The sequence below is a fragment of the Hypomesus transpacificus genome, unplaced genomic scaffold, assembly GCF_021917145.1.
Source record: "Hypomesus transpacificus isolate Combined female unplaced genomic scaffold, fHypTra1 scaffold_48, whole genome shotgun sequence".
Lineage (NCBI taxonomy): Eukaryota > Metazoa > Chordata > Actinopteri > Osmeriformes > Osmeridae > Hypomesus > Hypomesus transpacificus.
Window position 1 is genome coordinate 94,920 of NW_025813996.1, and position 72,089 is coordinate 167,008.

Genomic DNA, 72,089 nt, shown 5'->3' on the forward strand with positions numbered 1-72,089 from the left:
CGGCTTGGATAACATAAGATTGCCATCACTGTGACCCACATTTTGGTGGATCTCTTAGAGGATAAGCTCTGCCATACAGATATCCTTGGACAGGATGGCATTGTGCTTTGATTATTCAGACATTGTTGCTTGACTGAGTCAACAGGCTTAAAACATAGAGGCCATCCAAAGTCTTCCAACAGATGGAGTTCTCTGATCCAGTTGGACAACTGGTAAATGAGAGGATTAGGAAATGGAGCTGCAAGCAGCAATGAGGTGTCCAAGCCGGTTAAGTAGGTAAAATGAACGAAAAACAGAACAGGGTTCTGAGTAAATGCAGCTTTGAATCGATCAAAGATTTGCTGAGATACGACTCAACTTCCTGTTTGCCGGCTTTGCCGCAGATTTTGATTGACTGTACCGATCAAACCGTTTCGAAAATTCAAAATAATTGTTGATAGTTTGTGTGAGGATTAGGGATGAGATAAGATTTTAACAATTCCGATTCCTTATCAATTTTTGCTTATCAATTTGATTCCTTATTGATTCTCTTATCGATTCTTAATAGGCAAGGGGGGGGGGGGAAGAGCACAAACGGGTTTATTGTAGGAATACTGCTTCAGCATTCAAAGTATTGTCCTTTGAATCTTTATTCAACTTCTTCTATTTCTTCCATGACAACGTGACACCCTTCAGTACCTTCAAATCTTCAGCTATTACAACCGTTCAACTATCAAAAAATTCAGCAGTTTCAGGCTATGACTGCTATGACTTTTCAGTTTTCTACCTCTTATGTTTGAATTAATATAAATCAATATTCATAATATTTTTTACATGGTTTTCCAATGGAGTTATTTTTCAAATCCTCTCAATTCTCTTAAACTTCTTCAACTTTCAAATCCTTCTTCTTTCTTAAATATTTTAGCTACAGCCACCATTTAAACTTTAAAATGTTGAAAAAACTCAACAAAAAAAAATGTTCCATGAGTTTTTCAAATAGTTTCTGAGATTTACATGGGTGTGTATGTGGAGAGCCTACAGTGCTGACTGAAACGCTTAGAGCTTCGAAATCAGTTTCAAAAAGTATTTCTAATTTGCCAGCATTGCAACAATTTTCACTCTTCATGCTTCATTTTTGGATCAATAGATAGCTAATTTTGTGTTGGTCGTAGACAGTTGTCTGTGGTGTCCAACAGACTTACACATTTTTTTCAGAGCCCCACAAAAGCGAAACAAAGTCCAACTCTTGCCCCAGAGAGACCAATGCAAATCTGGTGACAAATTCGTCAGAGAAAGCAGAAGGAACATTATTATGCTTAAGTAGCCTAGTTTTAATGAATAAATAGTGGCCTATCAAGATCAAATGAAGCAGACAGTGTACATGCTTCCGAGTGGCCTACCTTAATCTATAGGCTAGGCCACTGCATTTACAATAAGTTGTTACGTCAATTATTAATTGGCAGCATTTATGCCATTTAGAACATACTGTAAGGTGTCTTTTAGTATGCTAATTGTATTTCTTTAGGGGAAATAGGACGAAAATATGTGCAATATTACATTAGCTATTAGACTATTACATTAAGCTGCTCCGATATATATAAATATAGGGTTAGCACTTTGTTTTGGCCGGGGGGGGGGGGGGGGGTAGACCTGACCTGCCCCCACTGCTAAAAAAAATCCTAGGGGAAACACTGCAAATCATATAATATGACAGTGTCAAACATCGGCCATTCTGTTAAACAATTAAAATGCTAAGTTTAATGATGGAATAAAAATCGATGTGCTCAGTTTAATAATGGGTTAACACGACAATGCGAATGTTTGCTGATAACACACGCCCTCCGATAATTAACGTGAAGTGATCAATAATGGGAGACGAATGCCAGAGCTAAAATGTATGCTTCAAACGATGGGACAGAAGATAACTTGATCGATAAATCAATGATCACAATAAAGGCAAATTGCTTCACACAGTGACAAGTGGTTGTGATCACTTTTGAGGAGTTTAGCTCTATCTTTGATAGTTAGAGATGAAGCGCAAATGTTAGATGCGCTGCTGCATGCATCGAACACATGACATTACAGTAACTTCAACCATGCTGTGTGTTCAAATACTTTACATTTACATTTATTCATTTAGCAGACGCTTTTATCCAAAGCGACTTCCAAGAGAGAGCTTTACAAAGTGCATAGGTCACTGATAATAACAACAAGATAGCCCCACAGCATTGCGGGTAGTCAAAAACAAGAAGTACATATTGTGAACAACCAAAAAACAGTGCTAAAGGGAAGAAACCATAAGAGTATGTAGTTAATGCTGTAATAAATACTTCTTCATATTTGTTGTATTTCCTCCCTTCAACGAAATATACTTTTTACACGAGTTACAAGTGGCGTTGTTGTCATTTTGTTGTGTGAAATACAACCAAACTTTAGAACCCTTCTGCCTAGTTGCCATGTTTGCAGCTGTCTGAATAAACTTTAAAAGTTTGCGCATGCGCAATGCCACAGAGAACCGTATGCAGAATCGTTAAATAATATAGCTGACAATTCCAAGGAATTGGTTCACTGGGAGAGTGATACCCTCGATACCCATCCTAAGTGAGGATTGCCATGACTACATACTAGACTACAGGTAGCTAGCGACTGCGTTGTACCTGGCTTCCTTTGCAATGGCTTACAGTCTCGCTAAACGGAAAACCAGTGACATGGCAGGCTCGTTGGCTTTGAACCTCTTACTGCCCTTGCCAGGACACCAATTTATCCTAGTGAGCTATTCTCAGTGCTGGAAATTACTGTATTCAGTTACTGTGTACAAATATAAGCAGTTTTTCCACTGTCAAGCGGTTGTCAGATTTAGCCCAAATTTAAACAGCTGTCATTCAGTCCTATTTTGACATGTCAAGGTGATTGTGGTCTGAAGATAATCTGTGCCAAATTTTGTGAATATTAGATACATTTTGAATTGGAATAGGGAAAAAACTTTTTATAAAACGTAAAATGGCAGTGGCATCAATTCATCTGGTATCACAAGGTTAACATGTGTCAGACACAGGATCGCCCCCTAGCGGTTAGATGACACAACCTCTTGTGGTCCTCTTTGGAACAGGGTCCTGAACACCATACCAAGTTTGATGTCAATTCAGCAAATACTTCCTGAGATATGATCTCACATCCTGTTTTGGCTGCTTCATTGCTGGCTTTGATCAGCTTTACCGGAAAAACTGTTTTGAAAATCAAAACCATGTGAAAACAAATGTTTGCTTATTGCAGCGCCACCTAGAGGTGAAATGGCATGACCTATAGGACCTCTTTAGAACAGGGTCCCTAGTCCTTATACAAAGTTTGGTGTCAATGCAGTAAAGAGGTGCTGATATATGACCTCACTTCTTTTTTGGTGGCTTGGTTGACAATTTTGGTTTAGAAAGCATGTGATGTTTGTTTGTGAGGCTTGGTCTGAATTAGCCTGGCTCTGCCCTCCTACGTACGTCCGCTCAATTTGGATTTTGCTTCTGTACTAGGTCTGGGAGCTTGACTTTGAAGTCGGTTTCCAGAAACACATTTTTTGTAGGTCCAATCAGCGAACAGAGGGAGTGGCTGAGAACGATGACGTTAATGTCGTACACTAGTTTGAGCAGTTCAGTAATGGCGGCGGAGAAAGATGCGAGCAAAGCTATTCTGCGGTTGTGGCAACGCTGCCGAATATCCATAGGTTAAAGCCGAACACAGTGTATAACTAAATATATGTATTTAATAATGTGCATATATCATCATGTAAAAAACTGGAAATACAGTTATAAGCCCCGGCGCAATCGCAACACTTTACGTCCTCATTATCATTTCAAACTTTAATACTGTTCATAACAAAACGCTTTTGTTTCCAAATTGTATCTCGACTCGGGGTATCGCTGGCACAGTTGATGGCAGCAGCAATATGCTGCAACTCGCACAGTTTTTATTGGTGATCCAACGGCCACCAAATAATGTGGTTTTCGAGCCTCCACCTCGCCTACAAGTAACAGTGTCTGAGAAGATACCAGAAACTTTCTCGTGCGCACCAGAAACTTTCTCGTGCGCACCAGAAACTTTCTCGTGCGCACCAGAAAGGATCTTGTGCGCACGAGAACCTTTCAGATTTCTATTTTTTTTTTTTTTCATTTTTTTTTTTTCATGTCCCTTTAGGGGCTCCGTAGCTACTTGAAAATATGCCCCCAAAAACGTAAATAAGCTTGACATTTATTTAGGGGAAAATCACTCATTCATAAAAATGTCAGTGGGTGCGATCATTGTCAGTAACAAGGCATAATGCGATTTAGCCCTGCTGTGTGGAGAAGCTGCCCCGGTAAATTGTAGGCTTCTACTACTACTAGACTGTCTTGGTAGCGATTGCGTTGGTTGAATTCGATTTAACGTTACTTCCGTTGTACGGTCTAGGCTGAAATGAATTATTTTCATGAACCGATTGAAGTTTAGGCTGTGGCAATGGAGTTCAGGTTAGTAGTCACTAGTCAGATAGTTTCACCTATTGAAAGACTTGATTTAAGTAAGGGTAGTGCCGAACATGTGCCGCCGTTTGACTTCCTACGCAGTGGCGGAGCCAGGGAATTTCCATTGGGGTGGCCAGGATGGGGCCAGTGATAATTTTTGGGTGGCAAGCATGTGTCTCACCAGGCGATGCAGAGCTATTTAAGACACATATAGGAAACATCTCAACATTATTCGGAATTCAGGTGAAAAAAAAGAATACACTTATTCTGTATTCATACTTGGTTTTAAACTGTGTTGATTTACCGATTGCTATTTGTGTTTTTTTTTGTATTGTACGACTGAGTCGAACAATGGTTGTAGAGATATGCAATGACAGTAAGGTACTCTATTTTATAGTAGAGATGTCCTCAGTTTATGGCGACAAGCCAAGTCAATTCTCTCAGTGTATCATCAGGAATACAAAACAAGGATGCAAAATTAGAAGTGCAATGTTTTTTTAATCAAGTCTGATCACAATATGGATTTATCTTTAAATAACAAAAAGTATAAAATACTGAGCTAATGTATAGAAATATGAAAATAAATAAAATAACATCCTGAATACAATTTGCTGAATTACAACAAATGTAAATATGACAAGCATTAACAGCCTGTTTAAATGAGCAGTGTCAATTTTTCTTCAATTCGATCCATAAACATCTATCAAACACATAATAACAAACATCATATTCACAATGGGTATTAGGCGGAGTCTGCAAGAATGATTCAAGTTTGAGCCACATTTACACATATCAGACAGAGAATCCAAACAGTGACATCTCATGAAAACTGAACACTTCAATGACTGTCCTTAAAGATCTAAAGATTAGCCTCCTGTATATAACAGAGGCATTGAACACTTTGATACTTTCCTTTGTGTTATAAAAAATAGTGCCTCTTAAAAAAACAATTGCCTCGAAGCCCTTGGGGATTATTTACATGGAATCTTCCAATGCAGAACTTCTAACTGCATTATTGAAACTATTTACATCATCACTTCATCATATCATTGTTTACACACTCATTTCAGACGTATTCTGCGGTTATTGTGATTAGCAGCAAATCGATTAACAAATTCATCCAAGTCCAGGGACTTTGCTCGTCTGGACTCCACACTTAAAATACCCAGACTGCTCAGTCGATCATCATCCATAGTGGATCTCAAGTGTGTCTTTATTAACTTGAGTGTGGAAAAGCTGCGTTCACAGGAGGCAGTACTGACTGGTATGGCAATAGCAATTTTGCATAACCTGAAGAGCTCATGGAATACTTCTTTAAAGGGTTCAACGAATTTAGTGAGTTCTACTAGGCTAGAGGGCTTCTGTATGCCAGATTTGACTTTTCTCTCTAGGATTCTTTTCATTTGGTGTAACTCGTGTTTGAGGTCATCTGTGTTACATTCATAAATAGAAGCAAATGCAAATAGAGCTTGCTCTTGGCAAAATGTATTACTTGACGGATTTAAGGCTTGGATTCCCAACATTATTTCACAATTTGGTTTAGCAAATCGTCTGTTTAGCTCACTGAGCATGTTATCCAGCACAGGGTAAAATATGCTGGTACGGAAAGTGTCCATACTCTGCTCTGAACGCTCACCCGTTGAGGACATGACAGCATGTCCATCTAGCCACCGGCTCTGTTTTGTCTTTCTTTTTGAAGTAGGTTCCACCTCTACGTCACATTTTTCAGCAGTATTTAAGATTTCTCTCCAGAGTCCTTCAAAGTAGGATTCATCCCTGTAAGCTTGAACATTTTGCACAAGGGCTTGAACTAGATCCACAGCTGAACACAAATCAAGAGAGGGAGACTGTAGCATGTCAGAGAGACACCTTGCATCACCAAAAACCTTATTGCATATCACCAAAAGTCCAATGAACTGCAGGTCAAATTGAGCGAGCAGGCCTCGTGCATCAATGCTTCTATCGCCACTGTTTTCTGAAGCCACTTCTACAAGGAGACGCATGATGGCAGGTAGTCTATCAAGAACAGTGTGGCAAGCTATATGCCGGCAAGCCCACCTTGTTTCACTCAATCGCTGAAGTTCTCTGGGTGCTCCAGGATACATTTCTTTCTGTATGTTCAGCCACTTGTTGTGAATGTACGAGCCAGACACAAATACATAGAGTCTCTGCAACAATGCGAAAAAACATTCAGCTTGTGGTACTGCCTTAACTGTGTCCACAAGAACAAGATTAAGACAATGGGCATTACAATGTACATAAAAGGCCTGTTTTGCCACCTCTTTAATACGAGCCTGAACGCCTGAGTGCTTGCCACTCATGACAGAAGCCCCATCATATGATTGCCCGATCAGGTTACTTTTGTATTCCAAGCCACATCTCTCAAGTACCTGTATTATTTTATGCGTCAGGCCTGCAGCATCTAGGCGGTCTGCAGATTCAAAGTGCAAAAAGCTCTCTTTTACGGCTCCTGCATAATAATATCTTAACACTAAAGAGATCTGCTCCTTTTTTTTAAGGTCTTTAGTTTCATCTGCCATAAGGGAAAAGACTTCACTCTCCTTGACTTCGTTTATGATGGAAGCGCGTACCATTTCAGCTAATGTATCCAAAATTTCATTTTGAATTTGGTGGCTCGTGTATTTTGCATTGCGAGGCCCTGTCATTTTCTTTTTAACAACTGGGTCATGTTTAGCAATCATGTCCAATATAGCCAAGAAGTTTCCCCTGTTGTCTGCATCTACTGTCTCCTTGTGTCCCCTCTGTGAAATATTCTGGGTTGCAGTTAACAGTAGGACTTCTGCTAAACTTTTTATGTAGGCACGATTTTCCTCTATCTGCTTATGATGTTCTTTACTTAAAGTACTCATTAACAAGGCATCAGCTTTATCTGCTCTCTCATATTCTTTCCAAGCAATCATTGCATTTGTGTGACCCTCTCCCTTTGCATGTCCACAAAACCCTCCATCTCTGAATGTTGCCTTTTTCCAGTTTTTAAAACCCAAGGCTGACGTAAACACTGACTCTGTGTGTGGGAGGCCAAAATGCCTGCATGCATAACAGTATGCTGAGTCTTGTGACAGTGAATATTCAAGCCATGTGTGGATAGAGTACCACGATGCCTGAAAGTGTCTGCGCCTGTCGCCCTGGAGTGTCCTCGGATAGTTTCAGACGTGGCTGGATTGGACTATCAGTTCTTGATTTGGAAATGTCTGTTTAAAAATGGAAAAAAAGGCATATTCAATTATTAAATTACAGCAGAGATTAATAATCAAGATAAACTCATACATTGGAGTGTACTATCCCATGTTACATCTAATGGATTATCTGAACACTATAATCTTCTTAAAAACGTTATAGATTTGAGGCCATTCATCCAACTCTACTCAAGTTGAGGTGAGTGGTATGACTCATACCTGTTTATGAATTATCAGGCCACTGTATCAGATTGGGCAAAACTGAAGTGGAATTAAAGTGTCCAGTATGTGTGAAAGAGTGAGTATACCTGGAGGTCCACTTGGGCCGCCACTCGTTGTTGGAGGCTCCTCTCTCTCGCTGTCTGAATCTTCTCTGTAGGAATCTAAATATATATATTAAAAACATTAATAGGTGTTTAAAGTATTTTCCACAAGGTGTAATGATCCACTATCCAATTTCACAGATACAAAAGATTAAAATTCATTTTCTACAGCATTAAACATATTCAATATAAACTTGTGGACAATATCGATGGAAAAGTTAGCAGAAGAGTACAACATACAATGTAAGATTGACAATTTACCTGGAGATCCACTGGGGCCACTCCTCAGGGAGGACTCTTCTGTCCTGCTCTCAATCAATCTTTCAGAAACATCTAAAATAATTACAATAAGGTGTACAGGTAATTTTCCTAAAGGTTTTATAATGCATGCTATATAGTGTTTAACAAACACACTATAAGCTAAAGTATAATATTAGTGAAAGTGTCTCTGGGTAGCAAATACAAATATGCCATACTTTAATGTAATGAAAAAACTAACTGATATGTTTTACAATGCACTTTCAACCTGACCTGTATATGAATAGACACACTTTAAGCCAATTGTAAATAAGATAACCTCATACCAAGCTGTACTATATGTGAGTCTCTATACTGTATACCTGGAGGTCCATTTAAGTTGCTGCTCTCTGGGGGCTCCTCATCCTCGCTCTCTGCCTGTTTTTTCTCCATCTCATCCTCATTCTTTGCCTTAGCTGTCTTCTTTCCACTTGCCCTGAAGAAGGACGCTATGTCTGCCTTCTTCCTCTTCATTATTTTTCCCTCTTTAATGACACCTATCCAAAATGCATGCTGTATATACCTGACACAATCATAACACGATCTAGCTTGCTTCTAAACTTCGCAAAATAGATAGTCATGGGTGGGATAGTCACAGTTATTAGAAGACAAAAACAACATCCATTATGATATCATACCTTTCTGTTTTGGGTTTCTTCACTTAGCCGCAGGTGCCGGTCGAAGCGTCAGGTGGTAACAGGCATTCTCAGGCCATGCTTGAGCCGTTTAATTCAAATACAGGATGTGTGCGCGCTGCGCGTGGCTAAAGGGTCCGACAGTGTACTAGCGGTGCGAGAAAGGTTCCGCATTTTTCCACAGCCGTCAAAACTTTTAACTGCTCTGATGTGGTGCTTGGGGTGGCCAATGGGGTGGCCGAGATTCTACGGGGGGTGGCCGTGGCCACCCCCGGCCACCCCCTGGCTCCGCCATTGTTCCTACGTAGGCTACTGTAAACAGCTGTGGAGATGGGTTTTTTTAGCTACTAGACTAGGCTACAGCATTGCAGTGAGCTACGCTGGTTTGAAACCACAGGTAATGATAATTTCACCAACAAATCGTTTACTTGTAATCTAATGTCATAATAAATCCTACAACGAAAATGTATTTGTGAGGAATGTTTATTTTAACGATTGAAAACAGATGCATCATAGACCGCTGTAGTATGTGTTGCCCGGGCAACAGAGGCTAATGTCATGATGCTAATGCTTCAGTAAAATAGTAGACTACTGTTTCTGAAAGTAGATGTAACTACTTATATCAGCTTATATTATACATTACACTTCACAATTGTGTTTCATATCACAAAGTAAAATGAGTATATAGTTATCACCCTGGCCTATTTGCTTGTGGCGTTTCTGCAGCTCCCTTGCAGTAAAGCAGTTAGCCCAGCTATCTCCCAGAAGTTAATGGGCTGTTAAACTAATGTTCTGCTAGAGGTAGTCACGCGATATTTCGTGACGTTAGTGACGTCAGTAGCGTCAGTGACTGCCGAAGGCAATGCACACCCAATTAAAATGAGCAAGTCAACTTTCCAAAGTTTACATTTAGTCATTACTTACTTACAGCAAGTACAGAGACATTCCCCCCGAGGCAAGTAGGGTGAAGTGCCTTGCCCAAGGACACAATGTCATTTTGGCTTGGCGGGGAATCAATCCGGCAACTTTCAGATTACTAGTCCGACTCCCTCATCGCTCAGCCATCTGACTCCCCTCTAAAGTTTTCACACTCAATGTTTAAGCGTGAAAAATTGAGCAAATAAATTGTGTGAATATTTTACGATTTGTACTATCGTAAGGGACGGTGGGTTTAATGTAAAGACTGACAAAATTAAGAAAAAAACTTAGCTGGACAGCGAAGAAAAGAATGGATCGACTCACTCCTTGTGCTAGCGGGTACGTTACGCGAAAGCAAAAAATGGAGAAGCGAGAGGAGCAGCTCTTTTACAAAGTGTGACTTCTATCGAAAGTTAAGGAGTTTAAGGAGGTTGCTAGTTGCTCGTCTGGAGCCACCTGTTGCTAGTGCTACCTCGTCTGGTAATGTTAGCAATGAAGCTGATCGTAAGACCACCAGTCCCGCTTGCAAGCCCGCCCCGAGCCGCCGGTGTTATAGCCCAAGTGGTTTTTGATTAACTGGTTTCCGTAAGCATGCCAGTTGTGCGTTCACCTAAAAGAAGCAGCTGCCCTCTGCTATAGTCACAAATTCACAAACATATTACTGGACATTTTTAAGTTGTATCTCACATTTGCTGCAGCGAATATGAAAGTATAAGTGAGCAGTACCTTACAGCCATTCAAGACAAAATAAATGGAGGCTAAAGGTGCGTGTCCAACAGCGGAGCGGATAGCGCGGGGCGTAATTTTCAATTAAACCGGGCATTGACACTCGTGTAGGACATTGTGTGTGGAAAGGCAAGCAGAGCGTTGCAAATTGTAATTTCTCAACTTTATGTAAATGAGGAGTGTTAAACGGTAGCGTTGGCCAATCGGATTGGTTTCTTGTTTCCTGTAACGTAGCAACCGTTGGTTGAGGTTTTACAATTTCAAGATGGAGGAGACATTTATCGTGGGTGGCTGCACACCCATTCCTGTTCAGAACTACATAATGTGATGAGACTGAATTTAAAGATTACATAAAAATTATAATGCATGGTGCAGGGTTGCCGATGTTGTCAGTGTCCCTGCCCTTATACGAAAAAGAAGTATACTAAAAATGGACAGTACACTTTTAGTTCACTTTTCATATACTTTTAAGTATGCTTTGACAATAATTCACTTTTGATATACTTTTAAGTATATATAAACATTTAAGTATTAATTTTATTATTAATGTCTAGGAAAATCTATTATGCATTGCACATTGAATCTTTTTTTGTTACTGAAGCTGTAACCTTAATTACAGCCAAAACATTTTGAATCTCTATACTCTTATACTATACTAATAATCATCAATTGGAGTATTAATGGAAAAAACGAAAAAGCTACTTGATAAACAAGCAGACAGAAGGGTTGTATTATGGATTTTAAGGTTATACTGTCAAACTGACTGAAAAACGAAATAACGATGTGAAAAAATGAAGATAGCGTGACTCTTTGGCTGGTCAATTCCCATGATGCAAGGCGGTAAATAGTGTTAAAATTTGCTGATGAGTTTGCCGAAATACAAATGTAACTTCATGAAATTTGTTTTTTTGATGTGTCTGCTTAGATTGTAGTGTTTTGTCAATTGTCATTGTTGTACTGGTTTACCATTGTAACCATGGGTTAAATGACTGTTACGTTTGATAAAAAGAGCTGGATTATTATGTCAACTGTTTAATTGTAATTGGGACAAAGAGTATAGAGGTACAAGAGGTGAAACTCTTGATGCTTTTTTGGTAACGGTCACTAGGTCAGGCCTGGCCAACCCGCGGCTCCCGAGCCGCATGCGGCTCTTTGCCTGGTCTCGTGCGGCTCTTACATTCATATCGAATGTTGTGTTTGTGTTGTTTTTTATGTATGTGTGTTCAATGTTTATGTTGAGTTCAATATTTTCATCCCAAGCAAATGCACGTCTGACAACCTTGTTGTTGAGTAAGCAATTGGTGTCAAGTTCACTCTGAAGAAAAAATGCTCAGCAAAACGCAAATATGAATATGATATTTTTTGTTGAACGTAATGGCAAGCCATTCTGCCTTATGCTAGGCGTCATTAGCGCATTTCAAGGATTCAAATCTTCAGCGCCATTTCAGTTCACTCCATGCTAACATCGACCAGGAATTTCCAAAAGAGACTGAATGTCGCAAGAACAAGGTAATCACAAGTCAGGCAGAAAAGCAGATACAGTTGTTTGTTGTCACGTTAGTCTTATCTTCTCTTAAAGTAGGCTACACACGTTCCGCATTTTGACACCTCAGCCTCTGCATGGGTTGTACCATGTGAGGGAGTTCTCCCCTCCCAAATAGAGTTGGTTGGGTCCATAGCCCGTCTTTTGCAAAGCGTTTTCTCAGATAGGCTACCGATAGCGGGCCCCTACCATAACGATACACGTCAGCAAGGATGGATGGGAGCAGGGCCGGAGTGATGGCATCACTAGACAAGGTTTTACCAATTGAAAAACGTCTATGTTTATTTTACATTTAGCTCACAAAACTGTTTTGTGCTCAAATATTGGCCAAAAATGTTCGCTTGGGCCCTGTGCACGCTCGCATTAAGTGTGGAAGTCCCTATCTTGCATCACATCAAACCCATACGTCCTATGGGGCTAAGCCCAGAATGTTTACAACGTCTGGCTCTGCCTGATTAACACTGATCGTTAAGCAGTCTCAAAAATGATATCAATATAAAAAATAATACAATCCCTTTCTGTAATCATGATACCCCCCAGAAAAGTTCACTGCACCCCCAGTCAAAGCAGACTGCATCCGGCTCTGTTTGGTATACAAAAAAAGTGGGCCGGTCTTGGGCCTGAATCTCCTGGGCTGAAAAGTGGCCCCACTCCGGCCCTGGTGACATTGGGTCCAGTAAATCTGTCTGAGCAGAGGTCTGTGTCTCTCTGTCTGTCTGTCTGTCTGTCTGTCTGTCTGTCTGTCTGTCTGTCTGTGTCTGTGTTTGTGTGAAAGAGAGAGTGAGAAAGGGATGGGGCGATGTTCACGTGTGCCCGTGTGTAGGATGTGGCTCTTTGCAGTAACAAGGTAAAAAAAAATGGCTCTTAGTCTCTGACTGGTCGGCCACCCCTGCACTAGGTGGTGCTTCGGTAGTGTGCTCCCATTGTGGGGTGTCCAACTGAAAGTACTGGACAACAGCATAGCACTATAATTACATACTAGCTAGTTACTAGGGTGGTGCTAGAGAATTGTTTATGCAGGTGCTGAGGGGATGCTAGATATTGACAAGGGGGCTGCGTAATTAAATAAATAGGCTTACAGGGCCAGAATGGGACCCATTTTCACCCCGGGAGTGTAATGGCCAAAACCAACCCATCCCCACCAGGGGCCGAGCCATACGTTGAACTTTCGGGGCTTAACCCGAACCTAGGACCTAGTCAAGGTTTTTATGTGAGCTGAAATTGGAACTTCACATTGATGCGAGCGCATTTTTTTGCATTAATTTCAGTGCAAAATAGTTTTTGAGCTTTATCTAATATTAGCATTACGTTGGACTCATATTGTTAGATTTTCTGGAAATTACAACCCAAATTTGTACCTGAAAGATTCAGGGCTTTTGAGAAAACATATTTTTCCCACCCTTGCAGGAATCTAGATTTATTAAGTGACAGACCTTTCTTGTGCTTGAGAAAGAGGGCATGCTCGACAACTGAAAACGGCACGGTCTGATCATGCGCTTATTTAGATTAAAACCTAGCGTAACCTATTAGCTTACTTATCAGTCACACAGTAACTTAACAAACTTTACACATATATTATTAGGTGTGTGAAAAAACAAAGAGAAAGCAGGCAATCTGCTGGCCCAATTTATGAGCGGGCAGAGTGGCCCACCGGGAATTCTCCCGATTCTCTTGATGGCCACTCCGGGCCTGAATATTATTATTAATTAGCAACTTATTTTAACTGCGATAACGTTAACTGATTGTAGTGTTCAAATAATCACCTAATTATTTCAACCTAAAAATAAAAAACATTCATACTATACTGTCTTTTAAAGGTGTGCCAGGTGGGTACAGCATCTAAGGAATGCATCTTGGGGATTAGCTGTCGGCGGGTTAATGTACTTTGAAGTAGATGCTGTCAGAGTGTTCTGCCTGTGGGATCCACCACATCTGATCAAGAATATATACTGAACAATAATATAATAGACCTGTATACTTGCAACAACAAACAGGACATTCGATTGTGTTGCCGTCTTACTAAGAAGCATGTGCATCTCCCACCGTTTGCTTTCATGAAAGTAAGGTTTGCCACTCCTGAGGTCCTGAGCCATTCCGTTGCTGTGGGGATAAAGACCTTGGCACATGTAAAGCAACTCACAGGTCAGGCGCAGAGGAACTACACGGTTGCTGCCAAATTCTGTGAAAACTTTGATGGCATATTCAACTGTTTCAACTCCAAGCAGCTCAAGGATTCCCACAAGCTGAAGCCTGCTCTCTCAGATGCATCTGCCCATTTCCCATTCTTGGAAAAGTGTATGGAGCAGCTCCCCCACCTGAAGCTTGTACGTGCTCTCCCTGGAACCAAACAGATCCCATGTGTAGTGCTTGAAAATGATCTGGTGATCGCCACGAACGTCACCAGGTTTCCTATCTTTTGACGAATCGCTTGAATCAAGACTGCCTTGAGAATGCCTACTCAACCATTAGTGGTATGTAAAAATCAACAGTCAGTACCTTGCATTGCATGGTTTATTGTAAATCTTTAATGTAAGATGTAACTGTAATTAATATGGTGTTTGTGTCTTCAGCTCGTGGTGGTAACCGTGACAGCCCTGACTCTGTCCAGTTTGAGTGTGAATACCGGGCTGTGGCAACAGGATTGATGTTTAATAACTCAGAGAAGACCAACTGTGAGCAAGACCCTGACACCTTTTTGCTGCAGTTCAGCACATACGCTTCCCAGGAGAGTCCCCAGGTCGTCATTGACACGGAGCAGATTTCAGCTGAACATTGCTATATCTCCCAGGAAGGTCCCAGGATCATTATCACTACTGACAAGATTATGGATGAACACAGCTATACTAGAGTGACTACTGATTGTAAAGTAGATGACCCATTTACATTTAGTCATTTAGCAGACGCTCTTATCCAGAGCGACTTACAGTAAATACGGGGACATTTCCCCGAGGCAAGTAGGGTGAAGTGGACACAACAAGGACACAACGCCATTTGGCACGGCCGGGAATCGAACTGGCAACCTTCGGATTACTAGCCCGATTCCCTAACCACTCAGCCACCTGACTCCACCAGTCACTGCTAATGCGGGAGCCAAAGCTGACCAGGTGGAGCAGCCAATGGACTATTTACTAGACAATCAATTTGATTCCCACCAAATATCTTTTTAGTTCTGAAGATCATGGTAAGTGATCTTAGGTTATTCTGAATTTTTAGAAAATTTTATATATTTAAACTACAATAACTTGTTTTATTATACATCAAGGAGAGCCAATGGACTGCTCTGTGGTCATCCACTCGATTAGTGAGTCAGAGAAGTCAGGGAGAGTACCAGGGCCAGCTATATTCAATAACATGAGGTCTATATACAGACATGCCAAAAGCAACAACAAACTGTTAAATTAGGGAAGTGAACCAGTTGAAGAAGACTAAAAAAGCCAAAGGTGTCAGTGATAACTGTAAAATGATTTCATTGAAGTAATGAATACTTGTTTGTAAACAAATAGTAATTATGAAATATTGAAAATTGTAGGATTGGTGCATGTTGATTCAGATTCACATTAATATTTGTGTGTATTTTGTATTTCCAGAAGAGTGTTGCTGTGCTAGAGTCGGATGTCAAGATCCCTGAGGGTGTCCAAAACGTGCCCTGGACCTGCTGAGTGAGATGAGGCCACAAGTTTCAGCAGCATCTGCTTGACCATGATGACCATGATGGAAATGTAGTGGTTTACATAGCTGGGTATATGGCCAGTAGGGTTGTGAGGAAATTTGCAGACAATGAAGATTGTCCCTGTAAGGAGTATAATACCTTGACCACAGATATCCCTGCCGATTCACAGTATGCATTCCTCAAGGGAAAACACTATGATGACCTCCAGTTAGGAGAGATGGGCCTTAAAGTAGATTTAGTAATAGCTTCGGAGTCTAACTTCCGAAAAAACATCAGCTCAGTTATCCACACAGTTGGGATAGGTATTAAGCTATTTACCAGTAGTATGGTGATTGTGTGTGAGTGCAGGTGAGTAGTGTGTGACACAAAGAAGTGCAAAAAGTCACCTACATGGTTAGACTCTTGATAAGGATTAGAATACATCATATCTTGTGTACCCGAAATCAGAGAATCTCACAGCCAAATCAGAAGCGCAAAAGAACATTTCTTAAATGAAGCCATCAGTAAATGTTGTTCACTTAATACACCTACAGTAAATGCTGTATTGTCTTGTATATGTTTTTTTGTTATCAGTTTAATCATTAAATACACATTTGAGTCTTGCTTTAACGGTCATTAATATAAGACAGTACTGCAAAAAAAACTGTATACTGTAAAGCTGTTGTATTGCTGTTCTATATTAAAGCACAACAGATGATGTACTTCCTATGGCAGCTGAAGAAATTCAACCTGCCAAAGAAAATGATGGTGCACTTCTACACAGCCATCATTGAGTCCATCCTCACCTCTCATCACCCTCTGGTACGCTGCTGCCACTGCCAAGGACAAGAGCAGACTGCAGCGTATCATCCGCACTGCTGAGAAGGTGACCGGCAGAAGGCTGCGGCCCATCAGGACCAAAACCTCACGCCAGAAGAACAGTTTCTTCCCATCCGCTGTTAGCCACTTTAACAAGGCCAAGGACTCACACTGACTTTAAATCACAATCTGCACAATGACGCCCTGCACATTGCAATTTGCACTATTGTATCCTTGTATCCTTCTCTTTGCACTATCTGTATTTTTAGGTTAGATTGTCAATTATGGCTACTTATATTTTATATTTTATTCTTTATTCTAAATCCCCTTAGTTTTAGCTAGACTTTGCTCCTTTTGTATAGTTAGTCCACATATTTAAGTTTCAAGATTCCTATATGTTTAATGTATGCACCTTAGTACTTACTTAGTACTTACTTGCCAAAGTAAATTCCTTGTCTGTGCAAACATTCATGGCGAATAAAATCCCTTCTGATTCTGATTTATTGTCCAACATTCCTGATTATCTGATGCATGTGTGAAATAAACTGTTAAAATTGATTTGATGATCACTAGTCTAGTGATTACGTTATTCTGTGTTGTCGTCATTCCTTTTTTTTTTTTTACAAAGTAGTTGATATTGCCGAAGCGACAGCAACAAGCTAGTGGACTGCCAAGTCGCTTTCACCCCAAAATGGCGGACGCGTAGCTCTGCTACTGGGCGCTGGTGTTGCAATGGAGTGTTCTATTGGCTTTCACTTCTTGTCAATATAAGTTCTTGAGTTAAATGACTGTTACGTTTGATCAAGAAGAGCCGGGTTATTACAACGTGAGTGCATATGCAGTAAATAGCTTCTCTCAGCTAATAATCTGCAGTGTCACTTGTTGAGGGCCCCCGTTCTCATCAAGTGACGCAAGATCGGCCGCGTTTGAACATAACATTTAAATATTTTAATAACTCATAGTAAATGGACATTTATTAAGTTTACTTCTTGAAGTATTTACATGAATTGAAAGTGCACTTGAAAGTATACTTTAGGAATTATACTTCTTAAACTGAAAGTGCTCTACACAGGTTACTTTAGAGTATTCAAAGGTATATTTTGAGGTACTTTACGAAGTAGACTTCATAAACTAAAAGTGCACTACACAGGCTACTTTACTAAATTCGAAAGTAAACTTCAAATACACTATAAGTGTACTTTAAAGTGTATTAAATTACCTAAAAAGTAGGCCAATTCAGTTTACTTAGTAAAAAAAGTCTGATTTTATTAACATGATAGTTGATGGGTGATGGGTTTCAGTTCAGGTTTCAGGGCTTTCATTAGATGTACATTTAGATGTATTCTAAATATTCAATAAAAAGGTGTTTCTGTTTGTGTCTGTGTGATAAAGCAGGCATTGAGTCAGCGTCTTTTGAATGAAAGCGCACAAGGTCTTTACTCGAAATAAACAGGGTTACAAAAAACAAGAGTCAGACGCCACACGGCCATTAACATGAAACAAGAATAAGACTCCACAACAAAGTCGGAAACATCTCGGCTTATATAGCCGTCCTAATTAGTCCCAACTCGAAACAGGTGCGTCTTAGAATTCCGGTGACGCAGACCGGCGCACCGTCGCCGTGCGCTCCGTGATAGTCTGGTTGACATCTTGATACATGGAAATACAGGCAGCAAAATTGTTGGGTTGATATATGTATTAGTAAATTACTTTAAAGACAGGATTAGTGGCACATAGATATATTCCTGAACTAGGGGTTCATTCCTTCATTTCGCAAAAAAATACAGTATCATCAATATCATTTTAACAGTACCATAACATTTTACTGACAAGGTTGGTGGGGAGTGAAAGCATAAATGTGTCACCAGGGTCAAGAAAAGCATTACCCAACTTTAAACTACCTACAGTATGCCCTAACCTCCACCGTACTAGTTTTCTTAGGTTGACGTGCATAAACAGGTCATAACACAAGTAACATTTTGAATGGCTCATGGAAGATGTGTACTTGTATGTATGTTGTAACGGCAACTGCTACAAAGTAACAATAAAAGTATATAGTAACATGAGTACGGGATTTCCAGACATGAACACTAGATGTCCTCCTAAGTAAACAACGTTTTCCGTAACTTACTGTGTAGTACATCTAGTATGGATAACAACCCTCAAAACTGAAAGGATAGGAGAGAGAATGCAGGTCCTATAAACATTTGTGGAATCCTCTCCTGCAGGACATCCTGCTTAGATACATTGATATAGATGGAGGAGGTCTCAAAAGCTTTAGCCATTCTTGTTTTGACAGACAGGCAGGCAGATAGGCAGGCTGGCAGACAGACAGGCAGTGGCTGAGTGATATGTATAAGAGTAAATCATAGATGAGTATAGTGACTGGGTAAAATATTTTTATTTGCACTCCACCACAGACGGATAGAATATGGTCAGCATCCTGCATTCATTACATTCCTGTGTTGCCCTGGCCTCCAAATGTTCCAGATCTACAATTGAGCATGTGTGGGATTTGCTGTACCAACAAGCTTGATCCACAGAGGCTGCACCTTGCACCTTACAGGATTGTCACATACATCTATTCAACTGTACTGTATTCAGCTTTGCAACAACCCAACTCATATCACCAACATAATATTTTATTACAGTGTACATTTTCAAATTAAAGGTATGACTTGTATAACTTGTTATTCTCCTCTCACCATTAATCAGGGCCACTTAATGAGCTTAATCTAATAAAACAAATATTTTTTATTTTGTCTCTGTATAAAAACCATGTCCTACTTGAGAAAGAAATGGTCCAACCTGTGTATTTCCTTATAAAGAGTTGTTATATTTGCTTTGTCATCCTATATACTGTTTCTACTTTCTGTCTGTTTGTTGCAATAGTTAGGATCTTACAACTCGTTCATAAGGTGACCTAGATTGCGACCACAGAAATGTTCCAGCGTTGCCAACGAACCTTGCATCACATTTACAGACTCGAGAACCTACAAGGTGAGACATCTTCATTGCAGCAAGAAAACTACACCACAATGTTAAGAGACTGGATGGAAACTTGAAAGACATAAAGTAGCATGTAAAAGTTTTGGGCCACTAATAAATCTCATTGGCCACTTCAGAATACTGATATATTCTGATATACTGATATTCTCAACATGATTGAAGCTATGTTTGATCACAGGTGGGGGGTGCCCTGGTGGCACGCTGAGTAGTGTATGTACCATTAAGGCTAAGGCCATAACGCAGGGGCAAGGGTTCAATACCGGCCCAGGTTTCCCAGGAGATCTCTCACTAACTGTCTCTATAGAAATAAAGCCAAAACAAATCTTAAAAATCAATACATACTATATATATATGATCATGACATTACAGTGTTGAACCATATTTTGTGATCCCTTCCAAATAAAAAAAACTGTCTTTTTATTCGTTATTTTCATTCTGTGATTGCTAACTGCAGTATGCTGTGACACTGAAAGCGTATTGTGAAATTGCATGTTTCCATTTCCTGTAAGCAGTTAGTGTGTCATCTTAAAGATACAGCAACAATAATTTCTGAAATGTGACTAAGTACACCTCTGATGACATGGCTACTCATTCTACAGTAATATTCAAAAAATATCTAAAAGCAGTTGTTCAGTTGTACACAATTATTTCTCGTAAATTTATGACAGATCTTTGGTAGTTTCATGGGGATTTTGTGTAGTGTGGTGATGAACACAACAATGGCAGTCACACAGTCAGAGGACTAAGAAACCTCTCTTGGGGAACCTTATTCTGACTCTTCCTCTGAAGTAACTCAAATGGAAATGCACAATGCAAAGATACAGATGATTCCTACAGAAGATTGCTATTACTGCTTCAGGAAGAAGGGAGATTCTGGGGTTTTGTCAATCAATGGAGTAGTAAGACCCTGTAGGCGTTTGTTTTCAAGCCTTAAACAGGAAGAGGAGACGTGTGTGTGTGTGTGTGTGTCTGCATGTGTGGGCTGACACAGACACAGAAAGCGTTTGACTGACATACAGCTCTGTGTCCTTTTGGTTGAGTGTGAATTCAGTATGCTGTATATAATCCCTTTACTTCTTATACTCAGATTCACTACATCATCAGGTGAGACATTCTGTAGATTTGTATTTAGATTGAAATTGTATTTAATTGTATTTAGTAGGTTTTTCTACCATATATGGTTGTAGCTGTAATACAATGAGCATATATAGCTTTACTCATTGGTAAAGTCAAAGTATATTGTTTCTTTACAAATACTGTCCAATGAGGGCATGATCAATTGTATTTTTGGCATATTGGACACCAATTCAATCCATTATCATGTTGGCCTTCTCATAGTAATTATAATTTTAATTTAGTCATTTGGCCGATGCTTTTATCCAAAGCAACGTTCAAATGGATTTTGTTTGTTTCGTTTCCCATCAGATGCCGTTATCAAAGCCATGCAAGGCCATCCTGTCTACATCCCCTGCCCCTCATCCTTTGCATTTAAAGACTACGTGAAATTTCAATGGAGAACAAATGGGACCTTATTCTGCGTTTATGAAGTGCAAGACAACATCACTACAAAAGGATTTTGTCCATCACGGTTTGACATACTAAGACATCCTGGCAAGTTTTATATTACAGACCCTAAGGTTTCAGATTCTGGTCAATACAACTGCTCAATAACAAGAGTCATACCACCACCATTCTCTGATGAATTTCACATTGTGGATCTTCAAGTTGAAGGTATCAATGAAAAACTTTTACTCTTCTCTCACTATCAAACAGGGACAGATACATAAGCTTGGTCTAGTTAAGAACACCTCTTCTGAATGCCAGCACTGCGTTTATGATCTTGCTCTGTAACAATTCTTCCAGATCTGGTCCTGACGATGCACAACCAAAATTCGTCTTGTATACTGCTTCTTTGCACTCTGGAGGGCCTCCACACCCAAGATGTCAACTTCACCTGGTTCAGACAGGGTCAGGGGTCACTGGAACCTTTGTCAGTCAATCACAGTTCCAAACTTCGCAGCTCCGTTCTCCTGTGCCAAGCAGAGTGGAGAGAGGGAGACCGCTTCATCTGCAAAGTCAACATCTCCATTAACAGTGGACTGAATAAGAGTATCACCCTCCCCCACAGTGATATAGGTGGGTGATCATTGATGGTAGCCAACAGTGGAATCATTGATGGTAGCCAACAGTGGAACTATTTTAACAGAAGACAACAAAGGACAATATAAGTATTTTAACCCATAGGGAAGCAAAATATCCAGTGGTGTTATATGCATAACATCCAGGCATACATGGTATGCTGCCAAGACATTCCTGTATATCTGTATAAAATAAACATTGATGCATGAATGGAGGGGGGAGGGGGGTTTAAAGTCAACTATCAATGTAGCTCACATTGAACTGCATAGTTTGTATGTGACATTCTGTTTTGTTTTTCCCCCAAAAGGAACCCAAAAGAACAACACAATCATTATCACTGTGAGCATCTTGGGTGGGCTTGTGGCCATCGCAGCCATCTGCATCTGTGTTTACAAATGTAAGTGTCCCCTTAAGAGGCATTCTGCTGTACCTTATGCTGCTTGATTGCTTATTATATATTAAAAAAAGGTTGAAAGGAAGGAAGCTATGAATGCAGTGAGATTATACGCATGCCAAACTTTGGCCAAAGACAAATTTCCTAATACAGCGAAGCACAGTAATCAGTACATTATGGCCAGTTGGAAAGTTAGGTAGCTAAGTACCAACTCTACCAAGTGTGATATTATCATTCCTTTTAGTGCGTTACTGTAAGGTTTTGGCTCAGGTCTGACAGCGTTCTTTCTAAATGTATCTAAGTATTGAAACTGTCCAAATATACTTCATCTAGACTATTGCCTGTGTCACATATTAGTATTTTTTTATTTTGTCCTAAGTTAGTGTACCATATTCAATCATGTATTGGTATTTAAAAAAACATAAGAGGTCATCTATTTCTAGCTAAATAGATGCTAAATAATTGCAAGAAATTACTTTCAATACCTCCTCTATTTGTAGAATCTTGCTACCTACCTCTAAATTGATCTAGGTTCCTGTAAAAAAAAAAAAACGTTCTAAAATGTAAATAGTGGCTGTGTTGTACCTACCCTTTCCTTTTTGAGTTAATGTAATGTTGTGTCCCATTTGGGGGAGCGTGTCTATGTATATGGGGGGAGGTGAGCAAGTCATCCTATTTGGGGGGAGTTTACTCATATTCGGGGGGGGGTTTTCATTTGGGGGTTGTACTCGCATTAGTAGGTGTGTTTGGCACTCTAGGACCACCGTAAAATATACCGACCAACATTTCTCCCTCTCCATTTTCCCTTTTTCAGAAGGCCTATCTTAAGTAAGTCAACACCATCTTACGGTAAAAACTTGACTAAGATTTGATGCATTTCTAAACTAGAGAGGGTACAATTTCTGGGGAAATTGTAGGGTGTGCTTTCTTGCGTCGGTTGCAGGTGGGTCCTTCTAGAGATATTTTCAAGCATTTAGCCTACTCATATTGCATTATTCATTAAGAACACCCTTTGAAACAACCAAACCCCCTTTGAAACAAGCTACTGTAACAACGTTGTCACTGGCAGTATTTCAGATGGAATTGCGATTCAAACAGTACCGTCTGCTAACTGAAAATAAGACCCCCAAAATGTAAATAAGTTTGATATTAATTTAGGGTAACATGGCTAATTCAAAAGCAGTTTGCTAGAGGCAAGCTAGCTGCTGTTGCTAGCCACACTTCACTGATTGTTTGAAAGCCCCGGAAATGAGAATGTTTCTTTTGACATAGGCTAATACAGAGCTGCCAACTGGTGATGTGTCGTTCGTGAACGATTCGTTCATTTTGAACGAATCCTTACAAGGACTCAGGAGTAACGAGTCCTCTTAAAGAGTGATTCATTCATTTTCTCGTGGCCGCGCATCGGGACTGTTGCATAGGCTCGTCCAAGTAAACAGAAATTATTCCTCTATTTCCCGACTCGGTCTTCGGGTACGAGTCTTTGGATCATTTTCCACGTGACCTGCATAGGCTCAGTACTGGTTGCTAGAGGAAACGATTGATTTGTTCATTTCCCGACTCGGTCTTTCTACGAGTCTTTGGATCCTTTTTTCTGTTTATATTGTATTTTGTAGTGGAGGAAACAGTTTCCTCCTTCCCTTTCGCATGGCCGCCATTTTAGTAAGACGTGAATGATATTGGCTCAGGTCATCATACTGACTGGTTTTGTTATTTTAACTTTACATTTACACTTAAAGTTTAGTGCAGTGTAATTATTTGCCATGATAATTAAATGCTAGTGTGATAATAAATGACCAATTCATACAAACTCTCATGATACATTATTTTAATGCAGGAATTTCTTTTAAAATAGTATCTGCTGGTGCACATGTTATGCACTAACCTACATGAGAATATGATACGTGTTTGACGAATTGCACCCCCCCCCCCTCCGTTGAAATAAACATATGACTCGAAAAAAGATTCGATAATTTTACTGAACGAGATTCAAAGAACCGAATCAGTAAAATGATCAGAACTTCCCATCACTACTGCCAACTCTCACGGTTTTGCCGTGTGACACACGCATTTCAACAATTTCTCACGGTCCGTGTATTTTGCGGCCAACGGATTTTCATTTTGAAATGAGAAAACCAAAATCGGGAAACGAGCTGTTTCCCAACGACCATTTAGAAGTAGGAAAACAAAAAACGGAAAACGACCTGTTATCTGATTTTCTTTGATGTGCTTAAACATGGAAATCGGGAATTAAAATAGAGTGTGGGGTCCAGGTCCGTGTATTTTGCGGCCAATGGATTTTCGTTTTAAAATTTGAAAACCAAAATCGGGAAACGAGCTGTTCCCCGATTACCATTTACAAATAGGAAAACAAAAACGGAAAACGAAAAAACGACCTGTTGTCATTTGATGTGCTTAAACATGGAAATCGGAAAGTAATATAGTGTGTAGAAATCTTATTTCTCAATTCTGCGTAGATTTTTGTGTTTTGACTCGGAAGTTGCTCCCACAAGCTTGACAGTCACATATTCAGGATGTCATCAGAGGGCGCATAGGCGAGCAGATGAACGATAAATTTGGTCGCAGAGCAATAGAGTCTCAATGCAAAATTTGATTACATAGGACTGAAGCATGTTTCCAGAGTCTTATCAGCCACATCACAAAATAAAGAAGGTTCTACCAAAGCCTGTTTAAGGATTTATATATTATATTAGACATATTATATTAGACATTCTGTGGTTCTACACCAAATTTTAAAGTGAGTTTCTTTGACTTTTGGGGAAATGGGCCATTTAATGAATTTGAAATGTTTTTTTTTTATGGACAATGCAACCATATTCGGAACCTGTACACACAATCCTCTGTTATAAAAAAAAGATTTAGATTTCAAAGCATTACTAATATATGTATTATTACATTTACTGTCAAATAAAGTACAATCAGTAATAAAAACATTTGGTAAAGGTCTTATTTCTACATATAACAATGTGCTTTGAACTAACTGTAATAATGGCATCGGTATTGCTTTACAGATTTTGTTGTATTCTCTATAAGTACAGTTTAAATTATATTTTTTGAAGAAACCTTTATATTCAAAAAGGTTACCAGACATCTAAATTATAACATTCACAAACACAATGCAAAAACTTAACACAATTCATACCAATCATAGCCTATTTAAACAATGATTTCCTATTGATTACAATGAACCTATTGTTCCATAAGGCTCACATTTTTTAAGATATACATTTTTAGGCTCAAAGTTGATAGGCTCTGAAATGTTTACGGTCCAATTGTTTAGGGGGCTCAAATTTGAGCAACCTGAATATCCGAGTCTTGAATTTTGGGGTCAGATTTTTTTTTCCATTTAAATGTGTATTCAGATGTGAATTCGGTGTTGTTTGAATTTCAATATTAAGTATTCAATGCCTTTTAAAATTCATGTCACTTCATGTCACTGATTTGCTTTCGTACAAATGGCAGCGTGCCCTCTGCTGACATCCTGAATATGTGGACCACAGTGACTGTCAAGCTCGTGGGACCAACTTCCGGGTCACTACACAAAAATATATGCAAAAATGAGAAAGAATATTTCCACACACTATTTTACGTCCCAATTTTCATGTTTAACCACATCAAAGAAAATCAGATAACGGGTCGTTTTTTCTTTTTCCGTTTTCTATTATCAAAACCAAAAACAGAAAATGGGTCGCTTTCCGTTTTTTGTTGTGCTATTTCTAAATGAACAGCTTGTTTCCCGATTTTGGTTTTCTAATTTTAAAACGAAAAACCAATGGCCACAAGGTACACGGACCGGTCCGTGTATTTTGCGGCCAACGGATTTAAATTTTGAAATGAGAAAACAAAAATCGGGAAACGAGCTGTTCCCCAACGACCATTTCGAAGTAGGAAAACAAAAAACAGAAAACGACCCGTTATCTGATTTTCTTTGATGTGCTTAAACATGGAAATAAGGAATTAAAATAGTGTGTGGGGTCCGGTCCGTGTATTTTGCGGCCAACGGATTTTCATTTTGAAATGAGAAAACCAAAATCGGGAAACGAGCTGTTTCCCGACGACCATTTGAAGTAGGAAAACAAAAAACGGAAAACGACCCTTTATCTGATTTTCTTTGATGTGCTTAAACATGGAAATCGGGAATTAAAATAGAGTGTGGAAATCTTCTTTCTCAATTTTCCATAGGTTTTTGTGTTGTGACCCGGAAGTTGCTCCCACGAGCTTGACAGTCACTGTGGTCCACATATTCAGGATGTCAGTAGAGGGCGCGCTGACATTTGTATGGAAGCAAATCAGTGACATGTTTTGAATTTAAAAGGCATTGAATACTTAATATTGAAATTTAAACAACACCGAATTCACATATGAATATATATTTCAATGTTAAAACAAATCCGACCCAAAAATCAAGGATGAATTCAGGTAACTCAAATTCGAGCCCTCCCCAAAAAAAATTGCCAAAAAAATTTGAGCCTATACAAATTTTGGCCAAAAATGTCTAGCTTAAAAGATTTGAGCCTTATGCAAAATAGGGTAATCAATAGGAAATCGTTGTTTAAATATGATTGGTATGAAAAGGGCATTGTGTTTGTAAATGATGTTATAGATGATAATGCTAACCTTTTGGAATATAAAGCTTTCTTAGACAAATATAATTTCAACTGCACTTACAGAGAATACAACAAGATCTGTAAAGCAATACCTATTCCACTATTACAGTTAGTTCAAAGCACATTGTTACATGCAAGAATAAGACCCTTACCAACTTTACCAAATGTTGTTATTAATGATTGTACTTTATTTAACAGTAAATGTAATAATACATATATTAGTAATGCTTTGAAATCTAAATATGTTTTGGATAACAGAGCATTGTGTACAGGTTCTGAATATGGTTGCATTGTCCATATTTTAAATTTATTAAATGGTCCATTTCCCCAAAAGTCAAGGAGACACACTTTAAAATAATAGACCCGGTCCCTGACTTTCTTAGAAAAATATTCAAATTTGGTGTAGAACCTTCTTTTTTGTGAGGTGACTGATGAGACTCTGGAACCATGCTTCAGTGAGACCGATGTAATCACATTTTGCATCAAGGGGGGCACCAAATCTCACGCCAAAGTTTTTGGAAAAAGTTGGCAGCCCTGCATAATAAAGTTTAGCCATAGCTGTGGCACTGAAGACAGTACTGTAGCCTACTAGCTACCTACTACACACTGCCAGGGCGAGCCGAGTTTCTGTCTATTACCGAACACTTAACGAAGTACACTGCAATACAGTCACTTTCTGAACAAAATCCAATGGTTGGAAACTTTTGGGGGTGGTATTTTTCACTCATAATCCAAGCTCCAACTTGCGTGCTAGAATGTCTCTATCGTATCCATACATCATTACTAACGTGTGCTGACGTAGTGACGTAGGCTAGCAGAGTACCCTTCTTTGACAGAAGACACTTTTTGCCACAAAAATGTTTTAACCACCTAAACTGTGCAACGGAACGTAAATCCCAACACAAGCAACTCAATTGCTAGCAAGACGAAAGTTTTGACACCTACGTTGTCTATGTAGTCCAAATATTGACTGTTCCTTAGGGGTGGGAAAATAAACAATAAATATATTGATAGAGAACTAGAGAGGGTACAATTTCTGGAGAAATTGTAGGGTGTGCTTTCTTGCGTCGGTTGCAGGTGGGTCCGTTTTCCCTTCTAGTGCTATTTTCAAGCATTTAGCCTACTCATATTGCATAATTCATTAAGAACACCCTTTGAAACAAGGAACCCCCTTTGAAACAAGCTACTGTAACAACGTTGTCACTGGCAGTATTTCAGATGGAATTGCGATTCAAATAGTACCGTCTGCTAACTGAAAATAAGACCCCCAAAACGTAAATAAGTTCGATATTAATTTAGGGGGACATGGCTAATTCAAAAGCAGTTTGCTAGAGGCAAGCTAGCTGCCGTTGCTATCCACACTTCACTGATTGTTTGAAAGCGCCGGAAATGAGAATTTTTCTTTTGTAAGGGATAATGTATAGAACGCCGGTCATTATCGGGGAAATAAGCCCCTTCATGGCGACACAAAACCCCTCCGCTTCGCGTCGGGGTGCTGTTCACCCTGTCGGGGCTTAATTTCCCAATAATGACCGGCATTCTATGCATTATCCCGCTTATTACACGGCTACTTGCCAACAAAAATAACTTAACACAGTGTGTCTTTTTACAATGTATTTGTTACCATTCGTATTGTTGATCAGCAGAGAAATAGTTCGCCAAAGACGTTGAACTTCACAGACTTTGAACATTCTTTAGGCTTCAAATCAGCTGAGGTCGCTAAGCAACAGAGTACGCTGGGGTTGAAAAGTTACCGGACTACTTGCGGAGTGCTACGAAAGACGTGAATCCGAGGCAAAAAGGCCACTTCCCTTGATATGCATAGCAACGGTCAAATATGAGAAAATTGTTCACCGCAGAACGTTGGGAAGCCCCATTCAAGTGAATGGAGCATTCTACAGCATTAAAGAACAGCCGTGTAATAAGACATAATATAGTTTAGCCATAGCTGTGGCATTGAAGACAGAACTGTAGCCATGGGCGTCAGCAGCATTTTGAGAGTGGGGGGACACACATTATGCGGGGGGTCTGGGGGTTTCTCCCCAAGAATGTTTTGAGATGTAGATGCAATTTCCCGCATTCTGGTGCATTTACCAACTATTTACCATAGTTGTTATACATATACTGAGGGGCTGGACATTAAAATATTTTGAAAACTAAACTTCCCAATAAGCATCGGGACATCTTCCACTACCTGTCACCTTTCAGCACTCACCTCAGCAATATCCATACATCATTACTAACGTGTGCTGACGTAGTGACGTAGGCTAGCAGAGTACCCTTCTTTGACAGAAGACACTTTTTGCCACAAAAATGTTTTAACCACCTAAACTGTGCAACGGAACGTAAATCCCAATACAAGCAACTCAATTGCTAGCAAGACGAAAGTTCTGGGGGTTTCTCCCCAAGAATGTTTTGAGATGTAGATGCAATTTCCCGCATTCTGGTGCATTTACCAACTATTTACCATAGTTGTTATACATATACTGAGGGGCTGGACATTAAAATATTTTGAAAACTAAACTTCCCAATAAGCATCGGGACATCTTCAACTACCTGTCACCTTTCAGCACTCACCTCAGCAACAGAGCTGTCTCCACTGCCCCTGCATGCTACCCCTGCCTCTGACTCACTCTCAATCTCTACCACCTATATCAGGAGACATGGAGATGCATTGAGCATTCTTTCATATTGATAATAATAAGCGTAATGTAGATTTTTCAGATGAAGATTTCTGAGTTGTACATCATGTTATCAGCATATAAAATTCAGAATTGGTATAGGTTTAGTAGCCTAATGATTATGTATGCTACATTAAAAAAAGCATCTCCCTAAAGCATGACTGGACAGTTCAGAAATTATCAAATTTGTGTTCAAACCTGTAGTCTTTTCCACAGATCACATCCTTACAGTGCGTTCACACTGCAGCGACGCGATGCAAGCGACAACATGTTTTCCATTCATTTTCTATGGAGCCAGGCGAATCGCTTGCGTGGTGCATTTTGGGTAGCGACGCGACGCGACAGAGTTGAGATTTTCTCAACTTTATGCAAATGAGGAGCGATTTTCGCTAGCGATGGCCAATTGGAGTGTTTTCTTGTTTCTCGTAACGTAACACCCATGGCAAACATTTCTAGCTTTCTAGGTTTCAAGGTGGAGGAGAAACTAATCGTTTGTGTGGCTGCTTACCCAGTCCTGTAAGATACATAGCTGTATTTGTACAGAGATATTAATTTAAAAAAAAACAATGCATGGCGCAAGGTTTGCCGAAGTTGTGGGTGCTTGTACTTGTAATTCAGTTTAGTCACATTACGTAACTTCGTTCTGGGGTAACTAGCTAGCTAGCCCGGCTGGAACTCCCTATGGTATCGACAGATTAGCAGAGACTGAGGAATATAGTAAAACGTTTTTTACACATGTCAACGTGTATGTCTATTAAACAGTTTTGTATGTTGTATACAAGTTGTATTTGATCGATGTTGCAACTACGTAAACCCAAGTCTGCACACTTGGCCATGACAACTACAATAGTGACTTTAGAGAACTACAGTCTACATGTATCTGTTTGAAACGCCCCCGAGCGTGGTGAACTGTGGGAAGGCAAGCGATGGCAAGCGATTCGCGTCGCTGCAGTGTGAACGCACTGTTAGGATGTAAGCTTTCAGAAAATACATGGTTTAGGTGGTAGAATCAGTTTCCCTAAATGGCACAGCCCAAAAAAGTATCAGCCATATAGCCTACTCCATTTACCAATACCAAATTTATTATGCATGGACAGCATCCTAATATGGAGAGATGGACGTGTCTCTTGTCTCATTAGATAACATCCTGAGGGTATAAGCTTTCAGAGGATATATGGTTTTAATGGTTGAATCAGTTTTGCCTTCATGTTACAGACTAACATGTAGCAATAAAATTCTGCGAATTGCCAAAATTACAAGTTGAGCAACCTTATTTAAATTGGAAGACAATGTTACACAAACTAGACAAACTAGCATGTTAGCTAAGGTTAACTCCAGATTAGCTCACGGTTGTTATGGCAATAAAAAAACACCAGCAATTTCTTTTGTCTTTTATATGTCTGTGCGTTCAAAAATACGACTCTACCGGCAGTTTAAAAACACGTCTACTTTCAAAATTCTCTGACGAATTTTACCCACCTCTCCATTGAAGTTAGTGAGAGAATTTGAAAGGCTGCTCTCGCTTCAAGGCTCAAAGCTGAAAGTCTGTAAATATGAGCTCTTTAGTAGTTAAATTGGCTGAAAGAGGACAAGTTTTCCTACATTTTAAGGTAAAACTTGTTTCTGTAAGTTAAACTATATGAACGCCAGAGGAATTTGTTTGACAATTTAGTTGAATATCAGAAAAAGAGCAGCCGCACACTGTGTGCCACTCTGCTGGCTGCTCAATCATAAAAATCAAGAAGGAGCTACATTTTCCATGTATTTCAAACTGTCACAATTCAAAATTGGCTGAATATATTTGAAAGAGCTGAATCATTTGGGAATAGCTGAATGTCTTGTGAACATTTTAAAGGTTTAATGGTGTCTCTAGCTGAAAGTATGCTGAAGTAGTTAAAGTTGAAAGAGTAGGAAGCTTTTTAATGATTTGAAAGGATTTACCATTACTTTCAATGGGACAATAATTTGCACAATAACCTTAATTCTTTAAAAAGTATAAAAGTGAGAAATACCACAAGTCATAGCCAACATCTCCTGAAGGAGCTGAACGTTTTGATTCAAAAATTGTAGGAATCGGTGAAAGTATGCAGGACTAGTTAAAGGCTAAAAAAACGGCGGAAGAACTAAGAAGTTGATATAACAATATAACTTGACAGCATTCTCACAAATATATATGTGAGATAACAATGGTTTGTGCTCACCGAAGGCAAGCATACACCAATGACTCTTTCTGGCCTATTGTTGGTTTGACCAACTAGTGACTGGCTGGTGGACCCAAATGCTCAACTCAAGTCACAGCTGAGGCCTGTTCCATAAAGCGAGTTTACCAAACAAGCCAGGCTTAAGTCAGTTAGTCAGACTAATTTTCAGTTGATTCGATTCCATAAAACCAGTTTAATATATTTCTAACTCAGTTACTATTGCAACTTATGCAGTGAAACTAGCCTGTCGGGGGGCAGGCTAACTGTCACGCTCAGCGTGTGTTGTTGCTTAACCAGACAACTGTAACACTAGCCCAACAGGAAAACTAAGATCCACCACAAACTTCCTGGCGTGGTGCCATATTTGACATTTTTGTACCTATCAGTTAAAAATGTACATTAATTGAAAATCTACTTCTCTTTATTTAAATGCATTGGGCTAATGCATTAAACACTGATTAATAATGATTTCAGAATGATAAGCTACTACGTTTTACTTATGGTAGTTTGTGAAACGTTTAGGCTGATGCAATAAAATATGTCTCAATATGTCTAGATTTACATTAAGAATCAGAATACCCCAATATAATAATCATAACTACATAAATCATGTACAATTGTGTAAACAAACCTACATCCAAGCCTCTATCCTCCATTTTCCCAATACAAAAACCATGTTAAAAAGTGATTGGTTAGGCTATTTATTTACAAAAATATCAAAAAAGTCAATGTAGGTGTGTTTAGTGGGCCTATGGTTTTTGTAATCAATGAAGTAAAGGTCTATAAAAAAGGACCTAGGCCTACGTATCGTTCATGTCAATCATGGTTTGTAATTTTATTTTGATGAGGTGGTGGATGAGGGAGCTGTCATAGTACGTGGCTTGAAGAGAACGCTATTTCGGGGAGAAGGCTGTTGCCAAATTGTCAAAAGTAATTTAGACTTGCGCGAGCAAAAAATGCCAACCCACTCCTCCATTCACCCCAAGAGACACTGAGCGTCCCTGGGCGGGACCTAATCGCAGCATTTATCCAATGACCGTATAGTTTCGAACAGAACCATATATCGAAGCACTGAAAAAAACTGTTCAAAGCAGTCCCATTGAAGTCCATGGATATGGAAGCAAATCGTGACCAAAATTCAAATTAAAACGCATTGGCAGAAATGCTTTTTCATTTTAAGAATGTCGCTGCATTATTTGACTCATAAATGAAATGAGTAATCAATCATCCTATTTGGATTTAAATGTTCTTTTTCAAGAGTGCTCAATCTTCCATAAATTAAAATGAAAAAGAGATAGACATTTGAGATTTAATTTTCAAAATATGTCCCAGCAAATAGATACCAAAATTCAATTTGAAATGTTAAATTTGAAAATTAAAATGCATTTGCAGAAATGCTTTTTCATTTTAAGAATGTGGCTGCATTATGGGACTCATAAATAAAATTATTAATCAATCATCCCAATTGCATTTGCATTTTCTTCTTCAAGACTGCTCATTTTATGCCATAATCAAAACGAAAACCTCGCAAACAATGCTTTTTTGTTTTCGTGGTCTGCCCGCAAACTACTGCCCATAATTCGAAAACGAAACCTAAATGTAGGTGGTATTCACCAGAGAATGTCTAATATAGGGAGAACTCAAGCCCCCACCCCTCGCCCCTTGGCTTGAAGCAACCGCCCCGGTGGATGTAGGTGGTATTGCATTTCGTGTTTGACTTCCGACTCTTCCGGTCGTTTTTATTCCATTAACTCCAGTCAACATTTACAAAACTATCTACCTCAATAATTTTAGTTCGATTCTCGAACCTGGCTCATACTACTAGCTTTTTTATAGAATCATTTTTCCAGATTTTTGTGAAGTTTGAAACCAAAATGGGTAAACTAGTACCCCATTTATTTGCTTACGTCAATAAAAATTGCCTGCAAATGTGCTCTCGGATACTAACAGGGCACAAGCACAAAAGTTCACATTGGCCGAAAGCTGATTTAGGCCTACATGGAGCTGAATGAGCCATAGACGAGTTGCCTGCCCTCTTGTAGCAAGTTTAGCAAATGGTTGTCACACATACATGAAATGTTGTTAATATAGTTTATTCATGTTATTTTAAAACAGATTTGATTTTTCGTAAAAACGTTCATGACATGATGTCAAATATATTATGTTAGGCGCGAGCATAGATTGTTGACGTGTCTATATGGCGCAAAGACGAAGATTACTACTTTAACTGATAACCACAATAGGAAAATATATATTTAAATAATAATAGTCTTGCCTTCAGAAGCTTTTGTTAAACACACCCATTATTCTTTTTTTTATCGTGTCATCAAGCCAGACTACTTTTGTGGGACAATGAAGGTCCTCAGTGACTATGTTTCACCCCCACTTATATCTGATTGAAACGTCTTGTAGCCTATATAGTTCTGTTAACATGCCCCTTTCAAAGGCAAATGTTCAATAAAGTATATTTTTGACACACTTCTCAAGCTTTTATTTATTACATCATTACCAAGTCTTGTTAGATAAAGTTATATCCATTAATAGGCGTTTGGTTTAGTAGGATGAACATATAAAACACAGGCCACATTTCTACACTGATGTTCAATTTAAGGCAGTGTGAATTTCATGGCATTTCGTTTGAATATAAAGTTGACAGTAAGCTTGTAAGTCTGCATTATGGAAGATTTCTGTTACCAAAATAACTATTTGGCCAATCCCGACCCGTCAGCCATTTGGCATCACATTTTTCTTTTCTTCGTTTCTCTAGTGCTATCAATATCCTCATCCCCTGCCTCGTTCCTCTTAGCCCCCAGAAGTTTCTCCTAACCACCATAAGTTAACTTTTTACTTTACTACTGTAGTTAGCTCTTATTACCTCCTATGATCCTCTATGCTTCGTTTTACTTCTTCCTTGTGTTTTCTGGTGGACGCTCATCAGTGCCGGTCCTAGCACATTGGCTTCCCGGGCAAGTTTATCACTTGATTGAATTGCTTGTGATTGAAGGTGCGTCAACCCAAACAGTTCCGCTATTTCCTTTATTTTTAAACCATTAAATAAATAGCTTTCAATGGACTCTGAACGGGATGTTGATGGTTGGTCGTCCTCGTCCCATTTGAGGCTCCACAGCATCCAGCCGTTCCAGGACTGAACAGAGGTTTACTATGGCAACCTCATTAATGTGTAAATCTGTGACGGCAGAGTATGCAGCCAAGCTCTCTTTGACTTGTTCTACTCGGTCACGGGCATCAGACTCAGATATATTATTAGATTCTACATGCTCAGGTAATTCTAACAGTGTTTGCACAATTTGAGGGAGCGCCATGATCTGTGATGCTTCCTCTTAAGACCCGGCAATTCAATTAATTTCCCGGCACATTTGCAATGTAATGCAATGCAGATGTGCACACCGCCCCTACCGAACAAGATGGCTAGCTCGGTCAGCAGGGAGCTGGAGAATAGCGGCTACTGACGTCACTCTGCTACGCCGCTCAGATTGCTTTTTCGTTTTCGAATTATGGGCAGTACTTTGCGGGCAGACCACGAAAACGAAAAAGCAATGTCTGCAATGTTTTCTTCTTGATTAAGGCATAACATTTGAAATCTTGAAGAAGGAAATGCTAATATAAATAGGATGATTGATTACTAATTTTATTTAAGTCCAATACTGCAGCCAAATTCTTAAAATGAAAAAGTATTTCTGCAAAAGCATTTTAATTTTCAAATTTTACATTTCAAATTTAATTTTGGTATTTGCTGGGGCATTTTTTGAAAATTACATCTTAAATGTCTATTTGTTTTTCATTTTAATTAAGTGAAAGATTGAGCACTTTTGAAGAAGAAAATTAAAGGTCACATGACATGAAAACTTCACTTTAGGAGGTTATTTAACATGAATATGAGTTCCCATAGCCTGCCTTTGGTCCCCTAGTGGCTAGAATTTTCGATAGGTGTAAACCAAGCCCTGGGTGTTCTTCTCCGCCGTTGAGAAAATGAAGGCTCAAACACCCTGTTTGAAAATCTGCTCCTTGCGACGTCACAAGGAGCCAGGCTACAGCTGTTATTTTTTATTTATTAGTTTATTTGACAGGGACAATGCAGTTAAACATAGCTACAGAGCAAAGTTTGCAGCTGATGTGATGCACATAGAGTTTCTAGCAAGAGCTAATTTTCAACTCCCGTCCCTGGATGGGCCTTTCTACAATAGCACAAAATAAAAACAATATACCATTTTAAAAATACAGAATAGAAAAATACACATTCAGAACACACACATTCTAAGAACTAATTCGAAGGGTACACAATAGTGATGAGAAGTTCGGATCATTTTACTGATTCGGTTCTTTGAATCTCGTTCAGTTCCTGGAGAGACATCATGGCTAGCAAACGAAGAGGGATACTTCAGATACAGTAATAGGGAACCACTAAGGCCTACATAAAAGCATCCAAAAATAGCATATCATGTGACCTTTAAAATGCAAATAGGATGATTGATTACTAATTTCATTTATGAGTCAAATAATGCAGCCACATTCTTAAAATGAAAAAGCATTTCTGCAAATGCGTTATGAAAATGTTGGTCACGATTTGCTTCCATACATGGACACCAGGCTTCAACAGGGAAATGCACTCTGACGCTACGGGAATGTATGAGAAGCAAATCCAGTCAGTCGACCTGCTATATGTAGCTGATTCTGAACGAACCCGTCGTCGAGATGAACGTGTTCTAATGCATTTAACATGTTAACACAATAGCAAATATTTTTACATTACATTTAATTTTTACATTTTAGGGGAAGCTGAGCTTCCCTTGCAGTCTTAAAGAAATCGCCACTGGCTACAACTCTCGGTTTTTGAATTTGTTCACGAGTACTATATCTTGCAAGTGAAAAGGAACTATCTGATAGTGAAAGAATAACACGACTTCTAACACGACACAAATCTGACGCCATAAGTTTGTCTCACACATAAAGAGGTTGGCGAAAATGTGCTATCTACTTTGGGGGGGACAATTATATGACATTTTCTCAAGAGTAATTCCTGAGGGGGACACCAAAATTACTGCTGAAACACATAGCCACATTGTAATATGTTAAATGTATATTGAGGAACCATAATTAATACTCCTGGATAATTGATAGTTAGTAACTGAAGGTGTTATCTCAACTTGTTGAAATGTAGTTATGCTGTAAAGTGTTTCTTATCAGTCAACAATGAATGTGTACAGCAGAAAGGGATTTATTCGCCATGAAAGTTTGCACAGACAAGGAATTTGCTTTGGCAGGAAGGTGCATACAATAAACATATAGGAATCTTAAATTTTGATATATGGTCTAACTAAGGATAGTTTATGTATCTAAGGATACATAAACTAGCAATACTAAGGGGAATAAAATAAAAATAAAATATACAATAAAATACAATATAAGTTGCCATAAAATAAAATATAAGTTGCCAATTTACACTATAAAATACAATATAAAATACAAATATTACACAAATTGTGAGTAGTGCAAATGCAATTGTTTTAAGACATGAAGTCATTAAAGTCAGTGTGAACTCTTGGCCTTGTTGAGGAGGCCAACAGCGGAAGGGAAGAAACTGTTTCTGTGGCGTGAGGTTTTGGTCCTGATGGACCGCAGCCTTCTGCCGGAGGGGAGTGACTGAAACAGGGAGTGTCCAGGGTGGGAGGAGTCGGCCACAATCTTCTTCGCTCGCCTCAGGGTCCTCGAGGTGTGCAGGTCCTCGAGGGAAGGCAGATTGCAGCCAATCACCTTCTCCGCAGAGCGGATGATACGCTGCAGCCTGCTCTTGTCCTTGGCAGTAGCAGCAGCGTACCAGATGGTGATGGAGGAGGTGAGGATGGACTCAATGATGGCTGTGTAGAAGTGCACCATCGTCGACTTTGGCAGGTTGAATTTTTTCAGCTGCCGCAGGAAGTACATCCTCTGTTGTGCTTTCTTGGTGAGGGAGCTGATGTTCAGTTCCCACTTGAGGTCCCGGGAGAGGATAGTGCCCAGGAAGCGGAAGGACTCCACAGTGTTGACTGGGGAGTCACACAGGGTGATGGGGGTGAGTGGGGCTGTGTTCTTCCTGAAGTCCACAGCCATCTTCACTGTCCTAAGAGCATTGAGCTCTAGGTTGTTCTGGCTGCACCAGGTCACCAGGTTGTCCGCTTCCCACCTATAATCAGACTCGTCTCCACCAGAGATGAGCCCAATGAGGGTGGTGTCGTCCGCAAACTTCAGGAGTTTGACGGACGGATGATTGGAGGTGCAGCTGTTGGTGTACAGGGAGAAGAGCAGAGGAGAAAGGACGCAGCCCTGGGGAGATCCAGTGCTGATGGACCGGAAATCAGAGACTTGTGTTCCCAGCTTAACGCACTGCTTCCTGTCAGACAGGAAGTCTGTGATCCACCTGCAGGTGGAGTCAGGCACGTTCAGCTGGGAGAGCTTGTCCTGAAGCAGAGCGGGGATGATGGTATTAAAGGCAGAGCTGAAGTCCACAAACAGGATCCTGGCGTAGGATGCTGGGGAGTCCAGGTGCTGTAGGGTGAAGTGGAGGGCCATATTAACTGCATCGTCCACAGTCCTGTTGGCTCTGTAGGCAAACTGCAGGGGGTCCAGTAGAGGGTCTGTGATGGATTTTAGGTGTGCCAGCACCAGGCGCTCAAAAGACTTCATTACCACAGAGGTCAGGGCGACGGGTCTGTAGCAGGGTTCCCCAATTAGATTTCCAAAAGGGCTAAATTTGGTCAGGCATGCCAAGCCAAGGGCCAACATGTTGTTTTTTTTTGGCGACTGTTCTATGCGCGGATGTTACTTCTATTATGATTTTATAATTATTAGTAGGGGTGTTGGGAGTCACACAAGAGAACAATTTACTCTTGAAAAAAATTATGAAATGCCCCTGGAGCATATTCAGTGCAAACATACAGCTGTCACAGTAGCGTGGGGGGGGGGGGCGCTGAAAACCCCGGGCCCCGCACCCGAGGGGGCCCCCGATGTATATTTTTTTTTATTCATAATTTGTCTTTGGCAACAAAAAGTTGATTGTATCCATGGTAGACAATTAAAAAATATATATATCTAGGCCTACATTTTCCTAAACATTTTCGTCACCCCGATGCTGCTCGGAAAGTTGCTTGCTTGGGCTCGCTTTTCTATTCGGAGGATCTGTCTAATGCTGGGGACACAATACAGGATAATCGGGATGATTTCGCCCCTTCCGACAATCCTAGGTAACGTCCCGATTATTTTGATGGTTCTACAGATTATTTTATCAGATGTTCCCTTGGTGTGAGGTGTGTCAAGGGTGACCGAATCTGCTCGGAAGGACGTCGGAGGCGCCCTGATCGCGAATCCTAAATATTCAACATGTTGAATATTTGCGATCAGAAATCCTGATGTGTGGGGGGAACCTCGAGGACAAACGCAGAGTTTATCACGTGAAACAAAACAATATCCAATCAGAAAGCAAGCTGAGAGAAGACGGAAGCATAACAAACGGAGTCACGGCGCAGCACAAAGTTAAATGGAATTGATTTGTGGCAACAGCAAACCCTTTTCTTTTTTTCCGTGAGTTTTCAGTGAAAATCATTGCAAAGACTATCATCGCAATTTCTTCCTGCATATCGTATTCTTAAGTCTCGAGAGATTTTGCGAGATTTCTTGTGTTAACAGTCGGGACACTGGTTGGAAATCTGTTTGTGTGTGGTGTGCTGTCTTTGTCAAATAATGGCACACCACACACTGTAGGAGCAAAACGGCTAAATCTAGGATTTAGGATTTTTTGTATTCATGTCTGTGGTCTCTCGCAGTTTGAAGATCTTATAAGATCGAAAAAATAGTTAAGTGTGTCCCCAGCATAAGGCCGATGATGTGGTTGACGAGTGTGTTACATTTCATAGGCTACTATGTGGGGGAGTCTGGGGACAGTTGCAACAAGGGACAGTTGCAACAAGGGAGAGTTGCTACAAGTCTTATTCCTCCAATCAGAAACATGCTAGAGTAATGACACTCATACTGCACATGCACAGTTAGACCCCTCCCCCCACCAAGAAGAAAGAAGACACATTCAAGATCTGCTGCTGCATTAATTGACAAAACTTGTTTTTGAGGTATGAAAGTAAAATTTTTCATGAGGTACATTTTTGTCATACTGTCCTGACCTTTTGTATGAATTAATCAAAACGTACTTAGTTTGAATTATTGTTTTGTTGACTTCTAAGTGATATGGTTAGCATGTGTCAAGGTCAGTGTGGCTAGTAGATTATGTTCTGTTATAAGCAGCAATATCAAAACAGACCACACAACAGTATTTTTAAACATAAACAAGTCATTGTGGCAGGGCCGGTCATAGGCATAGGCGACATAGGCAGCCGCCTAGGGCGCCATGAAAAGGGGGGTGGCAAATTCCGAAGTGCATCCATTAGCCACGGGCCCCCAAAACGGGGTGCCGCCCCCCAACCAAAACACGGATATCTGAATTGGCGCCCTCTGCTGGTGGTGCGGGACGGTTAGGGGGGTGGTGATGTTTAAACATCTCGCCTAGGGCGCCGAATGTGCTCGGACCGGCACTGCATTGTGGGGTGCATAAAAGGATAGTAAGTATGTTTTCAGTATGCCAAGAGTGAGGAAGAGGGTGACTAACAGAGGGGTTCCCCTCAATATTTTGGAACAAACATCAAATATAATCAGGGATGAGGGCAGGACAGTCAGGGCAGTGGCCAAGGACTTTGCCATATGTCACACCACCTTATTTCGGTTCCATAAAAAAAGAGAGAAACTTACAGCCGAGGGATCAATTAAGTTACGAAGAGCAGGGTACTGGACCAGCAGAAAAGTGTTCTCAGAGGACCTAGAGAGGAACCTCAGAGTGTTTAAAAAGAGCAGCTAATTTATACTATGGGTCAAATCCCAAAGAGGTAAGATAAATATGCGAGGAAAAACAAATTTTAACAAGAGAATTATGTAGCCTATATAAGAGAGAGAAAGACAGAGAGAGAAAGGGAGGAAGAGAGACAGAAGGACAATATTTAGTATTTACATTTTATTTCAGGTTCGGAAGTTTGCCTTTCAACTAGCCTCTCACTACAAGTGCAACTTTCCCCCAACGTGGAGTGAGACCAGTATGGCTGGTGTTGACTGGTTCACTGGCTTTCTAAAGAGTCACCCCACTCTCTCAATAAGGCGTCCCCAAGCCACAAGCCTTTCGAGGGCAACTAGCTTTAATCGTACAAATGTGAACCAGTTCTTCGACAACTTGAGCAAGGTTTTGGACAAACACCATTTTGAACCACAAAATGTGTGGAACATGGACGAAACGGGGATAACAACGAACAGAGCCACCTTCCACTGTGCCTCCTCCAACAGGGCCACCTTCTCTGACAGGGCCACCTTCCACTGGGCCTCCTCCAACAGGGCCATATCCTCTGACAGGGCCACCTTCCACTATGCCTTCTCCAACAGTGCCTCCTCCTCTGACAGAGCCACCTTCCACTGTGCCTCCTCCAACAGGGCCATCTCCTCTGACAGAGCCACCTTCCACTGTGCCTCCTCCAAAAGGGCCATGTCCTCTGACAGGGCCACCTTCCACTGTGCCTCCTCCAACAGGGCCACCTCCTCTGACAGAGCCACTTTCTTACTGTGCATCTCCCTCAAGACTATCAACCCCGGGGATGGTTACAGAAAACTTCTCACCAGAAGCTATCCGGCCACATCCCAAAGCAGGAGCAGGAAGGTAGGAAACGACGCTCCACTGCCATCCTTACAGACACTCCTGAGAAGGAAGCATTAGAAATAGAAGAAAAAAAACACTGCAGCAGAAGTCAAAGAAAAGAATCAGACAAAAAAAGAAAACCACAAAGAAAAGTGTGAAGAAAACCAAAAAGCAGCCACAAAAAGAGAGAGAAGAATCTGACTCTGAAGAAGACTTTTGTATTGTGTGCCTCGAAAGCTACTCAAAATCCAGGGAAGTATGGCTGCAGTGCTGGATGTGCAAGTCCTGGGCACATAAAGATTGCACAGCTGGAGGAGATTTTTACACATGCCACAACTGTGACTCAGAATGACCACATTTCCTTGTTTGGGAATTGGAATTCCCAATTGGAATTGTTGGGGGGAGGGGGGTGTTGTTCGTTTACTTATGAATCTTTTTGATGGGAGTGTGTGGGGGTTTGAATCAGTTTTTAAACAGTTACAATTGTACAAAAAAACAGTTTTGTACAATAAATACATGTTTCATAAAAGTTTGTTGCATTGCAAATTGTTCAATTCTTGCCTGTCTGAAATATGGAGAAATTGAATAGCATCTGTTACACCTGCACACTGAATCTATGTAGGCCTAAGTTCTACACATTAACAAAACTCAATAACTGTTATTTGATAAATGTGACAAAATAAATTATTTTATATTAAAGTAAATAAGTTAACATTTTCAGAATTCTATGCTCATTGAGACAAAAAGCTAAAGTTAGTGACATTTAAGGTATTTTTTAAATGTTGCAACTGTCCCTGACTTGTGTTGCAACATCTGGCTTCTACCATTCAAATAAATACTGTGAACGATGTGTGATGTAATAATCTTTAAATGGTATGGGTAATTAGCAGACAGATGCAAGTTTAATATATACAAATTTGGTTGGTTTAGTCCAAATAGTCTCTTGAGTAAAGGAGAAATGCAAAACGTGTTCCAACCATCCCCAGTCTCCCCTACCGTGAGCTGAGAATGGAAAAACATTAACTAAACACACACATCATCCTACCATTTCTCATTGACAAGACATTGTCCATTGACATGGACCGTGCTTTCCCCAACCTTTCCATTCTTGTGGTGCTGTGTAGCTTCAGAGTAACGAAAAGCAGGATGACATTACAACTCTTTACTCAGAACAGTCAGCAGCCTCAATAGTACGTGACCAGTCGCATGGAGGTTCATTCTTCTTCTGCCCCCCATGTACATAAACTAGCTACCATTCATCACGGACTAGAGCCTCCTAGTGGTAGCACAATATAGAACAGTATTACAGAACACAACATCTCGCCTTTCTGTAAAAGAATACGCTTACTTACTTAAGCACTAAAATAAAAGAGGTAAATATGATCCAGCATAGGATGACAATTCAAAAAGTGGTAACGGTCATTCCTACCAATTGTCAAGTGCACACAGCATAGTTTAGTGTTAAATACATTGGCATGCCCCAAAAATGCATTAACCTGTAATATAAAATAAAACTAACCTAGAATAGCAATAATATCATTGGGAAAATTGAATTATCTCTCTCCAAAAACATACAGTTACATAAACCAGGTAGAGTAAAAGTAATGGCTCTGATGTAAGTAAATCAGGTCAATAAATAACATAGTCCTGATGCCACATAGGTGCGACTCTGGTGCGTGAATGGTCTGTAGGAGTGTGTGTAGAGGCCTGTTAGTGTGGTAGAGTGTTACTATTTGCATGTGTATCAGTTCCAAGTGGAAAGTGGGCCAGGTGAGTTGCATTTCACTTTTTTCCATCACTTAGTAGGTAGGTGTTTGGACCCACTCACTTTTCCACTTGCACAGGTGAAGAGAATCTGGGATGAGCTTTGGGTGTTTTACGGGGAATCCTTATTCTCACTCTCTCTCCCTCCTGAAATGGAGGATCAAGTGCACCACGCCTTAGATCAGCGTAGCGTTTCATGTTGTCCTGATTCCTTTGAACTGTATTTCGCACTGCAGTTGGTGAAGGCATCACTGGGGCAGACAGTGGGAAAATGAGCCTTGTGCACATTTTACGACCGTAGAGCAGTTCATGGAGGTGGTAGCGTGCGGTGTTGCATGGTACACCTGAAGCCAGGTTAGCACAGCCTCTCTCCATGGCTGTGCCTGCAGGATGGCTGTTTGTAGGCAGCTTCTCAGGAAAGATGGAATCTTTTCACAGCACCATTGGCTGTAGGGTAGTACACTGATGTGGGAATGTGTCAAATGCCCTGTGTCTCCATGAACTTTGCAAACTCAGGTGACGTAAACTGAGGCCCATTGTCAGTAACAATGTTCTCTGGATCGCCATGGCGGCTAAATGTGGACATCAGGAACTGTATGACATCTGCTGTTGTGGCGCTGTGAGAGAAGGCGAGCTCAGGCCACTTGGAATAGTAGTCCACTAGTGTTATAGCATAGCGGCAGGCAGGGGAAGCCGTTTCAAATGCCCCGACAATATCGAGGCCAAGTTTCTGCCAAGGACCCTCAGGAAGCTGGACAGGTTGCAGAGGAGCAGGGTGAGTAGATGCAGTTTTGTCATTTGACTGGCAGGCAACGCAGGAGGCTATGCAGGTCTGGACCTCCGAATCCATTCTTGGCCACCAGTACAGATCTCGCAAGCACTGTTTTGTGCGTACCACTCCTTGGTGACTCTCGTGGGCCAAGGCTATCAAGATCTGGAGTACAGAGGACGGCACTATGAGTCTTGAACCCCTGAAAATGAAATTGTCTTTAACTGAGAGCTCATCTCTCACCTTGTAGTAGGGAGTCACGTCCTGGTTCACTGCTCTGATGGAGGGTGGCCAGCCACGATGAATCTGTTCCCGCAGAGTAGTCATTTCAGGACATGACGAGCAGGCAGCCTCTAAGTCAACCACTGGAAGAGCATGTAGCGTGGACGAGATCTGAGCCAATAATTCAGGCTCGACATCAGCAAAGGGGTCAGCAGGCAGAGGCAAAGGAAGACGAGAGAGGCAATCTGCTGTATAATTTTGGGACCCCGGACGGTACACAATGTCATAGTCAAAGCAGAGTAGGCGTGCAGACCAGCGAGCCACACGCATCCCAGCTCTGCCTCTCCCTTTGGTCGTAAGCAGAGTGGTTAGGGCCTGGTGGTCTGTGCGCAGACCAACCCTAACCCTAACCACCCATAAGGATGTCCGCCATTTTTCTGTAGCCCAAACACATGCCAACGCTTCCTTTTCCACTATGGAGTATTTGCACTCTGTTGCAGTCAGGGTGCGGGACGCAAATGCCACTGGCTTCTCTGTGCCATCAAGCTGGAATAACTGTCAGGAGCTGTTTAACTTCATCAAAACTGCTTCGAGCAGCTTCAGTCCATTTGAATGCGTCTGTTTCTTTGGCACACTCACGCATAGGGGCAACAACTGTAGCAAAGTTTGACAGAAATTTAGAGTACCAAGATACAAGGCCCAAGAAAGACCTCAAGGTAGCTGCATCAGATGGGGGCGGGGCATTTAGAACGGCCTCAATGTGTTCTTGGTCTGGCAGGATCCCCTCCGCAGTTTTTAAGTGCAGTAAAGTCAGCTTGAAATGACACTTGTTGTCGTTGAGCACTAAACCTGCCTCTTTTAGTTTCAGCAGGACAGTTTCGAGGTTACGGTCATGTGCAGTAGGCGTGGCACCATAAATTATCAGGTCATCAAGGTAGTTCTGAACGCCAGGTACGCCTTGTAGAATCATTTTTTGGAAAGCAGAGGGTGCGGACGCTAAGCCATAGGGCACCCTGCGAAATCTGAAGAGCCCCTCGTGTGTAATGAGGGCTATAATGTCTACTGTCCTCATGGAGGGGCAACTGGTAGTAGGCATTGGCCAGATCAATGGTAGGATATACCTTAGCACCTCGCAGGTTGGCAAGTAGTTTGTCGATGTGGTGCAGCGGATAGCTGTCGATGACCACCGCCTTGTTCGGTTCCTGGAGATCAGTACACATCCGGACTCCACAATTTTTCTTTGCTTTGACCACAATGGGAGACACCCAGGCAGAGGCATCGATCTTCTCTATGACGCCCGCATCCAACAGGCAATTCAGCTCGGCAGAGACGCTTTCTCTTACGGCAAAAGGCAAGCGCCGCAGCTACTAGCGCACAGGTCTGATAGAAGGATTAGTTTCACTTTATGCACAAATATCTTAGCACACCCAATCCCAGGGGTGTTGGTATCAGTATGTGTTGCGATGTTGGTGGACATCACCGGTGTGGGTGGCACTGGAGCTGAGGTGAGGGCAGTATCCCCTCGGATGCACAGGTTCAAGGCAGTGAATAAGTCCATACATTTACATTTATGCATTTAGCAGACGCTTTTATCCAAAGCGACTTCCAAGAGAGAGCTTTACAAAAGAGCATAGGTCACTGATCATAACAACGAGGTAGTCCCAAACATTGCAAGCAGCCAAAACATGAAGCATACATTGTGAAAAAACTAAACAAGTGCCAAAAGGGAAGACCCATAAGAGCATGCAGTTATTCAAGTTTACAAATTAAAACAACATGAATCACAAAAAAGTGCAGGACTGTACCTGTGGAAGAACAATCAATAGAAAAATATTTCACAGCGAATACAAGACTTAACTTCGTTATAACTAACCTACAAGAGCAACAAGTCACTCAATAAGAGTCATTGTGATCCTGGAGGAAACTAACAACAGGTCTAGCCAAGCATTCCTAAGTGCCGTTGTACTCCCGGAACAAGTGTGTCTGGAGCCTTTTCTTGAAGGTGGGGAGACAGTCGGTGTCCCTGATGGAGGTGGGGAGCTGGTTCCACCATTGGGGGGCCAGGCAGGAGAAGAGCTTGTGTTGGGACCTGGCAGTCTTGAGCGGTGGGACCACCAGGCGGTTGTCTGAGGAAGACCGTAGGTGACGGGTGGGGGTGTAAGGTTGCAGGAGAAACTTGATGCAGTCGGGTGCAGTCCCGTTCACTGCTCGGAAGGTCAGTACCAGGGTCTTGAATCTGATACGGGCGTTGATGGGTAACCAGTGGAGAGAGATGAGGAGCGGGGTAACATGGGAGCGTCTGGGTAGATTGTAGACCAGGCGGGCTGCTGCGTTCTGAATCCTCTGAAGAGGGTGGGTTGCACATGCTGGGAGACCAGCGAGCAGCGAGTTGCAGTAGTCCAACTTGGAGAGGACCATTGCTTGGACTAGCAGCTGGGTGGAGTGCTCAGACAGGTATCTCCTGATGTTCCGGATGCTGTAGAGGGTGAATCTACAAGACCGGGAGACTGCGGCAATGTGGGCCGTGAGGGAGAGCTTGTCATCCATGGTAACCCCAAGGTTCCTGGCAGGGGATGAAGGGGTCACCGTCGCAGATCCCAGGGTGATTGACAGATCATGGGAGATGGAGGGTTTAGCCGGGATGATGAGAAGTTCTGTTTTGGCGAGGTTCAGCTGGAGGTGGTGCTCGGTCATCCAGGCAGAGATGTCTGCAAGGCAGGCCTCAATCCTAGCTGAGATCCCCGAATCAGTCGGGGGGAACGACAGGTACAGCTGCGTGTCGTTAGCGTAGCAGTGGTAGGAGAAGCCATGGGAGGTGATGATTGGTCCAAGTGAGGTGGTGTACAGAGAAAAGAGGAGGGGGCCAAGGACGGAGCCCTGTGGGACACCAGTGGAGAGCTGGCGAGGGCCTGACAGTTTGCCTCCCCAGGAGACCTGGTAGGATCTTCCTGACAGGTAGGATGAGATCCACTAGAGTGCAGTGCCAGTGATGCCCATCTCAGAAAGTCTGGAGAGCAGGATCTGATGGCCTATATTTTTATTTAACGTCTTTATTGGTAAGAGACCGCAGCGCACAGGGATGGATAATGGGCGTTGATCAAAATTACAATGCAACATATGGCAGACACCTTAGATATGATAGGCCCCTCAGATCCCCCTCTATGGGAGCTTGTTTCCCTCTGGCTCCCACGTAATTCGAGCACTGAATGAAAGGGAGCGAGCCAAACATTACAATTTTAGCAGGCAAACGAACGGGCCTACTAACGTCATCTCCATGACAACCAGGAAGTCGCCAAGCCTCAAAGCACAAACGCCGGCTCCAAAAATACTTTTAATAAGCATAATACACTTTTTCTTTTCAAGTGTTGTAATACTTTTGTGTGGCCAATGTTACACACGCTAACATCGCCTAATCAGCTGTGTAGTTATAACTGATGCTTGTCGCCTTGCGTAGGGAGAGTGGTGGGGACGGATTGGGGTCGCTAGGAGTCTGGGGGGGACATGAGTGCGCTACATTTGTGTAGGCCTACAGTATACTGTGTGAGAGGTTCTAATGAATGCTGAATGTAAGCCTACTGGCCTACATTTTGTTTGCACATAATGGGCTATGATGACTGAACACATTTATTAGGCTAATATATGCTGTTCACATAGAGGTTGCCATTGGTTACTTTTTATTGTTATATTTTATTGCACTGCAAAATATTAATTATAGGGGCCCCCCCAATCATTTTCCGACCCCCCTGAGATACAACCCTTGCTCCGCCCCTGAGCTGTCAGCAAAAAAAATTCCAGCAAACAGAACAGACAGTTGTTCAATGTCGGTTCGGTCACAGGTCTATTGCTAGTGAGAATGCTTGTTTTCCTCAAATAGGTGAGTAGACTGGAAAAACACTGCTCTGCTAAAACTTCGACTCTTCTGGTTGCCGTGTTAGCCGACAGCGGAACTTGCAGCGGAACAGCTCAACAACTTTTTTCTTTTCTTTTTTTTCTCTTGGTTTAAAACGTTGGCAGCCATGTCGATTGCACATTGTTTAATTAAATCGGCATCAGCGAAGGGCTTCTTAGCTCTTGCAACCTTCGAAGAAACGTGTAACGAGGCAGCTGTTGAGCTCTCTTGTGCCGATGTTGTTTTACACATAGTTAAAACCGAGTGCTTGTATGATGTTAACATGCTTGCAATTTTTTGGTTGCGCTGGTCAGATTTTTATGGATAGTTTGCATTAAAACTGGCAGCATGAATAGAGTTAAAGCTGTCAGCGTGGGTGGGCCAGACATTTGGCCCTTGCGGGCCGGATGTGGGCCGCTAATTGGGAATGGCTGGTGTTCAGTATTTACAACCTGTAATACAAAGAAAGGCCAGTATGTACTGTACACTGTATGGGTGCAGTTTATGTAATTACAATGGGCATGGTGCAGTCTCATCTAAAATAATATCCATTGAACCATCATAGTCGGGCACAGAACTGAATTGCCCTCTTTATTTTACTTTTTCTGATACATTTATAGAGTCATAAGACCACCATACCACTACAATAGATTTACAACAACAAAAATCTCTAAATAAGTACAGTTCTAAAAGCGAAATAATCACTTAAAAGAATAGCCAAATAAATCAACCAAAACATCCTTCAAAAATCCTTATTTGTTTTTCAGTCAGTTCCAACTCTTCAAACAACAGCTATGGACAAGTATATCACACGAAGTATGCAAAAAAAAAAACATATATATATATATATAAAATTAATAATTGTGAAGTGTACTGTCATGTACAAAAAACTGAAAACTAATAAACAAAAGAAGAAATCATACTATACACACTACTGAACTAATGAACAAAATAACCGAACATTTCATTGCCACAGCCGTGCCCCCCTGGTTTCAGTTTTTGCCCTGCCCTTGTGTTTCCCTGTCGACTCAATAACCAGGCACTCTGCAAAGTTAATATTGTGCAGGTGTCCATTTCATATTCCAACAGAGTACAGTAAACTAATGCGATTAACAAAGGCCTTCGCAAAGGCATTCGCAATGAAATGAAATTAGACTAAGCATTGTAAGGAACATTCTGATTTGTTCTTTATAAGCGAATTCGCTTTTACAACCGATAATCATATGCTTTCAAAGGGGCTGTCTGGCGAACAGAACGACAATATAAAGTGGATATACTTTCAGTAAAGATCAGTGAGTTTTGTTACATAAATGTAATACGTGTTTACTGATGTAAAAAATGCAAGCACAAGGCAAATGTACAAGCACTGTATGGTGAATTAGGCCTACAATTATGACAACTGGCTCAACCATCTAATGACTTCTGTTATGAACTAAATGTTTAGATGTTTGCAGTGGTAAGACAATTTAACAGAGAACCAATATAATGCATTTTGATCAACATAACAACAGACAAATGAAGGCTACATAATCATTTGCATGAATGTAGGCTACCACATTGGCAATTTTACTAGAATAGATGTGGAGGTTGAACAAGTACTTCAGAGGTTACAGAGAATTTCAATTATGATCTGAGAAATATAAGTACCAAAACCAGAGAAGAACTGTCATTACCAGCTGCATCACAGGCACTGGATTTTTTTTTTGAGTTTTGTTTACTATCCTATGATGACTGGACTTGTAGAAGCTGTTCTGGCAGGTTGTGTTGGTGAAACATTGTATGAAGACACTTTCAGTTTGCTATCCTTTCATTTGTAACCAGTTTTTGTAAACACAACACAGGAAAGTTTTTTAGTTGCTTTGTGCACAGATTAATTTATTAGTCCACATTACTAACTCAGTAATGATTTCTCAGATGAAATGTAGTCTAAATCTGTTGGAAAAATTGATGGTTTGACTTCTTTGGGTGATTTTCAGGTAATCAGAAATGCTCCAAGGGTGATTCCATTTCATACAACAACCAGGTGTACGAGAATTTCAGTTTCAGCACGTTAACCCACTTCAGACAGTCCACCAAACCGGAAAACGTTGATCAAAGTATTTATGAGAACTAAAGAATGTGACTCTACCTCCTTACAAATTTTGTTATTGTGGTCAAGTCACACGTCAGGTGAGGTTGTTGTGTTTTTCTTCTGGTTCTTGAGTCATGCCATGTTTTTGGTTGTGGTAACAATATGAATAAAAACAAAGTATGTAAGGTCATACCACAATGTGATCTGTTACTGTCACCAACATTAATATAATGAGGTTTCCTCAATTTTCCATGTGTGACTGATTGTTTCAAGATAACCTCTGTTATTTAGAAATCATTTGTTTGTAATCATTTGTATGCCATCATAAATAGATGAAAATAATCTAATACTGTCTTGTGAGTATTTACATTTCAAAATGATAGGTCTTTGTTCAGTTTTCAAGTGACCCAGCATCCTCTCAGGTGCATGCTTCATTGAAGGAAATTGTTGCTACAAAGTCAAAGACATCAAACCTGAAGTGGAACATTTAGATCGGTGCCATTTTCCAGTACAGACAAACCTGATCTGGAGAGCCTCCTTCCTGTGGCACCGTAATGTCCTCTGACACAAGCATGGGGGCCCATGGCATTCATTTTAAGAGTCTTACTATTGTTTATGATGATAAGTGTTTGATATTCCTTGCCTGTGCTTTTCTGATAGTTCTAAATAGTTTTGACATAGAGATTGGTGGCAATCAAATATAAATCTTTAATCACAAATGATTGATTATTTATCATGAAGGATTTACTTCTAGAAATGTGGAACTGCTTTAATAAGTGTACCATGGAGAAAGACAAGTGACCCACTCTCCACTCACTTTCATGTATCAATGAAGGAAACTGCAACCACAAAGGCAGACACACAAGACCTGAAGTGTAAAGGAAAGGTACATTGGTGTCATTTTCTGCACTCTGACGCTCCCAAAAAGGAAGTATCTCGTCTGCTCTGTGCAGTTTGTCATGGTGGAGAATGTGAAAAGAATCAGCGTATTACGTTTGGGCCTGGTGATAGGTAAATGTTTTTGATGGACATTTGGGAGAATTATGTGTTCAAGCTTTACATATCTGATACATGTATCCGTCAATGGTATGAGGTGCAATGTCTGATTTTATTTTCTTTGTACATGTTTGCTTTTTGAAACATGTACAAAGCATGTTGCTTTGTGACCAGCAAACATGTGGTCTCGTTATCCATAGCAGGAGACACTAGTGGACACTCCAGTTTGCTCTGCTCCTCTCAGGGCTTTTACCCAGAGGCAATAGAGCAGGTGTGGCTTTGGGAGAATCAGCCCCTAAACATCACACTTTCAGACAGGAAGACAGAGGTCAACCCGCACGGGTCCTTCACCCTCCACTCTTACCTGCCTCTTTCAGCAGAACCTTATCAGCCTGAGCGTTACTCCTGCTAGGTCAACCACTCTGCTCTTCACCAGCCTGTCACTGTCCATTACTATGTCAATAACAGTACCTTTCTTAATGGTAGGAGTTATGGGGAATGTCAACAATTCATGCTATTGAAAAAGCATTGCAGAATTTTCTGTAGGCTGGGTTTTGATGGGGGTCGGCTGTGGTGTGTTTCTTTTTGTTGTGGTCTTCTTACATATTTTCACACTTGTTAACAATTTTCACAACCTTAACTTCATGTGCCAATTGCTCGACCCAATGTGGCACAACTTCACACTCCCTTATCTGCATTAGACTCTGACTTTCCTTGTTTACACACTGATGTCAGTTACACATCACCTGGTTGTCAAAACACAACACACAATGTTCAGTTGTTGCACACACTTCTCAAGTAAAATCTTGAAGCATCAAAACAAATATTCAAATCTGTAAACACTCATGTCTGGTGAGCAATTTGCGATCAGGACTGCAGCATAAAAAGGGCCTTGAGCCTCTGTTTTGTTTGGTGAACAATGGAGAACTTAGAACATATCAACAACCAGAGAAGGAGAGGGGTAAGACAGAGGAGGACAAGGAAGAGGAAGACGACAAAAAGAAGGAAGATGAGGAGGAACAGGAGAAGAAGAAGAACGCTGATCTCTAATGAAATTCAGGCCACCGTGGTTGACCATGTGCTCAACCATGGTTTGAGCATGAGGGAGGCTGGCTAGAGGGTCCAACCAAATCCGCTTCACAGTTGCTGCCATCATTAGAACCTTTAGAATGGAGAACAGGTATGAATTATATTTGCCTTGTGTACTGAAATATTGCATATCAATAGAATACTGTGTGCTCACTGTATTTGTATTTTGCAAGACTGAAAGAGAACCACACCATGGAGGAAGAACATGCACTTTCACAGCCAAACAGGAGACTGACATTGTGAAAAAGGTTCGTGAAAACAACACTATCACACTCCGACAGATACGAACCAGGATCCTGGCTGACCATGCCACATTCAAAAACATCCAGACCATCAGCCTCTTTACACTGGACCGTGTTCTCCGCAGGAATGCAATGCGGATGAAACAAATGTACAGGGTCCTATTCGACCGGAACACAGACCACATCAAGGAGTTACGGCAAGAGTTTGTGCTTGTAAGTCCCATACATTCAGCACTGACACATGCATGTATTGCACCTGTAATCCAATATTGTTCCTTTTCTACAGTGTCTCACTGTACCCCACTGTGTTGACCCATCTGTGTCCATACTATACAGTAACTTGCATTATAATGCTGTCTGTTCCAGCGGATCAAGGAGCATGACACAGCTAATGAGCTATATGAATACATATTCATTGATGAGGTTGGATTCAACCTGGTGAAGAGGAGGCGTCAGAGCAGAAATGTCATTGGCCAGTGCACCATTGTTGAGGTCCCCGCCGAGCGTGGTGGGAACATCACTTTGTGCGCTGCAATGGGTTAAGCAGGCCTGTGGACTGTAACGTAAAAAAAATAACACTTTTTTTGCCGCATATGTGTGCTGTCTCCGAACTTCCGGCGCGCCTACGCGATGGCTGCGTCGACAAGAGCTCCGCAAAAACCCAGCTTTTTGTTAGTCTTTTTAGTGTTCGTTACTTGTTTTGTCAATGTTATATTGTCGTTTATTCAGTACGACCGGCAGACACTTCTGGACATTAAGTTGTCACTTGGCAAGGATCATTTTACGAACTTTAATTCCACTTCTCGGAGTGCGAGCTCGGACTGCAGCTGGCCCTTTGCTGTTTCGCCGTTCTGTTTACCCGCTAGACGGAGAAAGAAGAAACGTGGCCGGCGTGCTGGAGTCCTTGTTCGAACTCGGAAACGATGCTTCAAACCTGCTCTTCCAACCATCTTACTAGCTAACGTTCAGTCCATCGACAACAAAATGGATGAACTTAACGCTCGTGTCAAATTCCAACGGGACATCAGGAACTGCTGTGTACTGGCGTTCGTTGAGACCTGGCTGTCTCCGGAGATCTCCGACGCAGCGGTTACCCCGTCGGGATTCACCATATACCGCCAGGACAGAACAGCTGACTCAGGGAAGTGCAGGGGCGGAGGGGTCTGTGTTATGGTTAACTCTCTCTGGGCTACGGATGTAGCGGTATTAGCATCTCACTGCTCTCCGGTCCTTGAGCTGCTAACTGTAAAAATCAGACCCTTCTATCTACCTCGGGAATTCACTGCGGTCGTCATGAGTGCAGTCTACATCCCCCCCCAGGTAGACAAGGCCGCTGCTTTGGATGAACTGTATGGGATTATCAATGGTCTGGAAAATGTGCACCCAGAGGCAGCCTTCATTGTTGTTGGTGATTTCAACAGAGCTAACATGAAGAAAGTCCTGCCCAAATACTATCAGCACATTGACTTCTTCACACGTGGAGACCAGATCCTTGACCATTGTTATACAACATTCAAGGGCAGTTACAAACCCCTCCCCCGCCCTGCCTTTGGGAAGGCTGATCACACCTCCATTCTTCTTCTCCCCGCATATGAACAAAAGCTCAAACAGGTCAGACCGGTTGAGAGGTCAGTTCACCTATGGAGTGACGAGTGTGTGGCGACCCTCCAGGACTGCTTTGACACCACTGACTGGCTGATGTTCAGGGACGCAGCAGATGGGGACATTAACGAATACTCAGACACTGTCTCCAGCTACATCCAGCACTGCATTGATGACGTTGTCCCCAAGAAGGTTGTCCGGTCTTTCCCAAATCAGAAGCCCTGGGTTGATGCCGCGGTCCGGGCCAAGCTGAGAGCCCGTACTGTCGCCTTTAATTCTGGGGACCCTGATGAGTACAGGAAGGCCAGATACGACCTTCTGAAGGCCATCAAAGCAGCGAAAAGGGCCTACAGGACCAAGGTGGAGTCCAGCTACCATGGCTCTGACCCCAGGCGCATGTGGAGTGGACTTAAAGCCATTACAGAATACAAAGGGAGAGGCTACAATGAGACCCAGTCTTCTGTCCTACTGCCAGACGAGCTGAACTCCTTCTACGCTCGCTTTGAGAGGGACAGTGAACCCCCTGCAGTGGAGCTACCTGAAGGCCAAGCCAGTGGTGTGCCTACACTAACTGTAGCTGAGGTGAGGCTATGCTTTAAGAAGATCAACCCTCGCAAGGCACCTGGCCCAGACGGCATATCAGGTAGGGCCCTTAGGGGCTGCGCTGACCAGCTGGCAGGGGTCTTCAGTGACATCTTCAACCTCTCCCTTAACCTGTCTGTACTCCCCACCTGCTTCAAGAGGACCACCATCATCCCTGTGCCCAAGAACACCAAGGTCACATGTCTGAATGACTATCGCCCAATAGCACTGACCTCTATCATCATGAAGTGCTTCGAGCGGCTAGTCAAATCATTCATCTGCTCCTCGCTGCCCCCCACACTGGACCCTATGCAGTTTGCATACCGGTCCAATAGGTCTACAGACGATGCCATCGCTCTGACCATGCACACCGCTCTCTCCCACCTGGACAAGGGGAATACATATGTGAGGATGCTGTTCATTGACTACAGCTCTGCATTCAACACCATCATCCCCTCCAGACTGGTCTCCAAGCTTGTGGACCTGGGACTAAGCACCTCCCTCTGCAAGTGGATCTTCCACTTCCTGACGGGGAGGCCACAGGTGGTGAGAATCGGTGACCGCACTTCATCTGTACTGATCACCAACACAGGCACCCCCCAGGGCTGTGTGCTCAGCCCTCTCCTGTTCTCCTTGTTCACCCACGACTGTGCGGCTACGCACAGCTCCAACCTCCTCGTTAAGTTTGCTGACGACACAACCATCGTGGGCCTCATCTCTGACAGTGACGAGTCAGCCTACAGAGAGGAGGTTGACACCCTGACATCATGGTGTCAGGACAACAACCTCTCTCTTAACATCAGCAAGACCAAGGAGATGATTGTGGACTTTAGGAGGCGGCAGGAGGAGGAGCATGCACCCCTATTCATCAATGGATCGGAAGTGGAGAAGGTCAGCTGCTTCAAGTTCCTCGGGGTGAACATCAGCAATGACCTCACCTGGTCTGTTCACACGGACAAGGTGGTCAAAACGGCCCGTAAGCGCCTCTTCTTCCTGAGGAGACTGAAGAAGTTTGGTATGGACTCAGTCATCCTTACTAACTTTTACAGATGCACTATAGAAAGCATTCTGACTGGTTGTATCACAGTGTGGTATGGGAGCTGCACAGACCGGGACCGCAAGGCCCTACGAAGTGTGGTCCGTTCTGCTGAGTTCATCATCGGCAGGAAGCTCCCAGCCCTACAGGACACCTACCACACACGTTGCCTTAGGAAAGCCAGCAGGATTCTAAGAGACTGTTCCCACCCATCCTTCAGTCTCTTTACCCCGTTGCCTTCTGGCAGGCGTTACCGCAGCATCCGGTCGCGCACACGCAGACTGGACAACAGTTTCTACCCAAGGGTCATCAGGCTTCTCAATGGACACTGATATGGACATTTTTACTGCACACTAGTCACTTATACACTGTCACTTTCAGCTACTGGTTGCTCTTTCAGTAACATTGCACTTCTGTACCTCGCCACCAGGCTCCTGTTTGGTCATTGACAAAGTCACTGATCTGTAAATTTGCACTACTGCACTGTACTCCATTTAGGTTAGATTAGTTTATAGGGTTGTAACAGGTTTTTTTTTTTTTTTTTTTTTTTTTTTTTTTTGTGTATTAGGGTTAGTATAGCGTACTATTTATTGTTATCTGTAATTTAGGAAGTTTTAGTGTTAGGGTTAGTATAGTCGTTTATTTATTGCTATCTGTATATTTAGGAAGTTCACTTATCTAAGCTCAGCATAGATGTAAATTTGTTCTGTGTACTTATATGTTATGTTATGCCAAGTGCTTGCGTTGTCTTGTCTTAAGAATTTCAGTGCCCAGTCTAACCTTGTGTTGCTCTGTGCACCTGACAAATAAAAGACTTGAACTGTTTTATGTTTGACTATGAAAAAATTTGCCCTACACTGAAACATTTTACAAAAGTTAAAATGGCTCATTCTCCAGAGTCATTGTCATTCATATGGTGTGTTCCATTTCTAGAATTGTGTTTTCAGTTTTGCACTACTGTGTGCTGTGACTGCTTGGTAGTGTGCAGCAAATGCTTATTGTGTGTACTGTTATGAATGGTATGTGTGTGTCTTTTGAAAATATGGCTGTGGGTACCAAATGAGAACACAAGTTCCATTTTGTGAACAGGTAAGAGATTTGATGGCAAAGGATCATCTTGCAAAGCAAGTTTAGCATTTTGTGTGTGAGGTTTTCAGTTTTGTGCGTGCAGTTTTGAGGAAGACGTTAGTGTTTTGAGAAACGTGTGTTAAGAATTGTGAAAAAATGTCAGTGAGCAAATACATTTCCTCTTGGTTTACAGTCTACATAAAAAACAAGATTACATAATGCAGGGCTCTAGAGTGCGACCAATTTGGTTGCACTAAGCGACCAAGATCTGTACTAAAATGTGTGACAAAAAATGTTCCTAGATCGCACCGGTGCACGTAACCTCCTTTCATCCGCTGACTCTCCACGAACGAAGCGTTTGTTCTCCTTTGACGGAACTCACACATGATTCGATCATATCATGGTCTAAACCAATCAGAGACAGAGATGGGGTGGGTCTTTGCCTCTGATTGGCTATGGTCCAGATATTCCTGTAGGTTAACACTGCTCTGTGCTGTGTGATTGATTTTGAAATTACGACCTGAGCACCAGAAAATCAGTTACGGAGCTGGGCCATGGAGCTAACTCATGGAGCTAGGATTGTGATGCTAGGGAGAGTGTGGCAAGCTGGTTTCGCCAAGGCCAAAGAACAAGAAGGCCAAATTACAGGTGTTGGCCATCTGAAGGGCATGCAACAACAAGGGGGGACACGCTATAAGACTTTGAGACATGAAATGTTAGGGTCTCAGTTCAGAAAAGCACTTTTAAACAGTAGCACTTTCTATTTTGAAATATTTTATTTAGGTATATGGAGCATGATTAAAAGGTGACCTTCAAATTGTGGCGACGCAAGGAAAAATGTGGGTGCACCTACATTTTGTGCTGGTGCACCTAAATAAAAAAGTTAGGCGCACCAGTGCAACCAAGGCCCACATTGCCGCAGTCTCCCGGTCTTGTAGATTCACCCTCTACAACATCCGGAAGATCAGGAGATACCTGTCTGAGCACTCCACCCAGCTGCTAGTCCAAGCAATGGTCCTCTCCAAGTTGGACTACTGCAACTCGCTGCTCGCTGGTCTCCCAGCATGTGCAACCCGCCCTCTTCAGAGGATTCAGAACGCAGCGGCCCGCCTGGTCTACAATCTACCCAGACGCTCCCATGTTACCCCGCTCCTCATCTCTCTCCACTGGCTACCCATCAACGCCCGTATCAGATTCAAGACCCTGGTACTGACCTTCCGAGCAGTGAACGGGACTGCACCCGACTACATCAAGTCTCTCCTGCAACCCTACACCCCCACCCGTCACCTACGGTCTTCCTCAGACAACCGCCTGGTGGTCCCACCGCTCAAGACTGCCAGGTCCCAACACAAGCTCTTCTCCTGCCTGGCCCCCCAATGGTGGAACCAGCTCCCCAACTCCATCAGGGACACTGACTGTCTCCCCACCTTCAAGAAAAGGCACTTGTTCCGGGAGTACAACGGCACTTAGGAATGCTTGGCTGGACCTGTTGTTAGTTTCCTCCAGGATCACAATGACTCTTATTGAGTGACTTGTTGCTCTTGTAGGTTAGTTATAACGAAGTTAAGTCTTGTACTCGCTGTGAAATATTTTACTATTGATTGTTCTTCCACAGGTACAGTCCTGCACTTTTTTGTGGTTCATGTTGTTTTAATTTGTAACTTGTATAACTGCATGCTCTTATGGGTCTTCCCTTTTGGCACTTGTTTAGTTTTTTCACAATGTATGCTTCATGTTTTGGCTGCTTGCAATGTTTGGGACTACCTCGTTGCTATGATCAGTGACCTATGCTCTTTTGTAAAGCTCTCTCTTGGAAGTCGCTTTGGATAAAAGTGTCTGCTAAATGCATAAATGTAAATGTAAGGCAAAAGGTTAGTCTGGAGCCCCGTAATGTAGTCACTACATACTAACACCCACAGTAATAACATGTAGGTAGGACACTTTGTCATGTATGCAGTACAAGTTACTACACAAGTGAAACATGGAATGGGGGTGGGCATCTGTCTCCCAGGGTAATGGAATGTTAATATTGAACTTGTTTTGGGAACATAACCTTCAACTTCTCCTTTGCAACATTCACGTACCACTTCTCCTCATCAACATCTCCACCATTCTATTATTCTTACGTTTTCTTAAAAAGCTCTACCTCTAACCCTTAATACCATGTAATAACATAATAATACGTATGTACCTACCATGTTGTCATTATCAGTCCTGTAGTTATGTGGTTAGTAATGTACACTCAGTGTAAAGTGTTACAAAATAGTATGTCTACAACAAATTACATGAAACTTGATAAATTCAATAGGATATCTATAAAGTGTATTTAGTGTACCCCTTTTTCTTCTTCTTGTCTTTCCAGGGGAGATCATTCACCTGCCGGTGACTGCTACGGCCCAGGAGTCTGACCATGGTGCCTGCTCTGGGAATGCATCACACTCTTCACTAGGAGACTATCAGCAAATCTTTGAGTATTCTGTACAAGGTTTACCAGAGTTCAGAGAGGAACACCCAGGTGTATGGCGGGCTGTACTAGTAGTTATACTGGAGATAAAATAGATAAAACAAAATAGGGAAGGAGTGAACAGTCATGAATAGAGCATTCTTTCAGCAGTTTAAAATATTAGCCCATACCACAACATTAATTCTGAGTCATTAGTTCAGTGTGGTAATGTTTCGTATAGATCAGGGGTGGAGTGTTAGACTGCAAATCAGTCCTCCATATAATCTTTGGATAAAAGGGTTAGAGGAAGCCTTTAGTCTGAAGGGTTAGGGTTAGAGAAAGCCTTTAGTGTGAAGGTGATTTGCCTCACCTGTGTTGCTTGTGGCCGTGATTAAAACATTCACTTCACGCAGAGGATTTATCATTAAATACCATTACCAACCTAACTATGATAGAGGAGGAATTTCCTCAAGGGGGTCAAAACAAAAACTGTAGGACTACAGAGGGAGGTAGGATACAATTAAGTTTAATACTGTGGAACCATAGTGTCTGTATGCATGTCAAGCAACACCTTGAATTGAGTTGTGGCAGTCACGTTCCTTTCGTGGTCAAAGAGTTATTATAATTTCAGAAAGGTGTGAATACATAAGCTCACATGCCTCAAGTAAAAACAATCAGCTTGTTCTTTGTTCCTGTCAAGCAAGTAACCTGAATTAAAAGCTAAAATAAAGCACTGGTTAATGCTAATTGGGTGTGCTTTGCGTTCGGCAAGGGCCCAACCTTTGTTCTCTCACATGTACTATTGTGTTTTCCTGTTTCTCTTTCTTATTGTGAGAATGCTGTTAAGCATTATTATTTCCAACTTCTTAGTTCTTTCGCCCCCTTTAACTTGTCCTGCATACTTTCACAGATTCCTACAATGTTGGTATCAAAACGTTCAGCTTCTTCAGGAGATGTGTGCTATGACTTTTCTCATTTCTCACTTTTATACTTTTTAAAATATAAAGGTTTTTGTGCAAATTATTCTCCCATTAAAAGTAATGGTAAATCCTTTCAAATAATTAAAAAAGCTTCCTCCTCTTTCAAACTTAACTACTTCAGCATACTTTCAGCTAGAGACACCATTCAACGTTTAAAATGTTCACAAGACATTCAGCGATTCCCAAATGATTCAGCTTTTTAAAATATTCAGCCAATTTTGAATGATGACAGTTTGAAATACATGAACATGTTTGCTCCTTCTTGATTTTTATGCATGAGCAGCCAGCAGGGTGTGCCACTCCGTGTTGGCTGCTCTTTTTCTGATGTTCAACAGCTTGGTAGCGATCGAGTTACTTGTATTTTTATTTACGTTCCGTTGCATGGTTAAAGTTTAAATTACGTTTTTGTGGCGAAAGGTGAAGCTAACGGTGGCTAACTTGCTAGCCACAGTCACTGAACGGACGTTATACGTCACTAACATCACAAAAACACATGACTACCTCTAGCACAGGGGTGGGGAACCTTTTTTCTGTAAAGGGCCATTTGGATATGTATTAAATCATTCGGGTGACGTACAGAATTATCAACTTAAAAATGTGCCTACTATATTTGGTCAAACAATTAATTAACTCACCCCTAATGTGCTGGCTGGAACTGCTTCTCTTTGGTGAGATTTGTGATGTTAGCTGGCACGGATGCAGCCTGCTTTGACTGGGGGTGCAGTGAACATTTCTGGGGGGGTATCATGATTACAGAAAGGGATCGTATAATTTTTATAGGCCTATTGCTTCAATTTTTTAGACTGCATATCAATCCGAGTGTTAATCAGGCACGGAGCCACACGTTGTAAACATTCGGGGCTTACGCCAAACCAATAATGTATTCTGGGTTTGATTTGCTAGAAAGGAATTCCACAGTTAATGTGAGCGCGCAGAGCGCGCAAGCCAAATTTTTTGATAAATTGGTACGTAACGCTGCGCGCCTCCATGGTCCTATTCCACATATTAAAATAGTGCTGCTGCCAACGAATGATGCACCTAACAATATGTTTCCTGCAGTGCCTTGGCGGGCCGGACCAAATGCGGCCCGCGGGCCGGACGTTCCCCACCTCTGCTCTAGCAGAACATTAGTTTAGCAGCTCGTTAACTTCTGGGAGATAGCTAGGCTAACTATAACTTTACTGCAAGGCAGCTGCAGAAACGCCACAAGCAAAGAGGCCAGTCTGATAACTATTTACTCATTTAAAATTGTCATTAAAAAATATATATATATGAAATGTAATGTACACTATAAGATGATATAAGGAAGTACATCTACATTTACATTACATTTATGCATTTAGCAGACGCTTTTATCCAAAGCGACTTCCAAGAGAGAGCTTTACAAAAGAGCATAGGTCACTGATCATAACAACGAGGTAGTCCCAAACATTGCAAGCAGCCAAAACATGAAGCATACATTGTGAAAAAACTAAACAAGTGCCAAAAAGGAATACCCATAAGAACGTGCAGTTATACAAGTTACAAATTAAAACAACATGAACCACAAAAAGTGCAGGACTGTACCTGTAGAAGAACAATCAACATTAAAATATTTCACAGCGAGTACAAGACTTAACTTCGTTATAACTAACCTACAAGAGCAACAAGTCACTAAATAAGAGTCATTGTGGTCCTGGAGGAAACTAACATCAGGTCCAGCCAAGCATTCCTAAGTGCCTTTGTACTCCCGGAACAAGTGCGTCTTGAGCCTTTTCTTGAAGGTGGGGAGACAGTCAGTGTCCCTGATGGAGGTGGGGAGCTGGTTCCACCATTGGGGGGCAAAGCAGGAGAAGAGCTTGTGTTGGGACCGGGCGGTCTTGAGCGGTGGGACCACCAGGCGGTTGTCTGAAGAAGACCGTAGGTGACGGGTGGGGGTGTAAGGTTGCAGGAGAGACTTGATGTAGTCGGGTGCAGTCCCGTTCACTGCTCGGAAGGTCAGTACCAGGGTCTTGAATCTGATGCGGGCATTGATGGGTAGCCAATGGAGAGAGATGAGGAGTGGGTTAACGTGGGAGCGTCTGGGTAGATTGTAAACCAGGTGGGCCGCTGCGTTCTGAATCCTCTGAAGAGGGCGGGTTGCGCATGCTGGGAGACCAGCGAGCAGTGAGTAGCAGTATTCCAACTTGGAGAGGACCAGTGCTTAGACTAGCAGCTGGGTGGAGTGCTCAGACAGGTATCTCCTGATCTTCCGGATGTTGTAGAGGGTGAATCTACAAGACCGGGAGACTGGTAACCCCAAGGTTCCTGGCAGAGGATGAAGGGATCACCGTCGCAGATCCCAGGGTGATTGACAGATCGTGGGAGATGGAGGGTTTAGCCGGGATGATGGTAAGTTCTGTTTTGGCGAGGTTCAGCTGGAGGTGGTGCTCGGTCATCCAGGCGGAGATGTCTGTGAGGCAGGCCTCAATCCTAGCTGAGATCCCCGGATCAGTCGGGGGGAATGACAGGTACAGCTGTGTGTCGTCAGCGTAGCAGTGGTAGGAGAATCCATGGGAGGTGATGATTGGTCCAAGTGAGGTGGTGTACAGAGAAAAGAGGAGGGGTCCAAGGACGGAGCCCTGTGGGACACCAGTGGAGAGCTGGCGAGGGCCTGACAGTTTGCCTACCCAGGAGACCTGGTAGGGTCTTCCCAACAGGTAGGATGAGATCCAATGGAGTGCAGTGCCAGTGATGCCCATCTCAGAAAGTCTGGAGAGCAGAATCTGGTGGTTAACCGTATCAAATGCTGCAGAAAGGTCCAGCAGAATGATGACGGATGACCTGGAAGCCGCTCTGGCAGACTGGAGGGCAGTGGTGACTGAAAGAAGGGCAGTCTGTGGAGTGGCCAGTCGTGAAGCCCGATTGGTTGTGGTCAAGCAGTTTGTTAATAATTCTCACATATTGGCCACAAATGACATTGTGACAAATGACAAACACATAAGCAATGAATACCCCATGTCTTCAACATGGATTCATTGTTTCTGACATGAATAATCAACTCTACTTTAATTGATGGTTGACCAATTATACTCATTATGAGTGTAAGATATGTCAGATGACACCATGATATCATGATGCTCCTGAACCACTTAAAAGCAGACCTGCAGAGGCTAACAAGGAGGTCCTTTGCACTGACCCCTGCAACCCAACTACTGGAAGTGTTAAGGTTCTATGCCACTGGCAGTTTTCTGGAGGTTATTGGAGATGGACATGGGCTCTCAAGGCCTCAGTTTCAAGATCTGTGCAGGCTGTCACAACTGCATTACTTTGTCACATCCCAGACCACATTCAATACCCACAACCAGAGGGGACACGTCTGCGGTGCAGGACTTATACTACCTTCAATGGCTTTTATGATTTTTGTATTAGTAGTAGTTTTCACTCCCTCCTGGCCCCTTCACCCTGTGTGACTTCCCAGTCAACCCTGTGGAGTCTTTCCATTTCCTGGGCGCCACCATTTCCCAACATCAGGCTTGGCTCTGCCACCAGCCTCTTCATCCACCGGGCTTGGCGTGCTATCAGCCCTATAATTCTAATAAACATCAATGTTCAATTGTTGTTGTGTTATTGTACTGGTAAAAGCTTTACGTTAATGCATTTTCAATTACTATTCCACATTACAACAGCCATATTTCAATTGTATAGTATTTTGAATAAGACTGACATCGTTTTTTAAATACCTTCATTGCATGCGCCAAACCCACCAAATCAAATTATTTTGTGTAACCTAAATTTACTTGAGAATAAACTGGATTCAGATGTTTTCTGCACTTAAACTTGTATGGCTTAACAAATATCCCAGTTCCATCATAACTGGTGTAAAAAGAGAACCAAAATAATCGTATTTTCCATCTGAAGTAACTTTCAGCATTAGTTTAGGGTAGTTTTCATGGTTGGAGCAGGCAGAAGGCAAAATATTAATCTAAACAGTGTTCGGTAAACACTGAGGCAGGATGACAGGGCAAAGGTAGCCTACCAGACGAAAGGCTAGGAGAGGAATCAAGGACAAAAACTGTCCGGGGCAGGTCACTTGTTTAGCCATTATTGTGGCGATGTTAGTACATTGGGTAAAAAGCACTAGTCTAGCAAAGTTAGCTGCCTAAATGCCGCCAAGAGTCTTCAGAACCCCTAGCAATCATAGCTACCTTTTATCGTTCTACAACTTGCTTCAACAGTTCCATTTTATTCGGAAACAAATTAAACACACACCAGTCAACTATAAATCAGGTTTATATTAATACATCTTATTAAATACATTTGAATAATGAAAACAAACATTGCATGCATTTTGATCAAACTTGCCTGGGCGGGCCTGTGAGTAATATGGGCGGGCCAGTGCCGCCCTGGCCCAATACTGGCTACGCCCCTGCTATAATCTACGACGATTTTCAAGTGCCTCTTTAGCTACGATGGTTTTGGGAAACGGCCCGTACAACTAAGATCCATCGTACGATGGACTCTACGATCAATTTAGGCTTACGACACTTTCGGGAAACGCAGCCCTGAACTCGATTGCCACAGCCTAAACTTTGTCAATCTGTTCATGAAAATAATTAATTTAAGCCTACACAACGGAACGTTAAATCAAATTCAGCCAACGCAATCGCTACCAAGACGAACACAGTCTAGTACTGTACTGTAGTAGCCTACAATTTACCGGGGCAGCTTCTCCATACAGGGCTATATCGCATTTTGTCTCGTTACTGACAATGATAGCTACCACTGAGATTTTTATGAATGAGGGATTTTCCCCTAAATAAATGTCAAGGTTAGTTACGTATTTGGGGGCATATTTTCAGTTAGCAGATGGTACTATTCGCGATTCTATCTGAGATAGCTACTGTACTGCTGGTAACGTTGTTAGAATAAGCTTCAAAGGGGGTTCTTTATTAATGAATGAATGCAATATAAGTAGGCTAAATGCCTGAAAATAACACGAGAAGGAAAAAACTTTAAATGACGTTTAAATAATAGAGATTAGGTCAATTTTTACACCGGTCAGCTACATGTATTCGTTTTGATTCAACTATGAGGATGCTGATCACCATTCCCTCTTGCAGGGGAAATGAGAAAACAACTATTCCATTCTAGCCTACTCTTCACTCTTAGTATTTTGAGTTGTAAATGAGCAGAAAAAAATGTGCTTTTAAATCTATGTAATCTTTATAAATAATAAGTACACTATCCATTTTTTGATATAAATATACAGAAATATCAGTTGTAAAATGACATTTAAATACGGACCCCTCTGCAACCGACGCAAATTGTATACAATTTCCCCAGAAATTGTACCCTCTCTAGTATTAATTTTCCTGTGCTAACATGTATAGGGGCCTACATACATACATACATTAAACTTATAAGGTTTGTAGTCTCGATAAGTAGTTTGTCATTTCTAAGATTTTGACATTTCAATGTAGTTTGATGTAGTGTAGATGGAGCTTTCTATCATCAAAATATAATATGACCTTGTAACATATCGCTTCTATAGCTTGTGCGACAATTGTTTCGTAATGAATCTGGATGAGTGTCTAACAAATTTAACTAATATCCATGTCATTTTGTAATATTTGTACAGTGTAATTGTAACGGGTATGCAACGGACGTGGTCTTGCTCCGCCAAGGCCATCGTTCGCTGCCATCGGGAGTCGAACTTGCCACCTCTGGACTGCCAAGCGCAACCACTACCAGCTACGCCAAAGAGCAGCTAGATATTCGATGACGCGAGTGGCCCATTACATACCTGAGGAGTGAATTTCACCAGTTCACACTGGCTACATAATCATGCACCTTATAAATACAGAACATTCTTAAACCATTAGGCTACATAACTAGGGTTGGGTATTGTTTGGGTTTTTACGAGACCGGCCCAGATAGCCTACCTAAACTTTCCCTGAACCGATACTTAAAGGGGCAATTGACTGCAAAACCGATTTTACCTTGTCATAGTTGAATAACGACAGTTCGGTGGGTAAACTCAACATACCATGATCATCAAAGTCCATTGACACCTTTTTCCTATTCAAATCTCAAAAAGAAAAAATTTGGCTGTAAAACGCTAGCTTTTCAACAAAGCTACCGTTCCTACGTAGGACCGGTGATCGCCCTCTTATTGGCTCTGGTCTGTATCTTTGTCACGCCCCAGAATTTACATCCAGACCAGCCCGAGGTAGCGTCTATCTCCGATACTAGTTTAGCTGCGCGCTGCTCTGTGTAGGCTACTTATAAGGAATTACAGAGAAGAACGTTTTGAATTATAACAAGGATATTGAAAATGGACCACGGTCGTAAATGCTGTGTTCCAGGCTGTACAGGGAAGGCTAACACTCACAGTCTTCCCAAGGAGCCAAACATTCAACAGGCATGGCTGCTGTTGTCTATGAGAAGATCCCTGCGAAGTTCGACACTCAATCATTCATTTGCTTTGAACATTTCACCCAAGACAGTTTTGACAACCTTGGACAATTTCAAGCAGGATTTGCTAGGAAGCTGAACCTGGAAAGAGGTGCTGTTCTGACCGTATGCTCATTGCAACCGCAAGCTATAAGGACAGTATGATGTTGTGCTAACAGTTATTAGCAATGCTAACGTTTGCTGTATATAGCATACCAGGTAGAATGCTAAATACGTATCTACACACATCAAATGACTCTAGCTAGACTAGCTGTAGTCGGCATTAGAAGGGAAGCTTCCGAAAAATAGCCAGAAAACGAACAGCAGTCTGGCTTATTGCTAACGCCTGTCTAAATAATCTATTTGAAAGAACTGGAGAAAGGCAGGTTCTAGATACAAGATACGTTAGCATTGCTAGTAACTGTTACTAGTAACACCTAGACTGTACTGTAGGCATGTAAACAAGTTTAGCTTGCTAGTTAACGCAAGAGCATAGGTAGAATGTGTGATAATTTAGCCTAGTTTATTGGCAATGGGGCTAACGTTGATTCATGTTCCTGACTGTGTTTCATTCAAATAAATAACCTGTGTAATGAAAATCTACATATCACGATGCATGTTTGTCCAGATCTTTTTCATGTTATTTTACAGCAAGATATCTAGAGCTAGCCTAGCTAGCTAACTGAAGCCGAGTAGAATCACGATATGGTTTGGTTGCTAAACTGTAGCCTAACGTTCTACCCACCTAAGTCAATCCAGTTTGCTTCAACAACAGAAGTGGAAACAAGTAATGTTATCATTTCAAATGATATATAGTCAATCTGTTGAAAACAATGTTGTGTAGACACAATAGATTTATTTGCGCGTTTTTATTTCAAGTCTCCAACTTCGGTGTTTCAGCGAGTGCTGCTGTTGGCCGTGTTGCGTTTTTGCTCCCAGCTTCACTCGTGGATAACCAACCAATCAGCGTGCAGCTTATCTAAATATTAATGAGCATACCATAAAAGGAGAAAAGCTAGTGTTTTTTCCCGGGAACATTTCAGAGGATCTGTCAGAGGGCATAGAACAGCACCCGGGCCATTTTCAACCCAACCAATGTTACATACCCTATTCGGAGACCTTATGGAACAGTGTGAAATACCCCAAAAAGCCAGTCAATTGCCCCTTTAAAGGTCACATGACATGAAATCTTCACTTTAGGAGGTTATTTAACATTACTATGAGTTCCCCTAGCCTGCCTTGATCCCCCAGTGGCTAGAATTTTTGATAAGTGGAAAGCCCTGGGTGTTCTTCTCCGCCTTTGAAAAAATTAAGGCTCAAACGCTTGGTTTGAAAATCTCCTCCTTGTGAGTCGCAAGGAGCCAGGCTACCGCCCTTCTCTCTGCTTTGCCCGCCCAGATAATCTGGCCCGCCCATGAAAAACTGAGCTATGATTGTGCAAAGGCGAGTGCGATTTCGGTTTTTCCTGGAGAGCTAGCAGGATGGCTAGCAAACAAACGAACATAACAGTTGCTCAGTGTTTGGATGTACAAATCAAAAGTATTTTTTTTGTTCCTTCATCCAAGCCTCTGCACAACCAGTATCTTAATTTTATTTTCGCTGGTAATGCGCCAATGTAACAGACGTGATCTTGCAAGTTCCATCAGAGGTATATGGGCATCCGCTCCCATGGGGAGTCGAACTCACCACCTCTGACTTCCCAAGCGCCACCACTACCAACTACGCCAACGAAAAGCTAGCAATTCATTGACGCGGGTGGCCTATTACATACTTGAGGAGTGAGTTTCACCACACACCGGCTACACCAACACAACTTCCCAAAGTTTTGTATGTCTGCGCCTAACATTTCAGCCACTACTGTTTCCTCAACTTGAGCCAATACAAAGCTGGCCTTGCTGAAATTAAATTCTGGATCATTACTAACTGTCCTTGGTCAAGCTACAAAAGTAAGTTAACTAACGCTATATCATTTTGTTGCTTTACTGTATATGGTTACCTAGTTTGCTACCCTTAGAATGTGGCTGTAACATTAGTTCTGCAGCTAACAGCTGAGTTACTGTTGCTAATTTAAAGGTAGATGGCATCATGTGTGTGTGTGAATACAAACGCTGTAACGCCAGTGTTGTACACTTCTTTGTTATTTGGATAATCATTATGCTGTTGGTGTTATGGCGCGCGCGATATCCGCCTTTCCCCTCATTGAAATTATTATGAGTGTGCACCTCTGCAAACCAGGGTGATCAGATGAGAATGGGCAAATTCGAGGCATCTTACAGCGACGGGGGCTACGAGCCATTGCGATACATCCAATGTAAACATTAGCGCATGTTGCTGCCCCTCTCCTCCTCATTAGTATTTAAAGCTACAGACACAGAAACAGCGCGTTTTGAGGAAAGCTCATTGTGGGACTGCTCGTAGTGGCTGTAGTTATGCACCAAGGCTGAATTTCGGGAAAGATACAGAAGGACTTTAATATCTGTGTCTATTCCAATATGTAATGATGGTATTCAATGACACAAATATGTGTTCTAGAAAGAGTGGTCTGGAGTTGCAGAGGTCCGATAATATCAGCTTTATTGCAGCAGTTGGAAATCAACAAGTACAGAGCTCTGGGGTTGTCTACGTTTCCCTACCCGCAACAGAGTTTGGGCTAGTTCGTGAAGTCCAACTAACTATCTGTCCCTGCCCCAGCATATATTATACAGTGCAGTAAAACAAAAAACACAAGGACAGGGTTGAGCTTGTTCTCCTGTGCAGTAGGGAGTTGTTCTTGCCTACGCGTCCCACCTGCTTGGGTGCTGTCTCAGCCCGGTTTCAAGGTTGCTTCTGAAATGGAGAGATAGCGACACAAAATACAGCCTGTTTCCCACACCCTGTGTGAGACACAATGTTTAAGCCTGAGCACACTTCTAAGTTCATAAGACATCAATTTAATAAGCACAATACATAACTTTAATACATGCATCCTTTATAAAGTCGTGCGAGCATTGTTCCCGTTGCTGTATTCACTAGGGCACAGTGCCCGTGATGCAGCTAATGATAACAGTTCTAGAATTGTATTGTCATGTATTATAAATTATTTAATACTTCAGATACAGTAATAGGGAACCACTAAGGCCTATATAAAAGCATCCAAAAACAGCATATCATGTGACCTTTAAAAGAGCTAATGACGGTGATGACATTAAAGATAAGCTTTTTACTTTATTTTTTAAATCACTGTTGTCTGCCAACTTACATTCACGTAGGCTAAATGTTCTCAGTCTGTATATAATTTTTCATATTATTCTGACACCACATGAATGCAGAATAATTTAACTAGAGACCATGTACGCTGATGATGCTTCTTACGTCCGTTTCGGAGCACCAAGGGCCAGTTGTTCAGAAGTGATCTGATCAGATTTTGGCTTTCGGATTGGATCCAATCTTGAAAGTGGGTTGTTCAAAATTAAAAAAGGATTCTGAAATTGGATTAGATCACGTAATCAGCACAAGTAAGTAAGACTTTATTTATATAGCACATTTCATACAAGAATTGTTGCTATACATCAAATCAATAATTACAGTAATAAAAGTGGCAAAAGTAATAATTAAAATAGCAAATCTATAAGAACAATAATATAACTAATAAAAGTAGTAAAACCCTTTTGAGATAACAAATTACTTAAATGCTTCGGTAAAAATGTAGGTTTTAAGCTGTCTTAAAAATTGTTTTGCTTTCCTAATAATTATGGGTAATTTGTTCCATAGTTTTGGGGTGTAATTGACAACGACCGAATCACCAATCTTCTTATGACTGCTTCTGGTGACCTTTAATAGGCCTGCATTTGATGATCGCAGTGTTCTAGCTGGTGTGTAGTTTATAAGGGAGTTAGCAATGTAGCTAGGTCCTTGTCGGTATAGAGCTGTGTATGTGAGGAATAGGACCTTAAAGTCAATTCTGAAGGTAACAGGGAGCCAGTGTAAAGTGGCTAGGACAGGACTAATGTGTTCTCTCCTTTTAGTTTTTGTTAATAATCTAGCTGCAGAATTTTGAATGAGCTGTAGTCTTTCAGTGGTTTTCTTGGGAAGACCAGTGAAAAGTGCGTTACAGTAGTCCAGCCGGCTGGATATAAAAGCATGAATTAACTTCTCCGCATCATTTTGGTTTATGAATGTTCGTACTTTTGCTATATTCCTCAGGTGAAAGAAAGCTGTTTTGGTCACTTTATTAATGTGAGAGTTGAAATTCAAAGCTGAGTCCAGGATGACACCGACACTCGTCACCCCTGGTTTAAGACATGGGGTTAAGCCTCCTAGATTCTTAGTAAGCATCTCTCTTTTGGATTTGGGGCCACATAGTAGGACTTTGGTTTTGTCTTCATTTAATGTAAGAAAGTGATCATTTATCCATTTGTTTATTGCCAACAGGCAGTTGGTAATGGAATTGATGGCTATTCCATCGTTGGGTTCAGTGTATATACAGTGGGGCAAAAAAGTATTTAGTCAGCCACCAATTGTGCAAGTTCTCCCACTTAAAAAGATGAGAGGCCTGTAATTTTCATCATAGGTTTACCTCAACTATGAGAGACAAAATGAGAAGAAAAAAACCCAGAAAATCACATTTGATTTTTAAAGAACTTATTTGCAAATTATGATGGAAAATAAGTATTTGGTCAATAACAAAAGTCCATCTCAATACTTTGTTATATACCCTTTGTTGGCAAAGACAGAGGTCAAACGTTTTCTGTAAGTCTTAACATGCTTTTCATACACTGTTGCTGGTATTTTGGCCCATTCTCTAGAGCAGTGATGTTTTGGGACTGTCGCTGTGCAACACGGACTTTCAACTCCCTCCACAGATTTTCTATGGGGTTGAGATCTGGAGACTGGCTGGGCCACTCCAGGACCTTGAAATGCTTCTTACGAAGCCACTCCGTTGCCCGGGCGGTGTGTTTGGGAACATTGTCATGCTGAAAGACCCAGCCACGTTTCATCTTCAATGCCCTTGCTGATGGAAGGAGGTTTTCACTCAAAATCTCACGATACATGGCCCCATTCATTCTTTCCTTTACACGGATCAGTCGTCCTGGTCCCCTTGCAGAAAAACAGCTCCAAAGCATGATGTTTCCACCCCCATGCTTCACAGTAGGTATGGTGTTCTTTGGCTGCAATTCTGCATTCTTTCTCCTCCAAACACACAAGAGTTGAGTTTTTACCAAAAAGTTATATTTTGGTTTCATCTGACCATATGACATTCTCCCAATCCTCTTCTGGATCATCCAAATGCTCTCTAGCAAACTTCAGACAGGCCTGGACATGTACTGGCTTAAGCAGGGGTACACGTCTGGCACTGCAGGATTTGAGTCCCTGGCGGCGTAGTGTGTTACTGATGGTAGCCTTTGTTACGTTGGTCCCAGCTTTCTGCAGGTCATTCACTAGGTCCCCCCGTGTAGTTCTGGGATTTTTGTTCACCGTTCTTTTTTTTTTTGAAACTTTCTTTTTATTTGTTTTTCAGGTTTAGTGATAACAAACAGACAAAGAACACGTAGGGCGGGCATGGGCCATACTATAATATAAGTATCCCAGAGTCCAAGAAC

At 41.6% G+C, this 72,089-nt stretch overlaps 2 protein-coding genes across 8 annotated transcripts; one reads left to right on the plus strand and one right to left on the minus strand.

Annotated features, from left to right (window-relative positions):
• Positions 1 to 4,950: 4,950 nt before the first annotated feature.
• On the minus strand, positions 4,951 to 9,098 carry LOC124465365 (zinc finger MYM-type protein 1-like). 3 transcript variants are annotated; one of them, XM_047017103.1, is made up of 5 exons: positions 8,922 to 9,098; positions 8,607 to 8,780; positions 8,248 to 8,319; positions 7,972 to 8,046; positions 4,951 to 7,678 (listed from the first exon to the last, which is right to left on the minus strand). In XM_047017103.1, the coding sequence occupies exon 5, from the start codon at positions 7,385 to 7,387 to the stop codon at positions 5,528 to 5,530; it is 1,860 nt and encodes a 619-aa protein (XP_046873059.1). In that variant the 5' UTR covers positions 7,388 to 7,678; positions 7,972 to 8,046; positions 8,248 to 8,319; positions 8,607 to 8,780; positions 8,922 to 9,098; the 3' UTR covers positions 4,951 to 5,527. The 3 variants fall into 2 exon arrangements, with proteins under 3 accessions (XP_046873059.1, XP_046873060.1, XP_046873058.1); XM_047017102.1 differs by lacking the exon at positions 8,607 to 8,780.
• Positions 9,099 to 20,462: 11,364 nt separating this feature from the next.
• LOC124465372 lies at positions 20,463 to 59,930 on the plus strand. Of its 5 annotated transcripts, none has more exons than XM_047017109.1 (5): positions 20,463 to 20,686; positions 21,008 to 21,313; positions 21,446 to 21,718; positions 22,029 to 22,118; positions 41,142 to 41,497. In XM_047017109.1, the coding sequence occupies exons 1-5, from the start codon at positions 20,635 to 20,637 to the stop codon at positions 41,366 to 41,368; spliced, it is 948 nt and encodes a 315-aa protein (XP_046873065.1). In that variant the 5' UTR covers positions 20,463 to 20,634; the 3' UTR covers positions 41,369 to 41,497. The 5 variants fall into 5 exon arrangements, with proteins under 5 accessions (XP_046873065.1, XP_046873066.1, XP_046873069.1 ...); XM_047017110.1 differs by lacking the exon at positions 41,142 to 41,497 and adding an exon at positions 59,036 to 59,930 and having other exon boundaries at positions 20,464 to 20,686; XM_047017113.1 differs by having other exon boundaries at positions 20,464 to 20,686; positions 41,238 to 41,497.
• Positions 59,931 to 72,089: the final 12,159 nt, after the last annotated feature.

Excerpts from the sequence above, each read along its gene's own strand:
- LOC124465372 (XM_047017109.1), top strand. The coding sequence starts at position 20,635 with ATGCTGTATATAATCCCTTTACTTCTTATACTCAGATTCACTACATCA. Across the intron at positions 20,687-21,007 it reads CAGATTCACTACATCATCAG|ATGCCGTTATCAAAGCCATG; the intron begins GTGAGACATTCT and ends GTTTCCCATCAG. Across the intron at positions 21,719-22,028 it reads CCTCCCCCACAGTGATATAG|GAACCCAAAAGAACAACACA; the intron begins GTGGGTGATCAT and ends TTCCCCCAAAAG.
- LOC124465365 (XM_047017102.1), bottom strand. The coding sequence starts at position 7,387 with ATGATTGCTTGGAAAGAATATGAGAGAGCAGATAAAGCTGATGCCTTG.